This window comes from Ammodytes marinus (genome assembly GCF_949987685.1).
Source record: "Ammodytes marinus genome assembly, chromosome: 3".
Classification (NCBI taxonomy): Eukaryota; Metazoa; Chordata; class Actinopteri; order Uranoscopiformes; family Ammodytidae; genus Ammodytes; species Ammodytes marinus.
The window spans coordinates 22,372,851-22,444,939 of NC_137232.1; the positions used below are offsets into that span (position 1 = coordinate 22,372,851).

Below are 72,089 nucleotides of genomic sequence, written 5' to 3' on the forward strand. Positions count from 1 at the left end.
TGTTTGTCAGGGAGTGAGCAAGGGCTTTCTGTATAGGGGTCTTACAATACAAACACTTAAAAGCTATGTTTGTCTTTAGCCCAAAACGTATGAGCGACTGCAATCTCTGAGCCAGATAACAACACAATGTTTCTATTGATGAATGTCCAAATCAGTACGCGTACTTGAACACAACCCCTGGTCTAATGACTCTTAATAACCATGCACACACAGGAATTTGGGAGATTGTGTCGTGGACCCTGGACCTTCTAGGGGGGTCCGGGGGAATTTTTTTTTTAAATGTTAAAGTAAAATTCATCAATCTGGTGCACTTTGAGGAGAAAACTAAGGCTAAATCAACTGTTTCCTATTTAAGCTATTTAGTACTATTTTCTGGAATAATTTATAGACACAGAATGACCAAAAAGCAGAAAGAAGAAATGTACATGTTTAAAAAATCCAGTCAGCTTCGGGATTTTTTTCCCTTCGTTTGTATTTTTTAATGGCCCAATATAGGCATTTGATCTTCGTAGCCCCGAACAATGTTATTTAAAAAATAACAAAAATGTACTGACGAATGAAAGGCCCCTGATATCTGTTTTTTTTTTCTCCTAAATCCATTTTTTCTGGGCCTTTAAAGATCAGGGGCCTATATTGAGCCAGTAAATAAAATAAAAAAAATAATAAAATACGTTTTAATTTTTTTTGGGTGCCTTGGGCCCCCCAAGCCTGTCCGCAGTCCGACGGCCCTGAACGTAACTGACCATCGTCAGATGCTCATAATTACCGAGTAGAAGTTGAATGCGTGATAATACGATTCAATGCAGCCTCTGAATGGGCGGCCCTCTGCTGTGTGTGATAGGGCCAGGCCCAGCCTAGAACCACTCATAATGGCCTGGGAGTGCTGGGACAAAGTTTTATTTAACTTTCAGGTGAAGTTGACAGCCTGCACGCACATGTTTATGTCCATGGCACTCCCGAGAGGGAAGGGACCTTGGCCCTCGGCTGTGTGACTTGGCCGGGCCGGGCCGAGTCACACAGCCAAGGGTCCAGGTTTCTTTTTTTTTTTTTTTTTTTTTTTTTTATGGACCCGGCCCGGCCCAAAATGCCTGCCACCGCCCGATGGCCAGTCCAGCCCTGATTATGGGTCAGTCTTGAAGTTGTCTGTTTTTCTTCAAAATTGAGAAAGAACGTGTGCTTGAGGGAATTTACTGTAGGCTACGTTCATATTATGCAGCTCTACAGTAACTGCTTGTCTGGGATAGAAAATATGTTCAAAGAATGCCAAGGCCAATCACTGAGCACACACAGGTCATTCTGATTGAAAACAAATTCTCTTGATTTGCTTTCCTTATGTCCCTTTGAACATGATCTGTCAGCGTCTTCCGGTGCAGCAGCAAATAAAAATGGGTGGGACTTGAAACATGTACAGAAAGAGAGGGAGAGAGAGAGAGAGAGAGAGAGAGACGCGGAGGAGACGCGGAGGAGACACGGAGCTCGTGCAGTGTTTTTTTGTGACTGCGAGCTCAGTGTACCTGCTTACACGTTACAAGCAGCGGCAGTTTTAAACTCCGTATCGGAAAGTTTGTAAACGCGTACTATCTTTCCAGTTAGAAGTCTGGGTCTGTGGAAGAAGAAGAACTGAAAAGCAAGAAAACAAAGATACTTTTAAAAAGTCGCGTAAAGTATTCTTGCTTTCCGCCGGAGCAAGTGAAAGGTAGGCAAGTGATTGTTATCCTCTCAAATTATGCTAATTTCATATTTAATTGTTCTGTTTTGAGTTTCACAATGTGATAACACTCTAAGATGAATAGATAGATAGATAGATAGATAGATAGATAGATAGATAGATAGATAGATAGATAGATAGATAGATAGATAGATAGATAGATAGATAGATAGACAGATAGATAGATAGATAGATAGATAGACGGACGGACGGACAGACAGACAGACATACCTTATTATCCAGCAGTAGCAGAAAATGTATCACTATACTGAGTGGGAAAAAAACAATAACTTGATGCCCCACCTTGTGGGATGAGAGCTTGATGTTTCTGCGTTTTGGAAATGCTTCGGACCTATCAAAGCACCAATCACCCCACACATTTCTTGTTCTATTTCTTCCACATACAGATCTCTAAACCATCAGACAGCGAAAGCAGAACCGTCCAATCATGTTTTAAGTCAACGCAGCATTATGGGTCTTGCCTTACATCCTTGCCGTCACTGTTGCCAAATTATGGTTTCAGGAGGTCAGGAGTTCCTTTTGTTGTTTGGGAAATCGTTATCCATCCCACACTGAGCAGGCATCTGTTCTTCTCAGCGAGTCAAACATGAACAAAAGCATGCTTTTAAACGGATCGTGTCACAATGACATTTGCAATGACTCTCTCACTGTGAACGGGCATGGCAAGCCAGTGACGAGCATCATCATGTTTTTGGCTGGCGTGGTGGGAAACCTCCTGGCTCTCTTTATCCTGGGAGTGCACCAGAAGGAGCATCGATCCAGATCTTCGGCCTTCTGCATCCTGGTGACGGGCCTGGCCCTCACGGACCTGCTGGGCACCTGCCTCCTCAGCCCACCTGTGTTCATCTGCTACGCCCGCAACGCGTCCCTCATAAAACTGGGCGGCGAGACACTGTGCAATCTCTTCGGCTTTGCCATGAGTTTCTTTGGCCTGGCGCCCACGCTCATCCTGTGTGCCATGGCCGTGGAACGCTGTCTGGCCATCAGCCACCCTTACTTCTACTCTGTACGCATCCGCCAAAGCTTCACCAAATACACTCTTTTCTTCATTTACCTCTTTTCTTTGGCCTTCTGCCTCCTGCCATACAGCGGCTTTGGCAAATTCAGACAGTACTGTCCCGGGACGTGGTGCTTCATCGACATGGATGCCACAGGAGATGACCGGGCCAACTTGGTGCTGGCCTTCTCGCTGTCCTACTCCTCCCTCATGGCCCTGCTGATCATGGCTGTATTCATTTGCAACGGTTCAGTGATCGTCAGCCTGTGCAAGATGCACCGGAGCCAGATGATGCGGCGCAGCTCAGTGGGCTCGTCGGGGAGAAGGAGGAGGATGAGCTTGGCCTGGTTCGCACAGGGGGAAGAAGAGATGGACCACCTGGTGCTGCTGGCCCTCATCACTGTCATCTTTGTGATCTGCTCCCTGCCTCTCATTGTGAGTTACCTTCCCGCCGTCTGTGAGTGTGTTGTGAGTCACCCAGATCGATTACTTTTTTATTTTGTTTTTCATCCTCTGTGCGACGCATTTTGTGGCCCGTCCTCTGCCTTTTTCTTATGAATGGTTTGTGAACATCTTATGAATTTGTTATATTTTACCCTGGGAAATGAGGAAAGAGCTGAGCTGAGTTTTAGAAGTTTGCACTGAAAGGGGAACAGAAGAAGGCCTTTTTGGTAGTTTTATTGTTATCATTACCATGGGAGTGTGAATAGATGAATGTCTGCTAGAGTAGAGGACATTTTCAAGCATTGAGGTTCATTTTGGCATTACTGCGTTGCCGACCTCCTTTGTGTCAAAATTAATCCTTCAACTCATTATGTTACCATTATGAACATAGAAAGCTGAGCTGGTGGCGACCGTTGATGCTTTTGTGGTATCACTGTGGTATGTGTTTGTGTGGCCTGCTCCATTCTCCTTTACGGTTGTGCCTTACTCTGCTGGCTCTACCAATTCAAGGCTTGCCTAAAGAGTGCAGCATTCACCACACAAGGCATGCTGTCATTGTTCGTGTGTGTGTTAAGTGCATTATATACTAAGCTCTGTATCTGTCCGTGTTCAAGAGGAGGATGCCAAACCTGACAACCCTGGAGGACTGGTTTAGCCCTGCCTTTCCCGAGGGTAAAGCTCCTCTGACAGGAGTCCAGGGTTAACCATCCTCTCTAGCCTAAATCGCTAAAACATTAGCCAGAGGCCCTGGGGAAAGTCAAGTATGGGAATGAAAAACAATTTGAGGATGTGAGTATTGTGAGTTATACCAAATGGCGCTATTCCACTGTGTGGTATCAGCTCAACTCGACTCGACTCAACTTGCATTTCCACCGCCAAAAAATTGTACCTGGTGCCTAGTATCGGCAGTTTTTTTGGTATTGCCTCGCTCTAGGCTCCAAGCCGATGCTAAAAGGTGCAGGGCTCCAGACTAACCTTTTTTACTAGGAGCACTGGCGCCCCTAACTCAGAATTTTTAGGGACCTTAAATAGACCTGCAACGCATCTATTGAAATGTTTCCCAATTTTAACTATATAAGGCCTACTGATATGGTATTGCCAGCATGTTTTGGACCAGGCTGACGACAGATGATACAATTCATTGTGTTTTTGATTTTGCATCACCATGTGAAATCCTTCAGACATTCCTTAGGAAAAGGATTACATTTTTTTGCCCATTTCCACCACAGCCCCTTCTACATCTGGGCACTCTGATTTTTCCTCATCTATTTCTGCTGACTCCATTGTTAAGAAAATTGTTATTGGCCCAAAAGCAAGTAGGCTAGTAGTAGTTAGATGACATTATCATCCCTACGTGACACATCGGGACACCATCCTCCCTTTTAATGGCCCGTCGCAATATTCTTCTACTTCTTTTAGCAAACAGATACAAGGGGGGTATTTCTTAAACATTTTCCATCCGTATTTTTGGCGGTTGGTTCAGGTAATAGTAGCCGACAACAACTGCTCGTAATTTCTGCTTTGCTACTTAGCTCCAGGGTCGGCTTTCTGCCCCTTTGTATGACGACCCCGCCCACATTCAGGAGGTACTATTTGCAGTGGAAAACGACTCGTGTTGCTACCAAACCAAGTGGAGTTAAGTCGAGTTGAGTCGAGTAGAGCTAAATGTGCGATGGAAAAGCGCCATAAAAAAGCATCCCTGCTTATAATATATAGTGCATTTAACAGCTGATGATCAAGTATTTTACAAGAAGCAGTAAAAAAGTGTTTGTCATTGTCTGCATCTGGAGGGTATGTGGTAACACATGGTCATAATGTTTTGACTAACACCAGGGGTGTTTGCCCAAAGTTGTGGAATAAGAGGGCCCCGGGGGATGAACAGCCGATGACGATATACACTTGTCAACAGTCTGAGAGAAACACTTTGGAAAACTGAAACCCCAAGTTCACAACTTGCAAGGCATATTTTTGTTCACGTTGCACACAACTGTAGGCTCTTTATGTTTTGATTTAATACAGAAAAGATGAACTTGTAGTTTCATGATGATCCTGTGTATCCACAGTGGTTAAATAAGTGGAATATAGCAAGCTTATATAGTAATTATTTTAATTTTTTATAACCCAACTTTAGATTTGCGTATCACTACTCATGGCAAACGGTCGAGAGTTACAAGCCTGATCTATAGTATATTATTCTGAATAATTAAAGACCCTGTCATTAAGTATTTCATTATTCAGGCATCATCTCAGCAGACATGCATGTGTGTGATGTGATGTACTTGTTTTTGCATGTTCCTCCTTGTGGTCGTACCTGAAAGAATTGAGACGGCAGTGTATGAGTGCATCTCAGCAGACTTAACAATGTTTCAGACAGATGTGGCTTCATGATTAACACAGGTTAGTTTGCCCGAAGCACAACAGATGTTGGTGAAAGAGTCTCATTCTGTTGCAATGAAAATATTTTAAAGCGGCCACCCATTTAAGGGATGCTGCTCCTCAGCACTGACACGCTCCTTTAGATAGTGCATTAGCTGCATTTAGTGGTTATTCCTTTACATGCACAGCAGTGTGCCAACACGAAGCATGTGTTCCCACTCCAGCGTGTGTTTCAGTTTAGTCCTTTTGACTTAAAGCACTTTCATGTAACTGAATGAATGATGCTTTCAAGATCTGAAGTCAAAGCTCTGTCTGCAGTTTAGGTACAGTGGGAGTGGTGGGTGCGATGGAAAGCAGTTGCTGCAAAACGAATGCTTCCACTTTTTAATGTATGTTTGGCAGAGGAGATGAAAAATGTTAGTTTCTGGAAACATTAATTGTGTTCATTGTTTTTCCTCCATGGCATGAATAATGTTGCAGACTTTGTATTTGCGAATCACGTTGCCAGAGATCTTATATTGTTTAAGCCAATTGGCTTAAACAAAAAATTGGCAGGCGTGTCTGGGGTGTCACTGTTCGATCAGTCCAACAAGATAATTAATTTCATGAGAAGGCCAAAGTTCACATGCGGTGGTTATCAGATATGTGGGAAATTCCCCAACATTTCTTTTAAAGGTTTTTGGCTGGGGTGTTTTTTTGTTGTTGTTCCTAATTTTAAGCTTCCCAGGCTTGGTCACCAACACAGTGCCCGCGGGCACCAGGTAGCCCGCAAGGACCATATGAGGCGCCCTCAGGCCTGTTCTAAAAATAGCATAATAATCTGTTTCCCACCTTTTTTAAGTCATTGTTGATCATTATTGTGAGAAATCATTAACATGATCAGTGGCTTCACATAGATGAATATCATTAATCATTAATAATAATATATAACTAAAGGCAAACTGAGCAAATTTGTTATTTCAGAAGAGTGTATCAAACTGGGTGCCCTTCGTATGACTCAGTACATATGAAGTAGCCCTCAGGTTCAAAAAGGTTGGTGACCCCTCAGGGTTTTTCCTGGCTCAGAATGGGCCTTTGGGGGGTCAGTACGCGACCAACTTTTTTTGGGGTCGCGACAGTAAAGGCAAACGGTTTGTGTATTTTAAGAGGGGTGTGGGGTTGGGAGAGGGGTGTTTCTGTCCAGCTCAAGAGCATTTCAGTCAGCCTGTCAATCACTGCGTTACCATGGAGCTCACTGACGCTTATGAAATCACAATAAACAACATGTAGATATGAAGTCAAAATACTAATAATGACTAGGCCTACCTATTTAATACTTTAATTGTTTCTAATTGATCTAAACCATGGAAGAAGGTAGGGCTGCTCGATTATGAAAAAATCATAATCATGATTATTTTGAGTAATCACATTGTGTTATCACGATTATTAAAGACAGTTAATCATTGATTTAAGAACATTATGCATTTATTTTACTTTTAACAAGGTTTTTTTCTAATAACACCATGACTTTGGACTTTAAACAAAGGCCTAATTGAACTGAAAACAGGGAGAATAGAAATAGGCTAAATAAGTGAAACATATTTTTAATAATTTAATACAAATATGTCAAAATAAAAATAACCAGTTGTAAATGGTGTCGATAGGGCACGTCTTTTGCTAGCATTGAATGTAAGGGCATGATTTATTTATGTCTCATGGAGCTGGCTGTATAGGCAGTTGCCTTCCTGTGTTTTTTATTCATTGATTGCTTGGTCATAGACCATTATGACTCGACTTAAAGTGAATAAACAAATTGTTCGGGATGTTAAAAGGTGCAGATGAGGTCGTATATGGCTTTTCTTTCTCTCTCTCTCGCGGTCGCGTATGTCACGTTACTCGCGTGTCCGCGCGTGACAAATCTTGCACATTATTTTAGTTTGTTGTGAGTCTGAAGTGTTTTCAGACAACACAATTAGTTTTACCTTTTATTCTCGTCATCTAGAAGTTTTTCAAAACACCCGGCAATGCGCAACATTTCCCTCCTACTCTCTGGACCAGCCGATAGCTAAACTAAATCAGGTGAGGGAGGGGCCGAGCGGAGCGCATAGCAGAAGGGTTTGCTGCATTTACAAGCCTGCATGCCCCGGCGTGCGGAACAATGATAGTTTAATAACGATTATCCCCGACCTGATTTCTACCATAGGCTATATTTATACACGCCGAAAGTTTTTTATTGGAAATTTACCTCAAACCTGATGTAGGCCTACTGGTAATCTGACGGAATCCGAAAGTTCTGTGGGTCTGAGTCATGGTCTGAGTTCCCTGTAGTCAGCCTGTCACTCACTGTCCGACGCTGCCGTTACTATGGCGATCACGGACTCGCGGGAAACTTCGCTGGACGAAATTAAAAATAACTCATGGATATAAAGCCAAAATGTTGTTGTTGAACATGTCAAATGAAGTGATTTTTTATTTTTTTTTTACAACTGAGATTGCAAGTAATATGACTGGAATGGCGCGGAAATGGAAACACATTTGGAGCCGTTTTAAGTAGATTTTTATTTATTTATCTATAAAAAAAACACTTTGGCGCTGAGGATTTTCCTTTGGGGGGCGCTAAAATTCCTTTGGGGGGCGCCAACATTTTTTGAATGCAGGAAAAACCCTGCCCCTGCTCTACAGCTTTGGTCTTTGTCTGTTCAATATCACCTCTCACCTATTTGAACATACAGTACACACGTCAGAGTAGACAGCTGAAAAGATAAGGTGTCATTAACCTATTGAACTCAACGGGATGAATGTTATCACCCAACTGTTCTGTTAAAGAATGTTTGATTTGTTTATTGTAGCACAAAACATGAGGACGTATTTGTTGATTTGTTCTAGGAAGGACTAAGGTTGGAAAGTTGGCACCATATGGAATATATGGTTATTGATTGTTCGAGTACGTCTACAAAAATTCACCATCAGCTGTAGGACAGGATTTACAGCCTCCTCTCTCAGTGAAATCCAACAGTGTTAGAGCTATGTAAGGTTACACCACCAAATGTACATTAAATGATCATATATTGAATCAAGAATATAACAATGTTAACCTATTGCAAGATCCAGCATATTTGACTAGAACATTCAATTAATATTTTATTGATTCTGTCACTGAGATTACACAATGTTTCCCTAACACATGTGTGAATCTACCGGTAAATATAACTTTGCACGTTTTTAACATTAACTGCATATCAGATAGCAAAGCTCAAATGCTTGTTAATTCCCTCAAACCTTCCACAACAGAATATATTTATTGGCCATGCTCAAACCCCTTAAATATGTATTTGCACCCCCCATTACACAGGTCAACAATCTGTCAATTTCACAAGGGGTTTTCTCAAATGTTTGGAAGACAGCAGTTGTATCACCTATTTTTAAGTCAGGCGATTCTCAGGCTATTTGTAACTACAGACCAATCAGCATTTTGCCCGTAGTATCCAAGGTCGCAGAGAAGTGGGTAGCAGATCAACTTATTACCCATTTAAACAACTGCCCCTTCTCACTGCATCCTATGCAATTTGGTTTTAGAGCCAATCATTCCACAGACACTGCCAACTGCCTCTTACATGAAAAGGTTAAGTCTATGATGGAAAAGGGAGCTGCTGTAGGGGCTGTATTCTTGGACCTGAGAAAAGCTTTCGACAAAGTAAATCATAAGATATTCATTGCTAAACTCTCCTCATTCAATTTCTCCAACAACGCCCTAAAGTGGTCAGAGTCATGTTTAAATAACAGAACTCAGTGTGTGAATGTCCACAATCAAAAATCAACTGCGCTGAATACACTAACTGGTGTCCCACAAGGATATATATTAGGTCCACTTCTGTTCAGTCTTTATATAAATGACTTGCCCTCTGTGTGCTCTGATGTAGAGATGCAGCTGTATGCTGATGACGCTGTGATTTATGCACATGGCTAAACCTCAGGCTGCAGCAAAACTCACCAAAGCACTGAACCGCATCTCAACTTGGCTTATGCAATAATGCCTTTAACTCAATACATAGAAAACAGTCTGCTTGTTTTTCTCAAAAAAGCGATGTAGCACTCCCAGCCATAATGCTATCAGGAGAAACATTACAAGTTGTCTCTGAGTTCAAGTACCTATGCGTCCTAATCAACTCCCAACTGTCTTTTAAATCTCATGTAAAAAAAAGTATGACATAGGGTAAAGGATAACTTATCAAATTTTCGATTTATTAGATAAGTTATATTATAAGTTTAAATCTCAAACACAAATGCTCGACACTTGCTGGATTCAACTCCTCAAATACGATAATTTTTTTCATTTTACATGAAATATTTTTGGTTTTGGACTGTTGGTTGGACAGATAAAGCTGTCAAGATGTCACGTCTGGCAATATATCCCAATTTTCTGACATTTTATAAAACAACCACACAACGATCAATAAAGAAAAGGGGATCATCCTAAACTGCAGCCATATGTTGAAATGCGGTTGGTTACTGTGTTGCTCTAGCCTGGCTCCGCCCGCCTACCTACTTCTGCCCAAATTTAATTTTCCCTTTAGTAGTCAGTCTGGGGCTGGGGTGTAATAGTGGGATCCTGCTCGAATCAGATTTCTGAGTGTCCAATCAGCAAACAGAGCGAGTGGCTGAGAACGATGACGTCGAAGTCGCACTCCAGTTTCAGTTGAATACTGCGTTCCTTTATACTCAGAACTCGGAAATGTCCGACTTGGTAGTTCCGAGTTCCGACCTGTCTGTGTTCCAACTTCCAGTGCATCTGCTCGGGAAACTTTCTCATCCAAATAACTAAACGTTAGGTAGTTACCGTTGCCAGGTATCGGTAGATCCACAGACTACAATATGTAGTAAAGTCGGAAATTTCTGAGTTCCCAGTACAATTGGAACGCACCGTCAGAAGCCGGCTCATGACATACGCCACGACCAAACGTTATGCGATTGGTTGGCTGATCCAGAGTGGCACTGGGCAGATCCAATTGTTTTAAACTTCAACATACACCCGCCTCCAAGTGAGTGAACGTTTGCCAAATAGAGCAGTTCCAGACCTTCTGTACAAATGAAATTAAGCATGATGGTCTGGTAGCACCAGGCTAGTGTTGCTCATGTTCCCATGTGAGTATTTAGGGTCAGCATTTCTTGTGTTTTCTGTCCTAAGAATGAAGGGAAATCAATATGGCTATATAAGGCCTCCCTTCTCTTTGTCTTTCCTGTCATGTTCAGCTTATAAATGATCATGGCAGTCTCCTGCGGGGGACAGGGACAGACTGATAGTTGTCCCTGTCGTTCCCTTGGGGACCACAGAATCAGCCAGGAGCCCATATGTTGTCCGTCAATACCTGGATCGATAAAGTGCTGCACTTATATAACAAGCTATATGTATTATGCAAGACTGTGAGTGGTTTTAGCTCGAAATGTCAATGTTTTGGGAAGCTCTCAATAACCCCAGGGGGTATTTAAGTGACCGAAAAAACTTGAATCTGGAGTAGCACTGTGAGAGAGATTTGAATAACCAACATAAGTTTCCATTATAGTCTAGCTCCTGAGGCTTAGTCATATTGACTTGTGTGTTTTACAGGGAGTGCAACAAAGATCCTGCATTTTAACCTCATTGTTTGTTGAAAGTGGTAACTATGACGGGTGATTTACACAGTGTTCGTAAAGTGACAGGTCAGTGATTGTAAAGTGCAGAATGGAAGATAGGAAAGCAATGAAGTATCAAAGATATCCTTTTAATTATTTTTTTCTTAAAGAGGACCTATTATACTACTTTTCTGGTCTTAATTTCTTGTTTTACACTGCTATAGAGCAACCTGACACGAATCACATCACAAAAAACTATGTTGATTTTCGGGAAGCTCTTTCTCTTATTTTGGCGATCCAGCACTTCCTGTCAACACTTGAGTGTGTGTGCTTCGGCAATCTCCGCTCCCTCCGCCTGTGCATCGGCCATCTCCGCTACCCTCCCCCCCTCTTGCAAACCCCACTCCGTTGTGATTGGTTACCTTCCTTCCGGAACACTTTCAGTGGCGGGAAGCGCGAGCATGGACCTATAAGGGCGCGAGGCAGACGCGAACAGGGAAGTGACAGCATTACCATACATGGAAACATCCGCGTGGTCACGTCACAAATTTTTATGCAACGTCACGAATTATGAAAGGGTAGACCGCTTTGAAGACGTGACTTCTTGACTGGCTAGAATAGTGTTTAGTGCTCTGCACAGACACCCCAGACGGTCAGCAGGGAATACGTCGAAATGCATGTAAGTCATTATTTGATAATTTAGTATGGTTAAGCATGACTATGAATCATCATAACAACGTTTATAGGTCATAAAAGTCAAAAAGCATCATAGGTCCTCTTTAACAAAGTTTTGTTTACATTTTGTCTGTTTCACCAAAGCACTGTGTGTCCTTGAGGTCTAAGAAACAAACTGAATTAATTGACTTCCTCATAAAACATTCAAGGAGCAGATTTCTGGAATAAATGTAAGCCTCCGTGTCATCCTCATCTTTGTTGGCACAAGTTTACGTTTGGACTTGGCACCTTCATCTGTAGACCTGTCAAATAGCCTGAAACCATATACAGTACATGAAGTGTATCGTCTCATCATGTGTGCATATGTGCTTTGGCATCCTTGTGACACAAGATAGTAGTAAAATGGCGACCCACTCTTAAAAACATTAAGCATCGCACGGAAAATACTTTTTACTTTTTAACATTAAGATTTAAATTCCCCCAAAATGTTCTGTAACAACTAGACATTGTGGTTGCCAATGGGTTAAATGCTAGATTGACCTGGACTTTGAAATTTAATGCATCTCATCCTTTCTTCTCTCCACTGTGGATAGATAATAATATGCAAACACATAGAAAAGGAAGTCCCATGGGCACCCTTAGCTCAGTTGGTAGGCCCATGGGAGCCCGGGTTCGATTCCAGCCCGCGGTCGTTCTCTGCATGTCACTCCCCTCTCTGCCTCATTTCAACTCTGTCTCTACACTATCAATAAAAGCATAAAAATGCCCAAAAAATATCTTTAAAAAAAAGAAAGAAACGGAAGTCCCATGCGTTCACATGTGCGAAGTACGTTCTGTGATTTTGGAAAAGGAAAACTATAAATACCAAACCATGTCCAATAGCTCCAAAGTAAACGGGATGATTGTCAGGAAGAAGATAAACAACAGCTCTGACTCATTGACAGTAACTATGAATAATGCCTCAAGGAGGCAATGCAGCACCTCATAAATCTGGGATTTCTGGCTCCTTGGGAAAAAGGAAACCACTTTCAATTAAACACATGTGGTGAAATATATCAGAAACAGTACAAAGGAAAACATATTGTAGAGCAGGGGTGTCAAACTCATTTTATTTACGACTTGATAATCACACGAAGGGCCAGACATGTAGCTTACTGACATGCCTTCTTTTTAATCCAAAAATCAAACAACATATCTAGGTATATAACCTGCGTACATACAGGGGCATAGGCTAGGTTTTGTTTACATATTTTGGGGGACAAATTATAGGTGGGGGGTATGGGGGTGCTCCCCCAGAAATGTTTGTGCGTCAAACACTTAATTTCCTGTATTCTGGTAGTTTATTCTGTTTATGTTTTCTGCGTTAATTTATTGTAGAAATGTCTTTATTTTTGTAAAGGAAAAGACAACATTCAGGTTCCTGGTGAAACAAATATAAAGGACTATAATGCAGTAAGGCTCTCAGGCATCCTGGATTGAGCCACAATATGTTTTCTCTTGGATTTTTCTAAACTTTCTGCATATTCAAAACATCACGTTTTTTTATAAAATTTTTTATAGGAATCATGACGTAGCACCAGTGTTAACTATTTATGACACTTTACATTGGTAATGAAATGCAAAGCCACCATTGGAAACAAAAGGGGTGGGCTATCAGCGGCTATCTAACATTAGCTAGTGAGCTATATTGTAACTTGAGGCAAAAGTTAGAAACCAGATAATGTTAGCATTCATCCTTAGACAGTTGACACAATCAATCATCAATATTAGCATGCTATTTAGCTACATAGATTGGCCTATTTACAGCCATTAGAAAACTGACATCTTTTCTTCAATGCAAGTTCATCAATTCATGGCTTAAAATCCTGAGCTGTGGAACTTTCAGAAGACATTCCTAGTGGTAAGCTATGCGAGTGTCCTAACGGTTTGGAGCGTGTGCGACGTGCGGATATGGCACAGGCTCCACATGAGAGAAAAAAAAAAAAAGTTATTTTTTTTATTAATTTCTTTTTTATGCGGGCCAAATTTAATGGAATTGCCGAATTGGTTCGCGGGCCAGATTAAATATCGAAACGGGCCAGATTTGGCCTGCGGGCCAGAGTTTGACACCCCTGTTGTAGAGGTTTGTAGATGCAAAAACTGAAGTGCACCTGTTCACGAACAATGACACTGGTGTAGGAAATATTTTTGACCAAAGCTTGTGTTAAACAGACTGTAATGCCAAGACTAATGTGACAGTTTATTCCCCCGCAGGACTTTAACCTTAGGCATACAACTAAATCAACATTTGAATAGTTCCCAAACAGCCAAGAGCTCTTAAGTCCCTCAACACGCCCAGACTTGAATGCCAATTGAAAATATGCTGAGTGAAAGGGTGATAGCTGTTCAGACACTTCCCACATCCAATTGGCACCAGATTTTAAATCAGTCTGGACGAAGAAGTGTGCATCCAAGATGACTCAAATCCCGTTAAAACCTCCCTGTGGTGGTGTCTGATGACTCTTCTTATGCAACAACCACACATGTGAAAAGTGAAGTATTTGTGATGTCAGCGTAGTATACCCTGACCTTTGCATGAGTTTGAGCTGTAAAATGAATCCACACGGCATGGGTGTGGCACAGCAAGACATGTATAGACATAGATGGATGAGTGAGGATAAGAGAAGGCTTTGTCTCCCAAACTGTTATTGTGCTCGAAAATTAAATCTCCATCCATGCTTCTATAAGGTAAGATGATGCTCTGCAATTAGCAGCTGGGTTTGTGGTCTGAACAATGAGGATTCCATTTCCTAGTGGATTGACGCTTGATCCTCCATTGGACACATACACGAACCGTGCACACATTAAGTCCTATTATAGTATTACCAAGACTTGTGGCTTGCTTATCCTGTCGGTCATTACTTGGTTTCTCCTGGTTTGTTGTACAGCCTTGGTTTGGGCCAAACGGTGCGTGTGGACAACAAATTTAATTTACAGCAAAAAAAGCAATAGAAGATCCTCAGGGTAATGACGTGTAGATACGTATTAATCGCCTTTTATGTGCCATTGAAGGAGCATGGCCTTAGGCTTCAGTGAGATGTTGCATGGTTGAGGCACGGAATAACAAAAGGAGGGAGATACGTAGATCGATGGGCAGACAGACAGACAGTTCACTCATCCCTGAAGGGAAATTGTGTCATTGCAGCAGCAGTAGATATAATAATAATACAATAAAATATAAAATGTTCAGGAAAATGTGCATTGTCGATGTCCACTGATAAAATTAGTCTTCCTTCTCAACACAGAAAGAAGTCATTGTAGAATATGAGGAAGGCTCCCACTAATAAAACACTCTCCTGTCTGACCATTGGGCTGTGTAGAGGGTGTGTAGTGCTGTCCATTATCATCAGCAGCTTGTGCAAGATCCATCTCTCCAGACAGAAGAGGTTATTGTTCAATGATGTGTGATGTGTTTTTAGTTTTTAGAATGAAAAAATGTGCCAATGGCCCATTGAATGACCAACTGAACCAAACACCATCGTCTGAATGCATTTTGTAGATCAAGTAGTCCTGCCTGCGTCTTTTCCTGTCTCATATCAAATTAACATTAATACCTTTTGTGTAAATGTATTTGAGCCTATTCAACTAATTTAATTAGCTATTTGGGGCCAGCGAAAAAAAGCTGTTCATACTGCCGTATGTTATCACCGCCTTTTAAGTTGACAAAGCGAACGTGTAAAAAGTTGAACACTTGCTTATGTACACATGCAGCAATTAAGGAGCCTGTTTCCCTTCACCTGATGATTGTATGTTTAATATTTACTTTAAGCTCTGGCATCGACTACTTCCTGCATTTACGTGATCCATTTTGTTCATCAGTTAATCGCTATCGCTAGGAAAACACTGTTTGATGAACATACTGTTGACTGTTCATGTGTTCATGTAAAATTACTAACCCATTGCTTACCATATATTTTTATTCTGCTGCTACATGTTGAAAACATTCCTTTGAATTTAAAACCGGGGTATATGGAGAAAATACAACTGTTCCCACATACTGCTGAACCCTCTTAGCCTTTCAGTGACAGGCCCTTAATTGCTGAAAATAATTGATAGTAAAATAAATTCCATTATTTATTGGGGTTGCCTTGCCACCAAACATTCAGACTACCGATGAAAGATTCATTGTGCCTCAATGAATTATTTTCACCATCAATATTGGAAGTAACGTGATATGTGAATGAATGGATATGTGAATGAATGGATATGTGAATTAATTAATTGACAAATACAGTTTATGCAATTAGAAACTAAATACCCAGCCCCCAAAAATGTGCATTCATACTTTGACAAAAAATGTTTTAACCAATTGCTTTGGACACGTGTCCTTATTTCTTATTTATTGGGTGAGGTATTTTGTGACCATCATCATCCATGTCAGATTTGAACAACAGATGATTACATTTACATAGGAACACACCAACACATTCTGCTTTCCCTTGTACAGTCTTCTTCTCCAATAGTTTGAAGACCCACACCATACAGATAATTACAATGACCAAGTTATAACATCTTATTGATCTTCGCAAATGGTATTAGTTGAGTGGGCCTAACTTGATTCTCCAGGAGTGAAAGCCACGAAAAAAAATATGGCTTTTCCAATCGATAGCTGCCACTACACTCATTTGTTTAGGTGTAACTGTGGGTTGGCTGTCAGCAGCTTTTGTTATTGGATATTGGACATATGGATAGTCTTCCTTTAAATGCTGCTATTTGTAAATACCAATTTTACTTAATTTCTTTAATGATTTGGTTGCCACAACTTTTTCTTGTATGATTTAATATGATTATTTTCAACATAAGTATGAATGAAAGGACCTTGCTTGCAGAAAGGAAACACCTTTATTCATGTGTGAAAGTGCACATAAGCACTGAGGATTTCTCAATTTTCCTTTTCTCTTGCTGGAACATACACATTTGGTCCAAATAGTCAATTCATAAACTATTTTTTTGATTGACAAAACTGTCGGACCAAACAAATAATTTGGAGAAGTCATTACATTATCTAGATTAAATGACAAACACATCAATGAATTATGAATACAATCATTGGTTAAGCCATTGGGCTGGGGGGGTAGTGAATCACCAATTAAACTGGATTAGAACTGTGTGGATCTTTTTGTCTTGCTCAAAATAATTTATGTTTCTTTTAAGTGTATATTTATATAGAGCAGGGGTGTCAAACTCTGGCCCGCGGGCCAAATCTGGCCCGTTTCGATATTTAATCTGGCCCGCGAACCAATTTGGCAATTCCATTAAATTTGGCCAGCATAAAAAAAATAAAAATAAAAAAAAAAACTTTTTTTTTTTTTCTCTCATGTGGAGCCTGTGCCATATCCGCACGTTGCACACGCTCCCAACCGTTAGGACACTCGCATAGCTTACCACTAGGAATGTCTTCTGAAAGTTCCACAGCTCAGGATTTTAAGCCATGAATTGATGAACTTGCATTGAAGAAAAGATGTCAGTTTTCTAATGGCTGTAAATAGGCCAATCTATGTAGCTAAATAGCATGCTAATATTGATGATTGATTGTGTCAACTGTCTAAGGATGAATGCTAACATTATCTGGTTTCTAACTTTTGCCTCAAGTTACAATATAGCTCACTAGCTAATGTTAGATAGCCGCTGATAGCCCACCCCTTTTGTTTCCAATGGTGGCTTTGCATTTCATTACCAATGTAAAGTGTCATAAATAGTTAACACTGGTGCTACGTCATGATTCCTATAAAAAATTTAATAAAAAAACGTGATGTTTTGAATATGCAGAAAGTTTAGAAAAATTCAAGAGAAAACATATTGTGGCTCAATCCAGGATGCCTGAGAGCCTTACTGCATTATAGTCCTTTATATTTGTTTCACCAGGAACCTGAATGTTGTCTTTTCCTTTACAAAAATAAAGACATTTCTACAATAAATTAACGCAGAAAACATAAACAGAATAAACTACCAGAATACAGGAAATTAAGTGTTTGACGCACAAACATTTCTGGGGGAGCACCCCCATACCCCCCACCTATAATTTGTCCCCCAAAATATGTAAACAAAACTAGCCTATGCCCCTGTATGTACGCAGGTTATATACCTAGATATGTTGTTTGATTTTTGGATTAAAAAGAAGGCATGTCAGTAAGCTACATGTCTGGCCCTTCGTGTGATTATCAAGTCGTAATTCGGCCCTTTGTGAAAATTAGTTTGACACCCCTGATATAGAGTATCTATACCATTAAAGTAATCGTCTTTGTTTTCTATCATACCATTTGCTGAAATCCTTTTATTTTTCTACCTTGGATTTTCTTGGATTTTTACGCACTGTTGGTTGAGGATGACCACTTAGCTGGAAAGGTTTTTTTCCAAGTAATCTTTACTGTATTGATTTGAGAGCAAAAACAGATTCTATTTGTATTTTTTATTCTTTGGTAGCAAGGCACTCTTGAGGTTGTCTCATTTGCTAGACAGATTGTAGTTGATTTTGAATTGACGTGAGGTGATCAGCTAGATCATTTCTTTAGAGAAGAGTCACCACTCCCTCATTTAACGACAAAAACACACAATCAACACTGGTTCAGTGGTGTTAGACAGTGATTTGTCTGAATACATACACCAGCGGCAGAAAGCACACCAACTAGAGAACAGCCAAACTCTGTAACCAGTGACAGCAAGAGTCATCTACAAATGAGAACACTGTTACCTGTATATTTTCTATCTATTTGTGCTCATAAAATTGAGTGTGTAGATAGGTAAAAAGGGGGCCTGTCTGTTAATGTCGCCGTTAAACAAATGCAGACTAAGAACCGGATCTGAAACGTAACTTTAAGAATCCATCCCTGGTGGTTATCTAATAATTACATCATCCAGGAAATAGGTACAGTGAGAACAATATGATTCCTGTTTCGCACAGCACCTTGCCACCAGTCTCAGGAGATATATGACATAATAAAACTTGGCTCAGATGCAGCAATGACATCCAGCCACCCTCACATCAAACAAACCATAAGTGAAGCACATCGTGTTGTTGGGGACGTGTGAAAAGGGGAAGTAGTTTATTCATAGTCCAATAAAAGCCTAATATCACAACGTACAAATGATCTTAAATTAGATAAAATCTGATGGACACCTTTTAAGTAATCTCAAATCATCCCAGGAAAAAAAAATCACTCATACACAAAGTTAGATCTTTGAACTGAAATGTTATCACTGAGTAAAGGGAGTATTGATTTTTTCTCTGCGTCTTCAGTGCACTCCTAAATATTCCCTTTGTTGTTCCAAGAAATTGAGTTCAGCAAAAGTTATGATTCATAACCAGTCATGTTGTGCTGTGTGGTCTTGCTGGATGTTCACCACCAATAAATGTTCAAAATGGGTGTCCTACGCATTGTGTGTGACTAAACAGCATGAATCACAAAGGTTTTTTATTTCAAAAATGGATTATTCCAGCATGTTAAAACAGAAGAAAACACCCAGTTTTCCGGTTCAATTAATTTATTTAACTTTTTTTTAAATGTTGGAAACAGGCTTCATTAAATGTCCTTTGTGATCCTTCCAAAACGTTTTCTCTGCTACATTTGAGACGAGGCATGCCTTCAAAGGGCGTCTGATCCAGAGTATCCACACAACAGGGACTAAACAAGGTCAACTAAATAATTGTAAACAGGCAGATTCTGTGGCTTGAAATTCAAGGGCCCATGAGCCCAAGCTGATGTTTTTTCAAGTACACAGAACCTGAAAATATGTGATGGGAATGAGTTTTCCTCAGTTTCCCCTGCCCTCATTTTTCTATAAATACATTTGTTACGGCCATTGGAGAAATCACAAGAGTAGAACAATCAGAGCAAAATCTTGACGATTAGCTTGTATAATTGATGCCGACAAATGCTTAATCATTAGATCAGATAATCACTAGATTAATCACTACTTATTTTAGGTCAGTTTGTATTTTACATACAGTATGTGTGGCTCAGTTATGGAATCAGCTACCTGGTGAGAAGAAATGTGTTTATTTGGGATACATAAAGCAGTTTATCTTGAATGCACGTTGGGATTGGTGAGGTTCTTTACTAATGAAAAGATACATTTTCATAAAGAAGGAAATATAGAACACTATACAGTCATTTGTAGCACTCAAGGTGGACACTGAACGGTATATTATTGGGGGACGAGATCAGCAAATAAAGATGATCAAATAACTCAAGGAAGTCCCCCACTCGGAATATTGAATTAACCTTTTTTTAATTAAATAATCACTATCGCGTTTGCGGAAATAATATTAATCTCAAAAGGAATCTAGTTGTAGTCTTGCAATATGAGACCCCGTGTCTTTTCAAAATCTCACTCTGTGACTGAAAACTAATGACTAGTTGTCTTCAGGTGTGAGTTGATTGTCTTCAGATGTAGACGGTTTCAGTCTTCAGTCTTTTCAAAGTGTTTTAAAAGTCCTCTAGTGTAAGCCCAGCATTACAGTAGTTGCCCCTTTAATGCTGATCTCCATCTGACCCCCACGCTGCATCCAGCCCAGCACATAGATTTATGGTTCCATGCGGCCCAGTAGGAAAAACCCACAGTCGGATGTTGACTGTGAGGAATGCTGGACACCAAACTCTCCTGACAGAGAGATCATTTAGAATAAACAAGAGCTAGCTAGCTTTCCCAAGATAATTAAAGATCAGAACAGACATGGAAGCGCGGGTGCACGTCTGGGTGCTTGTCCACATTAATGTTTACACACTTGTCATGATGGAAGTACTTAGTGGTTGTCCTTACTTCACATAGTGCAAGCAAGCATAAAGAGGAAATAGATTTTTTAAATTGTGCAAAGATGCATGGTGACTGCGGAACAAAATTAAATTTGTCAGTTGAATATTTACCGAGTGACATTCAGAACTACACCATTATGCCCAGGTGGTATTATTAAAAAGTTGGCGTTGCTTCAAAACACACGGAAGTCAGCCAGGTGGTATAGAACACACTCTGCTGGTGTTTAACCAAAAATTATTTGGTTATATTGCTGTCATATAAATGCGTTTTAGTTCAATGAAGTGTATCAAGTCATGTTTGTTTAAACATCTAGTGACTACAAGACAGAATGACATATTTGTTTGGCCGTTGTTTGTTGTCAGAGTCAGTCTGAGGAAGTGGAGAAACCACAGGACAAAAGTGCTTGTGAAGTGCTTTCTGTGTCTGATGCATTGCTGATTGTTAAAGTTAGAGTCAGTGAGAACGCTCGTTGTCAAAATCACTTTTTGTCAAAGTCAGTGAATATCTCCTCACAACCCCGCTACCTGTTCGTCCATTGTGCGCTGAAAAAAAGTCCAGTGTAGAAATACCAACTAGTCTGTAACAGGGTAGGTAAACAAAGGTGGCCCACCACCGTAGCTAGCAATATGCCGTTTACAGAGCCTATGGCTGTGTATTAACGGTGCTTTTTTTTCAGTGAACACACCTTTACCCCCTGTCACGATATGTATTATGTTGACTCAAAAAAGCTAAAAAGCCAAAGAAAATATATCTTTGCATAAGAAAACATTTTAAATTAAGACATTAATGGGATAATTAAAGTAGTATAGTACTAATCTAAGGCTGACGTACCACAGGTACTTAATTGAACTTTTTTTTTCAAAAGATTATTTGTTTTGTATAAACTTCCAGTCTGAATAAGTAAGGCACCATTTTAAACTATGAGCAGAACTATTCAAATAAACAGTTATTATTGAATAAAAGTTACTTTCTGCACATTGACGTCCTATAAGAAACAACCTGCATCCAATGTCCCATTTGTGTTATCTTCTAGTTATGTCATATCTGTACAAATGGATATGATATCTAGCTACATTTAGCTTTTTTTAAAGCAAACAGAGAGTAATAGTTTCATTTGAATATACTGTGTATGTTATAGGCATAGTCATGAAGCCACTAGCCAGAGCAATAACGCCATAAAAGTAGAGCCACAGTTAAAGTGCCAGTCCTAACTTCTAACAATATGAATATAAATTTAGCCTGTGTCGTCGCCTGACCCCTTTCTTTGCTTGCCCAACTATTAACTTTATCACATATGTATTAACATCGATAGAACTCTGTAATTAAGTTGTTGCCATAACCAATAGGAATGATGAATACCTAAACAATTAGACCCAGATTTTGAAACAACAAAAGGAATTCAAGTGGATGTTGTTTATTGCCAATGAAAATAAAAAAACAAAGTTTATACCACTCAGTCATCCTAAACTGTTGGAGATGATGAAATGAGCACGAAATGGCCGGGAATTACAACAGTTGGACCTGGCTGCTGTCCCGGTGGTTTTCTCTAACAGGAAGTGTGTCGCAACCAACTTCAAATGAAGAAAACGAATATGGATCATTGAAAGTATGAGTCATCAATAACAACACAGATTCAAGCTATTGCTTTCAATTTGAAATGACCTATTTTTTTCAGTACATGATTAAAGAACATGAAAGTATTTTCTTTGCATTAAGTTCTTTCAGAAGACAATCTGCAACTGATTTCAAAGTGCTCACACGGCACTATCAACAATTAATCATACATCAAATAGGGACGATATAGTAATAAGGCTATGCAGCTTAATTTCAGTTGAAAGGAAACTGCAGTTACAACATCTGCAAGGTTTTGCAACATGGCCAATGGCAACCTACTCTTCATATACAGACATATTTCAGCCCCTTAAAATGTTCCCCCTGCCCAATTTGTAGGTTGGGTTTGAAACCTTTCACAGTTTCTTCCACTTCCTTTTTTTGTCAGCAGTTTTTATCAACCACTTGTCGAGCAGACAGCAACTTCTGCAGCATCTCATCCTGTACATATATTTTACATGTGACAGTTGACTCACAGTGACAATTTTAGTTTGCCCTACATTTGTAAATGTACTATATTTGTGAGAGGGAGAAAAGGGCTGATGATTATAGATTTTGTAGACTTAAGGCTGTATGTAATACATGTTATGCAATCTTTTTTTTGACAAATTGAAGAAGAAAACGATGCATAAACAACAAGCATTATTAATAGCAGAAGGCAATTGTGCGTGACCATGTAATATATTCAGTTATTGTGCACTGTGGTCACTGTACTGGCCCTCGTCCACTCTGCCTTTGAGTGATGTTTTCGAGGATAGTTTTCTAACTGTGGTTTATTTTGAACAATAAAAGGACCAATGGCTCCAGATAACTAACTGCCTTAGGCAGGACTAACCTTAATGGGCATTCAGACAGTGTAATTACCCTGATTGACTTCCGTGCCTCACTTTGCGGCCACTTATTAATTTCTTATGTTTTCTTGCTTCAGAAAAGCAACACATTTACATTTATACGACCTATGAGATGCTTCATTAAACAAGCAGCTCAATACTGATTAACTTGTACTTGCCAAGGAAGCTAGAGATATGTCTTTATGTGTTACAAAAGTCCCTTTACCAAGCCTGAGAAGAAATTACCGCAATGAACAAACTGTTCACACGCACCAGATGCATGTTAACACTCTCGCCAGCCCACGCCCACTCATTTTCCCTCTCTGTATCTTTTTCTGTAAATCAAATTAGACACAAACTACCCCCTCACCAACTTCCTAACTGCAGATTGTGGTGTGTTGAAATTCACCTCCAGAGTAGAAACACTCCCAGCCAGAGTTTAGTGTGGTTAGAAAAAGTCAGCATGTAGTCGTTTGTGAGTGAGATATCCAATCAACTGATTTTAAAGATAGGGCAGATGTACTGTACGACTGAGAAAACTCAGTGTGAACTCGGAAGACAAGAAGGGGGCATTAAATATGCTGTTTCAGATCACTGATGTATGGTTGGCCTCAAAACTGAAACACATCTTTGATAAACTGCTCTGCTGTGTCATACGTTGGCCCTTATCTTTGTGTCAATCAGCTGCTCATTTTAAAGAAATTATTGATAGCAATAACATGCCATTAAATTAAGAACAGGGAGTCAGCTTCTGTTAATTTAATCATCAAGACTTCAAGTAAAGGGGGAAAAAACAGCTAACCTAATTCTGCCTAAGTAAGCCTACGGTCACCTCTCAAGCTCACTAATATACACATTGATTTTAAAGCCCCCTGAAGCAACATTGTAATTTGTGATATTGGGCTGTATAAATATAAATAACTTGCCTCGACATCTCTCAAGCTTCTAAAAAGTGCGTGGGATATGCTACCCTAAATCCACTGACTGTATTTAACAACAGTATTTGGAAACCAGGGGCCGTATTCACAAAACATTTTAAGGCTAAGAGTAGGTCCTAACGTGCTGATTTAGGAGTAACTCTCAAAAATAAGGGGCGTTTCACTCCTAATTTTAGGACTCCTAACTTTTTAAGATAAGTGTAATTCACAAAGCATTTTAGCGCTAAAACTAGCTCCTAAATCTATGAAAAGCTAGGAGTCCTCGAGAGGACTCCTAAGTCACTAAGAGTAAATCACAGACACTCATTTGATGGCATTTTGGAGAGATTTAATGCTAGTGAGCTTTACAAAAGGTACCTTAATAGCTGTAAGGGTTTAATGATCTTAGTAAAGCTATGTTTAGAAAGTATAGACACATTTATATTTATTATATTTAGGCTATATAAAAAATTATGTATTAAGTTCCTTTTCCTGCAGTTGCTTTGGGTTTACGATGCACTGAAAGTTACTGTTGGTGTCACGTTTGGGTTTAATTTGTTACTAGAGTAGGCCCATATGTGGCGCTTCCATCTCCTCCATTCCACAGGTCCGCTACTGTATAGTTGCGTGTCTCGCCTTTTTCCTTCCGCATGCACTTTACGATTTCGCCAGTTGTTGTTTCTAAATTGCGAATTTCCTGGTTTGTCGCTGTCTGACTATTGCGGCATAGTCCGCCGTTGAGGGAAATACAGTGAGAGTGCATAGCGTGCAGCTGTTCAATGAGGATATTTTTTCCGATTCAAATCATTGTAACATTTTAAATGAATAGACCTATGTGGCGCTATTGTAGGTTAATTGTGAACGAATGTGTGGGAAACCCTGCAGTATCTTGGTTTCATGTTAAATCAGTGTCACTTGTCATTAATTGTATATAAAAACTCTTCACTTTAATACAGCGACACGATATGGATATCTCCCACAGTGTTTCTATCATAAACTCACTCTTAGCTCTCATTCCCTCTCAGCCAATCACTGTGGGCATAGAAGGTATGAACATGACATCATCCATAGCAACAGGGTCAACACCGCCCTCTATTCTTAGCTTAGGAGTCCCTCCCATTCCTTAGTAAAAGTTGATCTTATCAGCTTTGTGAATAGGTTTTAAGAAATTACTCCTTACTAAGAACTTTTAGTGCTCCTTAGGAGTACTCTTAGCGCTAAGATACGATGTTTTGTGAATACGGCCCCAAAGCTATAGCAAGTGACACTGCACATGAATATTGGGTACAATAGATGGATGCAAACCTCTCCTTAAAATCACAATGTTTATGTCAAGCTTATATTAATGCTAAGCTAGGCTAAACACCTTCTGACTCCAGCTCTAAAGCTTTTATAATCAATGTTTGTGCATCAAAAATGGATCAAATAACTGAGTGTGAGGTGAAAGTGGTTGCTTGTTGTGACAAAACATTTGTCAACTATTTTACATTTGTCAACTATTTTACAAAACTCCCTGTTTTGGTTTAAGGCTTGAAACGTTTCTGTTTCGGTTCCATCAGCGTTGTTTCCCGACACAAAGAAAAAAGCTCTCGTAAAGCGACTGTGCACTACCATCAAACGGCAGAAGAAGTTAGGGGCTGGCTTGAGAATATGCAGGGCAAGATTTTGCTGGCAGGCTCAGATGTTTGCCTCAGAAGTTGGTGGACACCTAAAATAAGCATGAATATCGGACTAACACTCATCAGACACAAACTGTCATCCTACAACTGCTGGATGTATAAATAACAGTTACCACACTTGGTCACTTAACAGATGTTAATATCTTAGTTTTGGCTTGTTTCCACTAAGCACTTTTAACAAACACATACGATACGAGACTGATATCCATCTTCTCATGTTCCTCTCGAAAGCATATCAATTAAGCGAATTTCTGAAAAAAATTTAACTTCTCCCTTAAATAATGGATTGGCACTGCAGCAATATCTCTCTCTAGTAGTAGCAGCAAAGACTCTTCACTCTGAAAGGCCTGTTATCTCCGCAATGCCTCCTCTCATCCCCACGTAATGATCCTGCAGTGAAACAGGATCAGGAAGAAGAAGTCGGGAAGAGTCCTCCAGGACCAGCAGGATGGAAGATAATGGCTCATGGGATGTAGACATCCATTATGTGGTCTATTTCCTGACAGACGCGGCAGTCATCAGGCCCAAATAGCATCTTAATGTGTCTCTCTGCCAGGATGCACCCATTAACACCAACTGGATGCAGGTACTTGATGGGTCTTAGTCACCAGGATATGCTACCCAGTAAAACAATTTAAACAGTCCTTGAATAGTGTGTGTATATCTATACGAAATACAATTTATGTTTTTATATGGACATAGTAGTTTTGGATATGAGTCTAGGTACAGATTGTAGAGCAGTGGATAGTGATAGATGAATGTTTATGTGGCACATGTATACAAAATTAGGTACATGTCCTTCAGCTGTCAAATCAACTGTATCTGTCTAGATTTCATGTTTTTTTCATGTTATATTTCACGGCATGTTCCTTCAAAGTTTTCTGCATCTGCACGGATCTTCATTGTCCTCAATAATCGCCCTGCCCCTCGGCTGCTGTTGATGTTCCTGGCCTGCTCTTTATCCTCCTCAGAATGATGCATTAATATGCTGGTGTTTAAGGGGAGCCTGACACCTCATCATTTCTGGCCCCACTGCCTGTAGTGCTTTGAGCAGACAGCTTGTGATAAGTGTCCCTCTCTTCTGGGCTTGAGGTCCGCTGAGAGGACCATAAGAGGCAGGGTGGCAATGTAGGAGCAGAAGCTAGTACGAGGGTGGCATTGTGGAGCGAGATGAAAAGGGCGACGGGAATGGCAGAGCGTATAAGGATGCAAGTCGGTTTGAAATGTTTCTGGCAACACTGCATGATGAATTAAACTGACGGTAACTGCGCATTGAGCACAAGGGGACATTTGTCTTTGTATGTTAGTGTGTTAAATGCCAGTAAGCCTAAGATACATTTTTACCTCAAGTATTATTTCAAACATCAATTTTTAGCCAGCATAACACCTTATTCTTGGTCAAAGGCAAAGACATAACGGTAATGTGATTCATTTTGTAAAAGAGAGACATTTCTCTCTTGTTTCTTAAAATGTGTATTCGATTCACTTCCTCCTGTATTTTGCTGATATCCTGGCAAAGAAATATTTACACAAAGGACCTACGAGGAGTTAATGCTACTAACAACAACTGAACAAGCTAACATAAGCTTTCTTATCACCCATTCAGAGTGAGGTGTAACAGTAATATAAAAAGTGTCACATTAATGTAAATTGGAAAGATTTTAAAACTCTAATGTTTGGTCGAACTTGTTAGTCATGGTAGAACTTATGATGATAACGTGACTACACAATACTACTTATTTTTAATTGGACAGTGGCACATGTTTCCCAACCCAATTCATTGAAATTTAAAACCCATTTAATAAATCACAACTTTCAAACTAGTGGTTACAAAATTGGTAAATGTTTAGGTTTTAGAAGGAAACTCTGTTTGAATGGAAAATGAAGCCATTCCCTTTCCATATGTACATGTCAAGTCAGTTCTGACTCTGGGTGTGTTCGTTTTGTCTCAGTATTGCTACAATCCATAACTATTTCATGTATTAGGAATGTGTAAATAGTAAGAATCCAAAACACATTTTGAGGTTGTGCAATTCAAGAAATTTCACACAACCTCAAAATAGCGTGATTACTTCCTTAAAAGTCATGAGCATCTGGGCGTTGTTTTGTTCTGTAACCACTTCTGACACATCTAAGATGACAACGCTGTTCCAGGGTTTGAAATAATAACACCACTGAGCTCAACATCTTGTTTCGAAGAATCACAAGATAATTGCTGCACACTGCCCTGTGTGTGATACAACAACTATTTTTCTCGTAGGTGTATCTGAAGATCAATATCATATTATGTGAGCAAACACATTTGTGTGAGTTCAGCCGGTTAATGAGCACAGAGAGGACATAGTGTAGTAGTTATCTTACCATGTCTGGGCCCTCTGTTACCTGTAGTCTGGTTTGGCCTGGCTCTGGACTTGCTCCCGCTGGCTTCTCTAACTCTGTCTCCAGCTTATTAGTTTTCATTACAGGCCTTAGCAACAAGAAAACATTTACACTCAATCAGCACAAGCCATTAATAATTAGGCCACTGTTTGTTGGATATTTCATGGAGGAAATGGAGACTTGTTGATAGAGAAGAGGAGCAAGGTGTCAAAGCAATTCCTGGGCCAGCTGCTGCTTTTCTCTCTGTCCAGGATGAATAAGCAGCCAGGTGCTGTCATCCGGGCAGGGTTTTGCCCTAAAGGCCAAATTTCTTTGTGATTTTGTCTTATAGCATTGTCTGCATCATCTGTATTTAGGAGCCTTTGTACTTTTAGGTACAGAGCCTGTTCTAGTGGTGTAAAGAGACGGATGTTGACATTTGGTAAAGTCTAACATAACAAGATGAACCACAGTCTCAACTGACACTGATACTAAACACACAGTCATGTGTTTTCATCTTGTTTTAACACCATGGTGCCGACCATTCATTATGTTCTGTTGTTACCGAGGCTTGAATCAGGTTCGATCTGGATCCATCCAGCGGACAACATTTTTGACATGTAACCACAATTATGTCCTGTGAACAATCTACCTTTATAATATTGTTTAGTAATATATCGCTTTCGAATTAATCAATTGATCATTTGGTCTATAAAAAAAACAAGAATAATGACAAATGTTATTCACAATTTACTAAAGCTCAATGCAATATTTTCACTTGATCACTTTTTTCAATAGTCCAGAAAGTCCAACACAACCAGAAAAGTAGTAAATTGTCATGATAGTAGTTGTAACCAGCAAATATATAATATCTTGGTACCTTGAAAGCTATTAGCTAGTATTTTTTCAAGCATCTCTTGTAGGTCCACACATAACCTTTGTCAGCTAGTCCTGGTATGCTTGAAACTGGGCAACATAAACCAAACACACCCAAATCCGGCTCATAAATCACCCAATTGACCAATATCAGATGGAAATACAGTATTCCTCTGAGCACAACATGTATTTCGTAGTCTTTACATTTGTAACCAAGAAATCTTTACTGTGTCTAACCCTGGGCCTCTCTTTCTCCAGATTGCAGGCTTCATCAATGGCATTCACCCATTTTGTGGCGACAAAGAGAACCTGACAGCCTTCCGCTTCTATGCCCTCAACCCCATTGTGGATCCCTGGGTCTTCATCATCTGCCGCAAGTCTGTGTTTCGCCACCTTTGCTCTCTGCTGAGCTTCCGCTTCAGCAAAGGAGCAGTGAAGACGACGGCACACAGCGCACTGTCTGTACCCCTTGACAATCACATTCAGCGCAGCCCCGCAGATGTGACAGTTCCACAGGCCAACATGTACTCCAATTTACCTCTGTGACCCAACACGAAAGGCTGGGATGACTATTTGATGTCTGATAAAAACATTGGAGCAGATTTGTGAAGTGAAAACATTTGCATCGGGACACTTAACATTTCAAGGCAAAAAAAGACTTTGTCAAAGAAATATCTGTCACAGTGGAAATATTCTATTATGTGGGCGAAACAGTTTCCCCTTGAACTCACGGAAAAAAAATTATTGCACTAGGTGTTACATTTCCTTTGACTATTGGAAAAGGTTCCATGGGTGTGCCATAAAACAAACAGCACTGTAACCTAGCACTAAGGAACACATCAAACCATTTATGCCTATATGATATACTGTAAAAATCTGAATATGCTCGCGGGTAAACAATATGCATGAATGTATTTGACTGCTGCATTTTTTCTTCTCTAAGCCTGTTCTCTAATCACTTTCCCTCTGACCAGGATTATGATTATAATGTGTAATGTATATGTGACAGGTGTACCAAAAGATAAGAATCTCCTATTTTTGGTTGTTCCAGAAGGCGCAACATGACGTAAATATTTCCTGTATTGTTATTGTCTTGCATGAACCATTTGATTCCCCCGTTCTTTCTCATTCTCACTGATATTCTAAGCTACCTATGATGCTTGTCTGTGAACGTTCCTTAAAGAGGGTCTTGCGTTTAAAAAACTCTGCTGCTGTAAAATGCACTGTGAGAATTTGTCTGTTGTTGTTGATGTGACTTTAATGCTGTAACTGCATGTAGTGTATTAACTTTAAATGTAGTGTATTTATGCCCTTTAAAATTGCGTTGGTTTGGTCTATGCAGTGGAGAACAGAGATATAGGGATCACAGACATTGTGCATTTCTTTTTCTTTCTTTTTTGTCGCACATTCACTTTTTTCCTTTTTCTTTAAAAAAAGTCATGCATGAACTGTAAGTCGTTACCACTTGCACATTTGGTCTTTGAGGGTAAACGTGTTTAAGTTGTAAATCCACTAAAGTGAATTAATTTTTTATTTTATTTTGTACACATTTAGTTCATGAAATAAAGTATTAAATAAAGAAGTCACATTTCTGTCGGTTGAGCTCTCAACAAAAAACTGAGATAAATCCTTCTGCTTTTTGTCTTAGTTACTGTCAAGTTTAATGTCATCAGACCCAAGCATATTTACTCTGTGTTTATATGAAATGGAAATAGTGACAAGATAAACAGAGAGGAATTAAGATAGTCAATTGTTTAAGTCTTGTTACAACACCTATGTCAACATTGACTTACAGTACTAAAATATATAGCTGACATTTGGTGCGCCGACTTTATACAAGACTACTGCCACGTAGAGATAACAGAGGCTACTTTAATAAAACACTTCCGAAATGTGATCAAGTTTCAGTTGGAAGTAAATGTTTACATATGCATGTACAGTTATCCGCGGAACTTTTGCAATGATTGTTGAACTACTTTACTACTTCACAGCACAAAACTGTCAAATTTTTTCAGGTTCTTCAGAAGTGAAGGGTGTACATTTCTAAAAGCTGACAAGCTTATAGATAGCCATAGACCTATGATTCAGTGTAAATAAAAAGTTTAACTGTTCAAAGTTGATACATGATAATTTGTTGTGCAAACTCTTTTTATGTATTGTGATGGAAGTTCTGTTAAGGTTGGAGGTCAACTCAGGTGGAAGAATATTTCAGGAGACTTGGATGAATTATGAAGCAATATTTATTACAGACTTGGCCAAGGAGAACCGGACTGCAACTCTCGTGACTTGCACTTCAATTATCCCAAACTCATGCTTAGAGCTGTGTCTTAACCTCGCGCTATCTCTATCACCTCCCCGATTCGGGCACCAAGCATACCAATGTTTTGGTTCAGAGCTGAACACAGTGAATCATAACATTCTGGAGTCTAAGGAGATGAGACTGTATCTATAACTGCCCTAAGTGTCTCCTAACAGGCTCCAAGGCTGACCTAGAGTCTGAGAAACAGACACACAAGATACAGTATCTCACAAAAGTGAGTACACCCCTCACATTTCTTCAAATATTTCATTATATCTTTTCATGGGACAACACTGAATAAATGACACTTTGATACAATGTAAAGTAGCGTGTGTACAGCTTATATAACAGTGTAAATTTACTGTCCCCTCAAAATAACTCGACACACAGCCATTAATGTCTAAACTGCCGGTTACAAAAGTGAGTACACCCCTGAGTTAAAATGTCCAAATTGGGCCCAAAGTGTCAATATTTTGTGTGGCCACCATTATTTTCCAGCACTACCTTAACCCTCATGGGCATGGAGTTCACCAGAGCTTCACAGGTTGCCACTGGAATCCTCTTCCACTCATTCATGACAACATCATGGAGCTGGTGGATACTGGAGACCTTGCGCTCCTCCATCTCCTGTTTTCAGAAGCCCCAAAAATGCTCAATAGGGTTTAGGTCTGGGGACATGCTTGGCCAGTCCATAACCTTTACCCTGAGCTTCTTTAGCAAGGCAGTGGTCGTCTTGGAGGTGTGTTTGGGGTCATTATCATGTTGCAGTACTGCCCTGCGGCCCAGTTTATGAAGGGAGGGGATCATGTTCTGCTTCAGTATGTCACAGTACATGTTAGCATTCAATGAACTGTAGTTCCCCACTGCTGGCAGCACTCATGCAGCCCCAGACCATGACACTCCAACCACCATGCTTGACTATAGGCAAGACACACTTGTCTTTGTACTCCTCACCTGGTTGCCACCACACACACTTGACACCATCTGAACCAAATAAGTTTATCTTGGTCTCATCAGACCACAGGACATGGTTGCAGTGATCCATGTCCGTAGTCTGCTTGTCTTCAGCAAACTGTTTGTGGGCTTTCTTTTGCATCATCTTTAGAAAAGGCTTCCTTCTGGGACGACAGCCATGCAGACCAGTATGATGCAGAGTGCGGCGTATGGTCTGAGCATTGACAGGTTGACCCCCAACCCCTTCAAGACCTGCAGCAATGCTGGCAGTATTCATATGTCTATTTTCCAAAGCCAACCTCTTGGTATGACGCTGAAAACGTGCACTCAACCTTCTTAAACTGGGCCGCAGGGCAGTATTGCAACATGATAATGACCCTAAACACACCTCCAAGACGACCACTGCCTTGCTAAAGAAGCTCAGGGTAAAGGTTATGGACTGGCCAAGCATGTCTCCAGCCATAAACCCTATTGAGCATCTTTGGGGCTTCTGAAAACGGGAGATGGAGGAGCGCAAGGTCTCTAATATCGACCAACTCCATGATGTTGTCATGAATGAGTGGAAGAGGATTCCAGTGGCAACCTGTGAAGCTCTGGTGAACTCCATGCCCATGAGGGTTAAGGTAGTGCTGGAAAATAATGGTGGCCACACAAAATATTGACACTTTGGGCCCAATTTGGACATTTTAACTCAGGGGTGTACTCACTTTTGTTGCCTTCAGTTTAGACATTAATGGCTGTGTGTCGAGTTATTTTGAGGCGACAGTAAATTTACACTGCTATACAAGCTGTACACTGACTACTTTACATTATATCAAAGTGTCATTTCTTCAGTGTTGTCCCATGGAAAGATATAAAGAAATATTTGAAGAAATGTGAGGGGTGTACTCACTTTTGTGAGATACTGTATATGGCCTATTAATCTTTCCCATTAATATTACAAAAATCCAAAATTCCCTCACATGTATAAAAATCAGTTTGCTGTCATAAGAAACTTGGGATTTAGTTCCAATATTTACCTCAAGGTCTCATCTGAAAGTTAAAGTTGAAAGAGCAGCTGAGCAGTGACTTGTACTGCAGCACTCAGGGGCGTTGCACCAAATTCTGGGCCCCTATACAGGAAGTCTTGATGGGCCCCCTGAGAGGCGGTCTTACAATACAAACATGCTATGTGTGTCTCATATGAGTGACTGGTCCTTCTCTGAGCCAGATAACACCCAAATGTTTCTTTTGATGAATTAACAAATCGTTACTTGAACATGAACACAACCCGTGGTCTAATGACTCTTAATAACCAATCACACATACAGTGTTTCTCACAGGAATTTGGGAGACTGTAGGTGTATCACAGGCTATGGCCTTCATAGACCGCGCAGGCCGTGTCCTTAGAAGGATGCGGCCTCTCGAATGGGATACAGTCTGTGTCGGGGACCATGGACCTTCTAGGGAGGTCCGGGGGAGCATTCCCCCGGAAGAAAAATTTAAACATTTTAAAGTAAAATTCATCAATCTGGTGCACTTTGAGAAGAAACCTAAGGCTAAATCAGTTGTGTCTTATGTAAGCTATTCAGTAGTTTTTTCTGGAATAATTTAGACACAGAATTATCAAAAAGCAGAACAAAAAATGTACATCTTCGGGAATTTTTTTCCTTAGTTTATATTTTTTAATGGCTCAATACTGATCTTCGTAGCCCTGAACAATGTTATTTAAAAAATAACAAATTTACTGACGAATGATAGGCCCCTGATATCCGTACACACCCCTACAAAGATCAGTTGGCTATCATTAGCCAGTCAACTATTTTCTTTTTTAAATAGTATTTTTCCGGGCCTTCAAAGATCAGGGGCCTATATTGAGCCAGTAAAAAAAAATAAAAATAAATTAAAATAAATGTTTTGGTTGCAGCCACCCTCTGCCTTGGGCCCCCCAAGCCTGTCCGCAGTCCGACGGCCCTGAACATAACTGACCTTCGTCAGATGCTCATAATTACTGAGTAGAAATGTAATGCCTCATAATCCAATTAAATGCAGCCTCTGAATGGGTGCATACTGGAGCACTGACCGACAGTGTCACTGTTAAATTAGTAACGTTCAGTTATAGCTAGGGAACCGTTGCTCTACAATGAACTGGCGACTTTTTTATTTTTTTAAATTAATTGGCGACCAGAGTGTAGCGCGGCCAGATGACAGCTATCGTAGGCTCCAGCCTGCGCCCCGTCAGTTAATGTTACAGACATTACATTAATGAACAAGTAGTAGGCTAATTGTTTCAGACGCCCACACAGTGGTGTGCACAGACATTTTGGGGGGCAGGTGCTCAGTGCAAAAAAAGGGCACAATATATTCTATCGATGAATGACCAAATAATTTTAAGGATACTTGTACAAAATCCCCCCCTGGCCTAATTTTTTTATTTTTTATTTTTTTAAAGTCTTTATTGAACATGCTTAAAAAAAATAATACAAACAAAAATAAAACCAACAAACAAAAATAAAACTAATGACTACACATACAGTGTTTCTCATAGGATTTTGGGAGACTGTGTTTGGGACCCTGGACCTTCTAGGGGTGTCCGGGGGAATGGTCCCCCGGAAGAAAAATGTTAACCTTATAAAGTAAAATTCATCTGGTGCACTCTGAGAAGAAAACTAAGGCTAAATCACCTGTGTCAATGTGGGCTATGTAGTACTATTTTCTGGAATAATTTGGAGACACAGAATTACCAAAACGCAGAAAGAAAAAATGTACATGTTTGAAAAGAAATAAATCAGTTTAGGGATTTTTTAAAATAATCCCTTATCTCAAAGCTCCTTCTCTCTTTGAACTCTTCATTAGGCCCCTGATCTCTGTACTCTGTAAAAAAATCTTTATTTATTTTTTTATTAATCGGGGCATTTTTATCACATGCATTTAATCATCGAGTATTTAAAGATGGTCATGTCAGCATGGGCAAGATACACTGCTAAAAAAATAATTTATATATATATATATTTTTTTAAGGGCACTTGATTGGCACAGGGGGCAAAGGGCAGGTGTTCAGGCACCACTTGGTGTCTACCTGTGCACTCTTTTCAGGTGTCCAAACTTGTGCTTTTTGGGGGGTACCCTGGAGGTCTCTTGCGCTCACTTATAATTCCAATGAGGAAGAACGAACCACAGGGTGGATCAAACCATTTTTTCAGAAGGGAAGGGGCCAAGGGGGTTATTGAAATTATTAAAATTAGAATATTGTATGACTTGTGGCTTTGTTTTAATTCGGACTAATTCGTAAGGATATATATTAGTTCTGTGTATGCATATAATTTTGTCATAGATTCTACTAGGGGCTGTGTGTGGGCTGTGGGCCCTTATAATCGTCAACCCCTATACGACGGCGCTGGCAGCACCACCATGTGGTTAATGAATGTACACACATGGGTGCATAGATACTATTCACAATCTCTCCAAACAGACAGTATAGTGGTGAAAAGGATTGAACTGCAATAAATCAGCTGTAAACCTTAATTTATTCTCTATACTGGAGTTGCTCAACAGAAGATGACAGACAGTTTGAGAGGTTAAGATTTAACATGCTTATTTCAAGAGCAATTAGCATGTGTCTCAAAATATGGTTTGATCATGGTTATCCACGTCATATTTAAATACTTTTTGTTTTAGCATCACAAAGAACACTTCAACCTCGTTTATGCATTTAGTTTAGTCTGTTTAGCAGCTTTTAAAATGTCATTATCACACATTCAGTGTTTCTCTTTTTCAGCACATTGACAGCTCTAATTATTTTGTCGATTTAACAAAAGTATAAAGCCACCAGGAACCCCAACAATAAGAAAAAAGACTTATGCACATAAATCTTTAGGGACCCAATAGAAAAAAATAGAACAGTTTGAGACTGTAAAAAAAACATTGTTCTATCTATACACAAATACAATCCCAACTAGTTTTTGATACACTTTTCTTGAAAGTTCATGTAGACCTGGAAACCACAAATTGCTGCTATACTTATGTATAGACATGATACCGCATGAAGGCTGTGCATCAGTATTTTCAGACTGGTTTTCTCCACTTTGTCCTACATTACTCGTTATATATTAGTAAAAGATGCTTGGACAATTCACAGATGAATAACAGGATTCCAAAATGGTTAAAGTCGACACACTATGCTGACGACAAAAGGATTCCACAAACAACCATTATTTTATTTCAGTGACCTCTGAACACACAGCCAACCAAAAAAGACCTTTCAAATACAACTGTCACACATTGTATCCTTTCTGTAAGAGGAAAAAACTGGGACCCATATCCACCCAGTTTAGAAATCTCTACGAGTAGCTTCCCGCCTCAAACAGTTTGATGACGATGGCTTCGCGGGGCTGCAGTTCCAGCGTTTCCAGAGCGGTCGTCCCCAAACGGTCCATCTCCGTGCTGGTCACAAACACCCCGGCTTGAGGCAGGCTTGGGGCCCAGGCCGGGTCCAGGGCGTGGACATTAGGCCCCACGTTGAGCAGGACCAGGAAGTGCACACAACCCCAGGAGCGCAGGAAGGCCAGGACCGGAGGAGAGGAGGGGAGAGTGGAGTTGGAGGTGGTGGCGCTGGTGGAGGCATTGAACGGGAGGAAAGTCATTTTGCCATACAGAAGAGCTTCTTCTCTGGCTCTGGAGCGACTGAGGGAGGTAAAGAGCGATACAGCTAAACGCTTATTCTTCTTCTCCTAAAAAAGGGAGGGGTGGAAGACTGTCAGACTTCAAATTCAACCTTCCCAATTAATGCAGGGACTTAAATAAACAGTTATTTTCTACAGGGAAAACTGGCTTCATGACTCACGTTCTCAGTGTCTGGTGGTTGGTTCGTCTCTCCAGGTGACGAGACAACTTTCATAGACGTGTTCTGTAAGACGGAAAGCTTTCATTTGGTTAAAAATGTATTGAATTTCAAATGGATTGTAAATGGACTCAAAGTGTGAAAACAGGAATTCACCTTTGTTTGGTCGAGGTCTTCATCGTAGGGGAATGCAGGAGAACCTGGCAGTGTCATCGTCAACACCAGGAGTAATTTCTTCAAGTCTGGAGCTGCTTCTCCTCCAACCTGCAGAAACACATGGCGGTATGAAACGAAGGGCTTTATGATTAAATAGTCAACTTCAGGTCATTCAGTTAAAGCTGCTTACTATAATGATTTTGATCCAAAATAATTCCATCGAAAAATAAACAATTTAATGATGCCAAATGAAATAAGTATTTTACAAAAATACAAAGCAATACCCTCCGTTCCAATAGCCATACTTCCATACTATTTAGTATGTCCCAATACATGCATGTCGAATGCCAACAATACCAGGAGGTCCTAATACATACTATTTCATTTTGTAGTATACAAACCAGCATGCTTTAGTGTGTAGTATAGTGAAAGAAAAGTATGATAATTGGAATGCAGGGATATTGTAGCCAATTGAGGGATATTTCTCATGTTTATACACTAATGTTCAGACTAGTTTGCCACAAGATACAATAGCACTTTATCGTATAGTGAGTTATGTTCACTGTATTTGGTATATGCAAGTGTCTTACTCTCCAGCTGGGCCATATTTCTTCTTCTCCTATTTGCAGGTGTGTCTCTATAGCATCAGCCACTTCCTTGTCAGACAGGAGGTGATCTGAAGACGGCAGGATTGATTTCATGACGATGTCGACTAACGTAACGTTGACCTGGCTGGAGTTTAGAGGCAGCAGATTGTCTTTCGTCTGTTTGACCACTACAATCCTGAAGAGATGCACAGATCGGCATGCTTTAAACCACCTCTGAGCTTATCTTATTAGACAAAAACAGTCATATCCAAATCTGCATATAACCATACCTTTCCTCCTCCTCCTTACTGCTGAATTCCTTGAAAGCATTTTTCCACTCCAGCAGAGTCTGAAATGTAAAATTTGATTGGAAGGGATTTTATGGAAACTTGTTAGAACTCACTCAAAAATAAATAATTGTTGAGCATATTTTTACCTTTTCTGAATACACTGCATCTGTGTCACAGATTGCGAAGCCCGCCACGCCCAGCTCCAACCAGAACCGGAGTGCATGCTACAGGGAAAAAAGTATCGTCATGTTTTAAGAAATCCAGCATCACTGAAAACTTGGTTAAGCGGAATGACCGGAGTGTAGGTTTAAACACATACCCCTGCTTCATCCTGAGGTCCTGTCAGTTGCAGTTCACAGAAGTCTAACACCACTTTGAGTTCTGAAGGACAAATAAAAATAAGCTCATCAATCAGCCTTTTTTTTTTTTGCAATGCAGTTCGACAAAATAGAAAAACCTTTCAGTCACCTGCTTTGTTGCTTTGTGCGATCAGATGCTGGATCTGAGGCAAAGTGCCAGACCTTACACCAGTCAACGAGGTGTTTAAAGATGACGCCTTCTTATCAAACAGACCCTCCAGGATGAGGGACCCTATACCCAGGGACTTGAGGTAGGGAAGCTGCTCACACAGGGCTTGAGAAAGAATATTAGATGGAATTTAACATCAATGTCATTCCCTCTTTATTTGTGCTGTTGTATCTATTAAATTATTGTATCGCTTTGTAGTAAATAATTGTGTTTGGTGGATACAGTATCGAGTACCTTTGTTTTTTTATTCCTACTTCATGTTTATTTTTTAAGGTTACACATTCTAAACGGCTGATCCTGTAGTGTACCGTTCTTCTTGGTTGCACAATTTCCCTGCATAGGATCAAAGAGATATCTCATCATTCAAAGCAAATGTAATGCCGGTGCTCTGTCAATCTCTCTTGTAATCTCCGGTAAACCACACCATCAATTCAGCGCTGCCTACATTCAGCCTGTGCCGGTACGAGATATCAAGTTCTCCACCTAGACGAAAGAGCATTTTGCAGCTCTTTCATGTGAAGTATGAAAAATGTTGGCCACAGAAAGGTATTGTCACAGTAATTAAAATGCGAGCCCAATTATTGGTTTATCAACGCTTGTTAACATTTATTCTGTGGTCACAGTGAATGTTCTCATAGCGTGTCAGCACAACTCTGTATAATATCAGCCACCTGGTTCTCGCAGGGAGAAACTGAATCTCCAATAGTAAACCACCTCTGAGCAAGGTTCCATTACATCAACTGATAATTTAATTGAAAATCTGTTTGGGAGTATGCACCATCAGAGCCTCACTATCAACTGATATGTCAAGTGTCTTGAAGAGGGTTCTGCTTTTTTGCATAATTGTGAAGCCCTGTGTCAATCTACTTTTATAAACTTCATTATTTCAATTCTGTCTGTAATCATGGAATATGTGCACATAATCAAATGACCATACAGTATCTCACAAAAGTGAGTACACCCCTCACATTTCTTCAAATATTTCATTATATCTTTCCATGGGACAACACTGAAGAAATGACACTTTGATATAATGTAAAGTAGTCAGTGTACAGCTTGTATAACAGTGTAAATTTACTGTCGCCTCAAAATAACTTGACACAGCCATTAATGTCTAAACTGAAGGCAACAAAAGTGAGTACACCCCAAAGAAAAAATGTCCAAATTGGGCCCAAAGTGTCAATACTTTGTGTGGCCACCATTATTTTCCAGCACTACCTTAACCCTCTTGGGCATGGAGTTCACCAGAGCTTCACAGGTTCCCACTGGAATCCTCTTCCACCCATTCATGACGACATCACAGAGTTGGTCGATATTAGAGACCTTGCACTCCTCCATCTCCCGTTTTAAGAAGCCCCAAAGATGCTCAATAGGGTTTATGGCTGGAGACATGCTTGGCCAGTCCATAACCTTTACCCTGAGCTTCTTTAGCAAGGCATTGGTCGTCTTGGAGGTGTGTTTAGGGTCATTATCATGTTGCAATACTGCCCTGCGGCCCAGTTTAAGAAGGTTGAGTGCACGTTTTCAGCGTCATACCAAGAGGTTGGCTTTGGAAAATAGACGTATGAATACTGCCAGCATTGCTGCAGGTCTTGAAGGGGTTGGGGGGTCAACCTGTCAGTGCTCAGACCATACGCCGCACTCTGCATCATACTGGTCTGCATGGCTGTCGTCCCAGAAGGAAGCCTATTCTAAAGATGATGCACAAGAAAGCCCACAAACAGTTTGCTGAAGACAAGCAGACTACAGACATGGATCACTGCAACCATGTCCTGTGGTCTGATGAGACCAAGATAAACTTATTTGGTTCAGATGGTGTCAAGTGTGTGTGGTGGCAACCAGGTGAGGAGTACAAAGACAAGTGTGTCTTGCCTATAGTCAAGCATGGTGGTTGGAGTGTCATGGTCTGGGGCTGCATGAGTGCTGTCAGCACTGGGGAACTACAGTTCATTGAATGCTAACATGTACTGTGACATACTGAAGCAGAACATGATCCCCTCCCTTCATAAACTGGGCCGCAGGGCAGTACTGCAACATGATAATGACCCCAAACACACCTCCAAGACGACCACTGCCTTGCTAAAGAAGCTCAGGGTAAAGGTTATGGACTGGCCAAGCATGTCCCCAGACCTAAACCCTATTGAGCATTTTTGGGGCTTCTTAAAACAGGAGATGGAGGAGCGCAAGGTCTCCAGTATCCACCAGCTCCGTGATGTTGTCATGAATGAGTGGAAGAGGATTCCAGTGGCAACCTGTGAAGCTCTGGTGAACTCCATGCCCATGAGGGTTAAGGTAGTGCTGGAAAATAATGGTGGCCACACAAAATATTGACACTTTGGGCCCAATTTGGAAATTTTAACTCAGGGGTGTACTCACTTTTGTAACCGGCAGTTTAGACATTTATGGCTGTGTCGAGTTATTTTGAGGGGACAGTAAATTTACACTGTTATATAAGCTGTACACACGCTACTTTACATTGTATCAAAGTGTAATTTCTTCAGTGTTGTCCCATGAAAAGATATAATGAAATATTTGAAGAAATGTGAGGGGTGTACTCACTTTTGTGAGATACTGTATATCAAATATGGGACTTCTGGCAAAGAAACACTTAATGGAGTTGAAATGACTGTCTCCTTTTTGTTTTTGGACCTATAGGTGCCCTAAAGCAGGTTAAAGTAGCCCCTGACAAGACATCAAGACTGGTACCCTGAACCCATAAAACATTTCTTATAGCCTACATATGTCCAGTTCATATAGAATACATTTGTAGGCTAGGCTATATGTTATTTTAAATTGCTAAAATGTTAAAAGTAAACTAAGCATATGAAAGGGTTTAGCAAATGAGTCTGGAGACACTGTATGACCCCAAGTGGCCATACATTTCGTATCAGGCATATTTTATATTATTATTCTAAATGGTAGGCCTAACAGCATTTCCCAATAGTCAATTTCCTCACCATTGATGCCCCCTGATCCCTCGGTCTGATCCGGCTGCAGCTGGTAGAACTGCGTCTTCTGCCACCACCTGAGCGGCGTCTTAACTGGCCTGGGGCTAATCACTATGATGGCAATGGAGATGGCGAGCATGGCCACCCAGGCCAGCCAGAAGAGCAGCACGAGGTAACAACGCACCTTCCTCCACCCAGGACCCCCCGCGGCTACCTCCAGCTCACCCTTGGACAAAGGCCGCCACGGCTGGACCAGCTCCGGCTCGTCCTCCGGGATGAGCAGCGGGGTCGACTCCACGTCGAGACCGGGGCCTTGCACGCTGCCGTACCCCGTGCTTCCTGCGTTCAGCGGCATCCTGACCGGCTGCAGGAGGTAGGCGACACAAAGTTACATCAAAGGGGTTCATTTCAGTTTGGATAAGCCTACAGGAGTTGGCCAATTGTCGCCGGGCTCAAGTTTTGTTCGTTATCATACCGTCTCCTCGTTATTTTCCATTGGAACCACGAGGGATACAACAGATGTTAATAGTTGTTGCAGGTCTCCCTGTGCAGCTCCGCCATGATTTGCACCAATCCTTAGCCCTGATACCACTTGTTTTACACAGGTGTTTAATTAATTAAATCAACCACACTGGCATACGACATGTCAGGTGACGCACATGCTGTATTTTGGCCAATCAAAAAGTAAGGCTCAGGCCTACTTCATTTTTGTGTTTTCGGAGTGTCTTAGCTGCAGGATGCAGGCAAACAATATAATTGATTATGCATTATGTCTCAAGGATAACAACAAACCGTAGCGTAGAAGCAAAAACTGTTCTAGCTAAAAAAAAACATCACTTTACTTCTTAGGGCACTGTACAAACAAACAAGACAACAATGTAATTTTGGCTGAAAATAACTCATGCATATCAATAATTGGTAGGATTACATGTATGTGTATTTAATGAGTAGGCCTATCTAATATCAATCACACCTCTGCATATTGACTTCTATTACATCAATCTGACATGATCCATTTGATCCCTTCTTCCTTGTTGAGCCTTTATTGCTCTTTTAATATTGAATCTATTTTATTCTATTCTATGTCAAAATAATTTTAAGCGTCAACGAGCCAGTTTCCCTTTTAAATAAAATAAGTCTGGACCAAGACAATGTCAAACCCATTAGCATCTTAAAGAACACACTTAAAGCCATGTGGCAAATAATGAAACAAATGCATTGATATTTCTTTTAGTTTCCTTTGAGATGTTTAAGGTACAAACATTACCTGACTGTAGTTACTGGTTTGATGGCCTCCCTGTGGCCATTATCGCCGCCATAAACAGCTGCTGAGTTCATCAGCATGAGTTTGTAATTTGCGAGGAAACCATAACACAGAGAGGAAACACATGCAAACTCAACACAGAACGGTTCAAACCCAGAACAATCCTGCTGTGAGGCAACGCTAAACACTTTGTCCCTTCTGTCTGAATACCAGCCTAACAAGTCGCAGCCATTACTCACATTTTTTCTTGCCTTTCCCCCTCAAGTCCGTTTTTCTTCTTTCTTTCTTTCCTCCTTTCCTCCTTCTCCTTCCTATGTGTCTTGGTCACCAAGTGTTCCCAGCTGAAAAGTGCCTTCCTGTGTAGAATGTTAGAGTCAATCTGATGTGCCAGGAGTGAGGAGGTGAGAATTGTGCTCCGTCCAATAAAAGCTTGGCTCAGTCAATTAATATAGAGGTGCTGAGCCTTTACCACACCCTCGCAACACATTCTGGAGAACCCATGACTGTTAAAGAGATCCTAAAGTCCCTCCGTGCTTAACCTTGACTTTGACCTGGACCATTTTGTCTATATTTTTGTGGGTAAAGATGGACAAAGTGAGGAATACTGTCTTATTTTTAAGAGCTTTATTTATTTGTCTCATATATTGTTTTCAGTCTGTGTGCTGAATGTCTAGCACACTTTTATATGATGGTTCAAAGCCAGCCTATGAATTTCAAGACATTGCCATTCAATGAGAGATAAAATTTTATAATAGTGCACTGTTAATCCCTCTGTTCAATAAATCATACCATTCAAAATGAGTGTAATAATGGTATTGTAAAATGAAAACTCAAATTTAAAACACTGATTACAGCATTATTTTATTTTACAATGTCTAGCTACTGTATGACTAAATATATGTAATAATGCTATCATTGAGCTTTATCAGGCTGCAAACATTGTTTCCACACAGTGACGTCCTTCATAGCACATCCATTCTAAAATGCCATAGCGGTCATGTTTAATGAGGTATGGGTGCTAATTCCTGGGAAGTAAGGCCCTTTACCCTTTCTTCCACATATTCCTCCACCTCTCTCTTGTGTTCTTTATCCTTTTATGTCTCTCACTCTGGCCTTCTTCTTTTGTGGCACATGTTTTTTACTTTGATATAACAAGTCATTGCTACCCATGTCACCTTTGCTACCCGACAGTGTCGTGCAAAGTAATTATTTACTGAGAGATACTGTGGTCTTTCACGAGAGTCTCTGATACACATGTCACTGACATGTGGAGCACATAAATGAAGTTATTTTTAAGAGTGCAATTCTGTTTTGTTTTCATTGTGATTTATTGCTTAAGAGTATGGATTGTCCGATATTTTCTTCCCCAGACATGCAAACCACCAGTTACACACTTATATAAAATTAACTGCCTTATAAAGAAGCAAGTGCTCGACATTTGCATCTCCATGCCAGTGTGGAGATATTATTTCTCTACCTAGTCCTGGGTCTTCCCCATGACGCCAAAGGGACATCCCCAACCACCTCAACTGGCTACTTTCTACCAAAAGGAGTAGCAGCTCTGACCCAAGTTCCTCACAAATAACTCTAGTTTCTAACCCTTTCTCCAAGGGAGGCGCCAGCCATCCTCCTGAGAATACCCATTTCGGAAACTTTGGTCATTACCAATGACCATAGGGGAAGGTGTAAACAAAGATCAACCTGTAGATCGAGAGCTTTGTCTTCCGACTCAGCTCTCTTTTCGTCACAGTGTGGTAAAGCGAGTGCAATACCCTGCAATCCCTCTCCACCATGACAACGCCTCGGGAACGCACTCAGACAATACATAACATTGTTACTGTTACGGTGAGCGCCTTTAAGATCTTGAGACCACAGCTCCTTGCTGCAGCTTCAAGAATGGACACCGACCACTTGCCCCGGTTCCATGCCCCCTACCTCAACAGGGATGCCAGAAAAGCTCAGCCGAGGTGTGAGTTGAAGATCCCTCTAACAGGGGCCTCCTCCGGACATTCTCATTTCACCCCAACTACCTGTTAGGGCTCACCAGGTCTGTCCACAGTCTTCACTCACTCTTTTGACCCAACTCACAACCAGATGGTACAATCACAAAATCAATCATCGACACTCATACTAGGGTGCTCTGTTACCAAGTACACTTATGAGCATCCTCCTTATGTTCGAACATGGTGTACGTTCTAGACAAACTTTGTTTCTGTTGTTTTTAAATACAATACTAATTTAAGCCTGTAGTATGTTCACATAATCTATCTATAAGTGTCTCCCCGGAACTGTTTAGTTCAATATTATGAAATACTCTCTTTGAATAACAAATGGTTTGAGAAAATAAAGTGCAGACACTTTTTATTTATTTTTTATTTAAATTTCACTTCAATTGAAAGTAAAGAAAATGCTCAAAGACAATATATTAGTAATTTCATTTTTATTTATATAGCAAACAACAATCTGTACACCGTAAAACACCTTCTCTCCCAAGTCCCCCAAATCACATGAGGAACAACAAAAATGGAAGGAACTTCAAGAGGAGCAACATTCCTCTTGCAGTAGATGTTGTGTGAACACAACAGTCCATGGTATCCATGGAGCTGGTGAGCCTGGTAATGGTTCCATGGAAACAGCTTTAGGTTGAGTCCTCCTCTGATCCTTCAATGTCCTGAAATGTCACAAGACAAAATCTTACTCACGTTGAATACATTGTAGACATTACTTCATTTTCCGGGGTGACACTTACAGAGAGCAATAAGTGAAAAGGAAATTCATAAATATTGAAAAATTATAATTTGGTGCAGACCTAGACAAATAAGGCCTATTATTGTTGAATGACGTCTTACCATAGATTCCTGAGATCTGACAGCCATGATGTGTTTCTGATATGCAGAGATGATACAGTCCCGCCTGTAAAGATAGAAAAAAGTATATTATTTTTAAAAGGAATTCTGTTTTGATTCCCTAAATATTGTTAGGAAGGGGTTATTTGCTCAGACTCACTTGCTGGTGACGCCTCCTCCTGGTGGAAGTCCCGGAATCTCTTCTGCAGCCAGGAACTTGATCACATACACAATGTCAGGGTCCTCATCTCTGGACCTCATCAGCTGGATAATTTCTGTAAAGGAAGTTGGTCAAAATAATGTGACTATAAATCAGCCAGCTTCCACGGAAAGCTAAAGTGTGGAGTGCTTTGCAACCAGCAACTAACCTTCCACTTTTGCATCAATCTTTAGCTCCAGCTCTGCCTCCTTCTGCAGTGCCTCTTGTGACACCTGGGGGGCACCAGGGAAGCAGATAATGATGATGCTGATGTTATCCAAGCTGCCCTGCGGAGGGAGACAGAGTACAAAATGACAAAACGTTGAATAAAAGACAATTGTGATTCATGGTTTAATTAAGTAGACAGTCGTAAAGTTGATTTAAGTTAATTCATATTTTGAGATTTATTTCCAGAAATATTGTACTTTTTAGGTAAATATTTTACTTTTATCTTGACTATATTTGACAGCTTTTAAGATGAATACTTATTACTGCATATTAAGATTCAATGTTCGGATCAGTATTGGCCTCAAAATTCTAGAATTGGTCTGCCTATCCTGTGACGTCATTTCTGTTTTACCACCTGTTGGTTATGACATCAGGAATGCCAGGCATGTGGTTCAGTGTGTACTGGAACATGTAGTCTTTCAACAGGCACAGTAAGCCTTTTTAAGGGGAAATAAATAGCAACCCGTAAAATAGCTGCCAGGATATTCTGAGCTGTTGGGTAGTGAGCTGAGCTCCTGCCAACGGAGTGTCTTTGGGTCTTAATCCCAGTTGTGTGTTTCTTCCCACCTATCCCATGTCCATGGAGGCCTTAATACAGCTATTTATAGAGTGGGCTAAGGCCACGTCAGGGTTTAGACACTTACTAATGAGCATTAGGAAGACCTGTTGTAAAATGTACTTGCTTAACAGCGTCAGTGTAATCATTCCTTACAGACACCTTTCCAACCATGTTTCCCCATGCCCACAATACCCTCTTCCTAATGTAAAGCTTCCCATTCACAAATCCAGCTGATGTAACACTGTGTGTTGTAGAACAAACCAATGTGCTGGGTTTGGACCAATAGGAGGAGGTAGGAGTTCAGGATGATAATACTACAAAAGAGTTGAGTAATTAAGTGTATGCTTTACATTTTTCTAGTAATTATTTTCTTTAGTTTCTGCATTTTAGCTTGTGCTTTAAATGAACATGTAGACAAATATGTGAGGTAATGGTAAAATCAAAAACTCACAAGTATGTATTGCTTGATTTCAATCCCATTTTAATGTTCTTGCTTGTGTTCAGGCCTCCTCTGCGGATAGAGTTTGGAGTTTCTGAGTTGTAATTTATATTATTTTGAACACGTTTTAAAGCATGAGATTGAAAGGTATTCACTTTCTTGAAAACAGTAGTTGACAAAGCAATCTCCTCACAAAGTCCAATTAGTATTTGGAGAACTGCCACTAAGTGAAACTTGGGGTAAGATTGTTTTGTCAAATACTGTCTTAAAGGCCAAGAATAGCTTTTACCTTCAATTTTTATACTGTATATCAAAAAAGTATAATTGGGCTATTGAAAACAAATCAAATCAGCAATAGCAGGGGAAAATTACAACCAATGCGTAACACTAGTCATGGTCTTGACAAACCTATGTCAGATGCCTGAACCTGGAGGTACGTTCTATTCTTCCATAGCATCTTGTTTGTGTAGTGTTGACTTCTCACCTTATAAAGACAGAGGTCAATGACTTGTGTGCAAATCTCTCTCAGGTCATCGCACACCTGCAGACGGCTACGTACAAAGGCACACAGTTCCTCATTACTGATGGCGTCCCACACACCATCACATGCTAGAATTAGGAACTCGTCTTCGGGCGTCCTCTCCATCTCGTACACCTCCGGCTCCGGTGACACAAGCTGCTCTGTCTGCGGCCTCCAGTCCACCTCCTTGAAGTCAAAGTCACCCAGCGCTCTAGAAACGGCCAGCGAGCCGTTGACCCTTTGCAGGGTCACTGAGCCTCCAGCATTCTGGATACGCTCCTTTTCTCTGGGGTTAAACGGTTTGTGGTCCTCTGTGTAGAAGACTACCTTGCCGCCGCGGCAGAGCAATGTGCGGGAGTCCCCACAGTTGATAAAGTAAATGTAGCTTGGTGAAATCATGACACATGCTGCTGTGGAGCCACTGCGATCCCAGTGTTCCTTGCGAGACAGTTTATGCATGTGGCGGTCGATGTCCAGGAAACCCTTGCAGATCCCCTCCTTCACTTGCTCTGGGTCCTCGTTAGCATTAACCCCACCTGCAGGAAATGATGGGGAAACTTATGGTTAGATTCACTCCATTCTGAACAGTTTCTGGCACATGTTGGCTGTTTAGAGTCCCTATAACCTTGGGATTTGGCTTGTCCTTGGCTCCAAAATGTAACTACTTATTGGTAGGTCAGAGAACTAAAACATTCAAAGGGAAGATATCTTCATAGTTCGAGTAAAACTTGGGCAATAACATCCCCAAAACAATAGTACTGATTGTTAAGTGTCAAATACAAATTAGTTGAGTTGGACTTATATAACCTTTTAGAAATGTACTTTTCAAGTGTTACCTTGTCATCATCATACATAGCAGTAACAAGAGTTAGAGACCAAAGATTGCAGCCATTTATTTAGTTGTGATTATTTATCTCAGATACCGATACTGTCAGATATCATAATTATTCAAATGTTATTTGTTGGTGGTCATATTATGTGTAAAGTTATAAAGGCTTAAAGGTGCTTTAAGCGGAATGGTTCTTTTAGCTAACTTCCTGTCAGTTACTGCAGTTAGCAGTCCCCTCGCTCGTCCCTACGTCACCACATTAATGCACTGCGGTCTTCAAGCAGTGAGTTATCTAGCATCTCCTCAGATCCATAAGTGTGATAAAACATGATAAAAACAATCAAAACAGACATTGGGAAGGATTTGTACCTGCTCCGTCATTGTAGGCGCATACACATTCACCCATCTGTTGCTCTGGCGTGCACCGGCACTGAGACCATGGAGTGTATATACTATATATGAGTGAGACGGGTATTGGTTTGTAGCGTTCTCTCTTCTGATTAGATAAAAATTTTGGGATCCTCCAATAAGTTTATTTGCCGATTAGGCTACATGTAAAGCAGAGATCGGCTTTAGTGATCACTGTATGAATAAAGAGCAATTTAACACTTATATTAACATAAATAAACCGCTTACTTCACCTTTAAGCAATTATGATTTAATAGAGCATAATATGCAAAATGCAAAAAGGTTTAAATGTATTTGAACCCATTTATTTGAACGGTTTCAATACAGACGTAACTCATAACTTCAGCTCCTTTCACAATTTGCAGAACTGTTTAATTGCGACACTTTTTTAATTTATATATACATATATCTGTACATATATACATATACATATATGTTAAATGGGATTTTATAATAAATAATTACATTTAACAAAACGGATTATGGAAATTTTAATAGGTTCATTCATCAGTGTTTTCAGTCCAATAACTGATAAGTAAATAGCAGGCATGTCGACCTGATATCCATATTGGATCAGAATGGGTACCATCCCTATTGGAAATGCTCAATTAGAAGTGGATTGGAAAGAATCGCAAGTTTTCCATATCATGAAGAATTAGATATTAGTCACTAATCGTTCTGTACCTGTTGCCAGGATATGATCCAGCAGGTTTATGGAGCAGTACTTGGCCACTGTGGAGCCTGCATGTCCATCAAAAATAGCAAAGTATTCCCAGTCTGTCAGGGATCCTTTCAGCTGGGGCATGCAGGTGTGGGCATCCTCCATATGAGTCCTCCAGCCCTGCATGCTTGCCACAGCATAGTTTAGCCCAGATGGAGAACTCCCCTCTGAGACATTCTTCTCCAAGATGGGTCGATCAAGGTATGGGCTCGGCATATAGTTGTCCTCATCCGGACTGTCTTCCTCCCCGGGCTCCGATTCCCTGACCCCCCCTTTGAAGAGAAAGGTGACCATCTTCTCTGTCTTTCTGCCCAGCTGGCGGAGGAAGGAGGGCACTTCCACATTGCTGGCCCGCCTGGCCGTCCTCATCACCCCGCGGAGCCTCTTCTCAAGCTCCCTGCTCGACCTCGCAGCAGCTCGTCTCCTCCTGGTGCGCCTCCTCCGGCTCTGTGTTTTCTGAGACAGTTCCAGCTCAATTGTTAAGTTTTGGCAACCCAAGAAGGTAAGACAGAAAGTAGAATTATCCTGTTAAATTAATGGTTGGTTTTCTGTTAAAAATAATCAGGACAATTTTTACATCCCTTCATCTCTTTTCTGTCCATTTTACTACCGGGTGTATTCGTTGCTCTGTTTCTATTTCACCTCCCTTCTTTCTCTACCTAACTCGTATCAGTGCAGTGCGTCTATGAGCCTACCTATTTCTGTTCATTTATCCCTCTGCTCTGCCTCTCTCTCTGTATGACTGCTGGATTATCACACGGCTTTCCACACAGCTTAGATGACCTGTGTCTGCATATAACACAAAGGGATCCCATAACTGTCTTTGCATTTTGTCGTTCAGCAATTTGGTAATTTGCCTTTGCAAGGGACATGCTGAGTAGGTAAACATATATTGCATAGGTATGGCTCTCTTTTACGCAGAGGGAGATCTCGAGGTATATTGCATAAAAATAGGCATGTATAATTGATCATTTATAATAATGTATGCCTCCACGAGGCATACATCATTGATTGACTGATTAATTGTATTATTGTGTCATGTATAACAATATGATGATAAATATTATATTACTAATACTAACAGAATACACCGTACTGAATTTTCTTCTACACTTTATAATAAAAGAGGCTAAAAGTCTGTTGAATTATGGTTATTGCTAAATATTAACTGATAGTATCTTTACTTTGGCAGCAGGAAGAACCTTACTTTAAAGAGGACCTATGATACTTTTCGACTTTTATGACCTATAAACGTTGTTATAATGATGTATAGTCATGTTTAACCATACTAGCGTATCAAATAATTACGTAGCTTACATGCATTTCGACGTATTCCCTGCTGACCGTCTGGGGTGGCTATGCAGAGCACTAAACACTATGGCAGCCGGTCGAGAAATAACTTATTCAAATTTCCGGGTAGTTTGAGTCACGCACCCGCAAGAGTGTCCCGAAAATCTACATCGTTTTTTGTGATGTGATTTGTGTCAGGTTGCTCTATAGCAGTTTTAACAAGAAATTAAGACCAGAAAAGTAGTATAATAGGATCTCTTTAAGTTTTTTAATAATTATAACATTTTTATTCATAGTGATAAAAGTGTGTTCATGATGAGATAAAAAGTCACTCTTCTAGAGTACTGAAAGGCTGACCTAACTTTAGAAATGCAGAGCAGTTAATTCTCCAAGTTGAAACAAAGGTCTTTCTAAAGTTGTCTCGTTTGTTGACATACCTTCCTCAAACTCAACCCCGCCCTGTGTGTGTGACTTGCTGATTCCAAGTTGTCACTGTATCTTAATCTCATTAACTGCGAGTATTTGGAGCCCCTGACCTGGTTTACGTGTAGGAACTTTGAGGTTTAACAGTTTTAAGGACTTGTTGTCCAGCAGGTGCTACTAAACCCCTTTTTATCAGCCGATGTTGGTCTCTGCTGGCAGTATTTCAAGTTAAGCATCATAATTTTACATGCACACAGCGAACAGTAAAAAAAATTTTTTTTATCTTTGAATCATTTAAGAATAACATTGATATATTAAAGTATGTATCTGAGGGAAAATGTCATAATTCTCATTAGTAAGTAAAGATATATTAAAATACTGTTAGTGACACATCCCTGTTCTGATCAAATTATATTATTTAGTTTTTTTACACTGTCTGGCTTTAAATATTATGCTCTATTTGTGTGTAATGTCTTTAAAGCAGGGGTGTCCAAACTTTTTTCACTGAGGGCCACGTACAGAAAAATCTACGAAGGGCCGGGCCACTTTGCAAAAATAACACATTTATCAGGACATGTAGCTGCTCTGATGTTTCATAGTGTCTTCGTAAATTGTAATCCTTCTTCACGGCAATACTTTACTTGCACATTAAACAGATACATCCCCCCTCTTGTTAAATGCCATTGATACACCCAGTGTTTTCTGCTTTTGTGTCCAATGTCCAGCTGGGTGAAAATAGTAGCCAGCCGAGATCCCGACCCTCCTAGGGGGCTCCGGGGGTATGCCCTCCGTGAGATTTTTTAAAGTTTTTAAAGTGAAATGCATGAATCTGGTGCACTTTGAGAGGGAAATTAAGAGGCTAAATCTGAAGAATTGTGTCTAAACAAAATGGAGACACTGTGTCAGATGAATTAGAAGCTATTGGAGAAGGACACATGGATTTTCCATAATAATATTAATTTAAAATAAAATATTATGCAGGGTCCTCTGGGATGGGCTTGGTGCTCTTTTTCTTTTATGGGATATGTTTCTCTGTGATATAATGAATGCATTTAAATTATTTAAAAACTAAAAGGGCCATATTACATTATATTTTTAAAATGTGCCACGGGCCAATCAATCAGTGTTTGACACCCCTGTTGGCCCGCGGGCCGTAGTTTGGACACCCCTGCTTTAAAGCCTTATTAGAATTTAGTTCTTATACATTTTCCAAAACTTGTTAATTTTTCTCTCTTACCTTAAGCTACACTGCTGCCCCCTAGTTTTCAGTGTTGCACAGACCTCACTTTTATTATACAGTTTAAATAAAAAAAATAGTTTGTACATTATGTATACTCCAGATGTTCAGATACATTTTGGCGTTGTTTGTACAGTTACACAAATATGTATTAACATTTTGATATGATACATGCTTATACAATGCTAATACGACCTTAAATATGCTGCTGACCTAGACTAGAGCTTCAGCCTTTCTTGCCCATCTTATGTGTTGTATATGCTCATGTTATACATTATTAATGATGTATTTCTCCCTTCTCTTACAGCCTGCTCCTATAGAATCCTGAGATGGAAACGCATGACAAGGGAGTGAAAGACACATTAGCTGTGAATGGGAGTGAACGACAGGCTCGGACCGAAAGGGGATAGTGTGTCTCATGCTTCACTGCCTTTGCTGTAGCGTTAGCTTTACATTTCAACCGCTGGCTGCAGTCACAACGATGCAAGGGCAGATAAGGGGAGGAGGAGGGAGGATGGTGGTGTGAGAGAGGCAGGGCGGGGCTGCTGAGTGACGGAGCGTGAGGCAGGCGAAGCGAGGGAGCTGCTCAACAGCAGGAAACGGAGGGAGGAGGAGAAAGGAGGAGAGTTACATCCACACCGGCACCAGAGGAGGGAGGGAGGGGGGGCTTCCAGACTGGATGGGCCCAGCGATGCCTTGATGGAGTATTATGGGCCAGGTTTTAGGATTCTCCCACTGCCGTGAGTCTGCTTCTGTTCTGTTGTTTGCCATCTGTGTTTGTGTGAGTGGAGGTCTGGGTTTGTGTATCTCACTTTACCATCGTCACATGGTTATATTCCAGTTCAGCATCCTTTCTTGCTAACTGCTGTGAGCATCGTATGTGTTAGCTCAGCCCTCCCACCCCCTTCCTATCCTCCATTCCTCTCCCCTACCTTCAATAAACACATGGCTGAATGGATGGATGCAGTGCAGGAGGAGACATATATTCTGTTGTTGTTGCCACCCTTTGATTTGAAAATGTTCATGTGGTTAAGAATGAGGAGTTTTCTCTCCTTAAACGCTTCTGTTGTGCTGGCTTATCTGTTTTTTTATTTCATCTGTTTTTGTCACAAAAGTAACCAACATGATATTCTTTACCTTTTTTAAAGAAAAGTGTTTTCTTATTATTCACACACGTGCAGAAGATAAAATGCTGTGTTCTTTGCTCTACCTGGGTTAATTTATAAGCTAATGTCACACTGGCTATCTAATATAGTGAAGGGCCTTTTAGTCCTGCCAGCATAGCTCTGTAAGGGAATGAGTGTGTGCTTACTGATCAACAGTATGCAACTAAAATGTTCAGGTTTCAATGATCTGAAATGTACAGGTCCTTCTCATATAATTAACATATTGTGATAAAGTTGATTATTTTCCATAATGTAATGATAATAATTGAACTTTCATATATTTTAGATTCATTGCACACCAACTGAAATATTTCAGGTCTTTTGTTGTTTTAATACTGATGATTTTGGCATACAGCTCATGAAAACCCCAAATTCCTATCTCGAAAAATTAGCATATCATGAAAAGGTACTCTAAACGAGCTCTTAACCTAATCATCTGAATCAACTAATTAACTCTAAACACATGCAAAAGATTCCTGAGGCTTTTAAAAACTCCCAGCCTGGTTCATTACTCAAAACCGCAATCATGGGTAAGACTGCCGACCTGACTGCTGTCCAGAAGGCCATCATTGACACCCTCAAGCAAGAGGGTAAGACACAGAAAGAAATTTCTGAGCGAATAGGCTGTTCCCAGAGTGCTGTATCAAGGCACCTCAGTGGGAAGTCTGTGGGAAGGAAAAAGTGTGGCAGAAAACGCTGCACAACCAGAAGAGGTGACCGGACCCTGAGGAGGATTGTGGAGAAGGGCCGATTCCAGACCTTGGGGGACCTGCGGAAGCAGTGGACTGAGCGTGTGCAGGAAATGGGCTACAGGTGCCGCATTCCCCAGGTCAAGCCACTTTTGAACCAGAAACAGCGGCAGAAGCGCCTGACCTGAGCTACAGAGAAGCCAAAGTACTTTTTTCGGATGAAAGCAAATTTTGCATGTCATCCGGAAATCAAGGTGCCAGAGTCTGGAGGAAGACTGGGGAGAAGGAAATGCCAAAATGCCTGAAGTCCAGTGTCAAGTACCCACAGTCAGTGATGGTCTGGGGTGCCATGTCAGCTGCTGGTGTTGGTCCACTGTGTTTTATCAAAGGCAGGGTCAATGCAGCTAGCTATCAGGAGATTTTGGAGCACTTCATGCTTCCATCTGCTGAAAAGCTTTATGGAGATGAAGATTTCATTTTTCAACAAGACCTGGCACCTGCTCACAGTGCCAAAACCACTGGTAAATGGTTTACTGACCATGGTATTACTGTGCTCAATTGGCCTGCCAACTCTCCTGACCTGAACCCCATAGATAATCTGTGGGATATTGTGAAGAGGAAGTTGAGAGACACCAGACCCAACACTGTGGATGAGCTTAAGGCCGCTATCGAAGCATCCTGGGCCTCCATAACACCTCAGCAGTGCCACAGGCTGATTGCCTCCATGCCACGCCGCATTGAAGCAGTCATTTCTGCGAAAGGATTCCCGACCAAGTATTGAGTGCATAACTGAACATAATTATTTGAAGGTTGACTTTTTTGTATTAAAAACACTTTTCTTTTATTGGTCGGATGAAATATGCTAATTTTTTGAGATAGGGATTTTTGGTTTTTCTTTACTTTTTTGCCAAAATCATCAATATTAAAACAATAAAAGGCTTGAACTACTTCAGTTGTGTGTAATGAATCTAAAATATATGAAAGTCTAATGTTTATCAGTACATTACAGAAAATATTGAACTTTATCACAATATGCTAATTATATGAGAAGGACCTGTATATGCACATAGTATTAAGTTTAGTGGCATGGGCTGTCGTTTTGAATAGAGGGAAATATTTGTTGTTATTAAGCTTATCTACCAATATCTTAATGCAAAATACAATTAAGGAAGAACAGCTTGGATGTGGTAGCTTTAACAAATGAGTCATAGCAAGTTACTGCAGTGCTTCTTGGGGGTTTTATGCTATTAATAATTTCACGTTAGTACAAGGAATGGGGTATGCAGAGTCTAAAAGTGGCAACAAAACGTGTGTGTTTCTGCCAATGTTTTTTTGCTTCTGCATGTTCACTAACAGACGTATATTAACTTCAGTGTTGACTGTTTTCTCTCCAGAGGAATATGGCTCTGTGGCGTCCACTCCAGACTCAACGCCTCCATGCACTGATGGTATGAAGGCACACATGTGACACCATCCACTACTAAGAAATTATGTTTAACTGTACTTACAAAAAACATGAGATTCCTGCTTCCTGAAACCTTTCCTTTGAGCTTAACATGAAATAATACGTCTAAACACCTCTCACCTCTAAAACACGGAGGTAAACACAGGAATACATTTTAATCACGGCTACAGTATCACAGAGGGTTTCCTTCACTTTATATGAAACACTTTCTTCTCCCAGCAAATGGCACACTTTGCTGCTTTCATCTGATATAACTATTTAATCACTTGCCTTGTATCACACTGAACTAAATAAACAGAGGTCCCAACAATAGAAAAAATGCCAATTTTGTAAATATATTTTTGTCTAGGTTTAGATTTCTCTAATGTCTTGTATGTCCCTTTTGTGCGTGGATGTGACCACTTTCTCGTCTTTTTTTGCTCTGCAGGTGGTAATGAGGAGTCGGAGATGTGCGAGCTGCAAACAGCCAGGGAATGGTCTGATGATGAGGAGGAGGGTGGAGACGGAGATCCAGACGATGACGATGGACTGGCTTCATCCCCGTCCATCTGGGGCACGCCTCACCAGAGCGCCCTGGAGCTGACTTTCTCTTACATCGCCATCGCAGAGCCAGAGGCTGTGGGCACTTCGCGGCTACTCCGCGACCGACGCAGGGGGGGTGGCTCTCGGGGCAGTCGCACCTCTTTGATTCGCACGGACACCCTGGAGACACTGCTGGACTGCCCCGACGTGGACTGGGACCCTCAGGCCTTCCTCAGCCGCGACGAGGAAGTGGAAGGGTCAGAAAGGAGAGAGCAGCAGGAGATGGCAGAAGCAAGGGGGGAGACACACAGACGAACCGAGACGGTTTCGATACAGCCCTATCCCCAAAATCTCGACACAGAAACTCAGGAAAGAGACGCAGGAATCCAAAGAGAGGAGACACTGACCCAGATTGTCCAGCCTCCCCCTCTGTTCCCGTCTTCCCAGCGTCAGAGCCCCTTACAGATACTCCAGGGTGAGAAACAGTTAAGAAATGTGTTAAGAAGCTGTTTTATCGGAGAATGATCATATACCCAATTGGTTTCACAGATTTAAATCCCTTAGTAAAGATTTTGCAAGATCTGGTCTTTATCAAATCATATGAGAGTCTTCTCAGTTATTCTCCTCTGCACTAGTTACTTATTCCACCTCCCTGTGTCTGCATCAATGAGCGTCAAACCGTTCTTACCTCTTTACCTCAAACTAGCCTATTAAACAATTGTCACTGATAGCGTCATCATCACAGTGACATCATCTTCTGTTTCCCGGCAGCTGCAGCAGTCTCGCAGACCCCCGAGCCAGAGTCCCCCGTCACCAGGGAAACCATCTCAGTCAAGCTGCTCACATCTGTGCGACCCAGAGGCCCAGCGTCCATGTCAGCTGCCGCAATTGGTCTAAACTCTCAGGAACAGCTGGTCAGCGATCACTGGTTTTCAGCACTCAACCTATTGGAGGGCACCCACATAGCAGGTATCATCTCTCTGCCTTTGACTTGTTTCTGTGCCAGATAGTTTTATTGATTTCACAAATCAATACTTTAAGTAATGAAAGTATCAGATTTCAGCATGGACCTTCAAGAGCAAGGGCAGACGAAGACAAACTCCCCCCGGAAGTGCTGGCTGTTCATTTTGTCACCATAGTAACCGCCCCTAGGGATTTCAGAAATGATTGGCTAATTGTTGGGAAAGCATTCCTGGCATTGGCAGACTTTTTGGACTTACACTGCATAAAAAATTATGTCACTGTGTATCACTGTTTGACACACAGACACACGCATGCACGCACGCACACACGCGCACACACACACACAGTGTATGGGAGTTTGCTGGAGTGAGGGAGACAGAGAAAGGGAGAAAGAGGAGAGCGAGGGACAACGTCCCCTCTTCCAGATTGATGGCATACAGTCCAGAGCATCAGAGTTCAGTCTTATTTTAACTGGGCGTGGGGTTGGGGGGCAGTTACCCTTACACTCTTGATGAATGTGTGGTCAGGCTTATGAAAGAGTTTAGGGTGTCATGAGTTAATAGACCCTGAACATAGGCTATTGGAGCACAATATTTATTTTAATTTTAGGGGTTGCATATGATTTTGCATTTTAGCAACTGAAATGTGTCTCCGGACCAGTGTATTCTACCTATACAGCTGATTGTGTTTAAACAACAATATCACTTGAAAGGCATCTCTTTCCAACAACTCGTGGTGTAGTGGTTCGAGCACCCGCCCCTTAAAAGCTCAGTCTTCGTTCCAGCGGACCTGGGTTCGAATCCGTCATTCTCTGTATGTCATTCCCCTCTCTGCCCCATTTTATCTCTGTCTCTCTGCAAAAATGCCCAACAAATTCTTAAAGAAAGAAAATATTATAATTGTTTCTATAATTGTTAACTTGTTTCTACCCCATCCTTAGAATCTCCTCTATTCGTTATCGTCATGATCGCACTGAAAGGTTTTGGCTCAATGACCTAAAAGAAAATGAACCCTGGTTCTCTTCTTTCAGGTGTCAGATGTCACATGAATATAGGCTAAACACTTTATGTAAAACTTTTTATTGGATTGCAAAGGAGTTCCACAAAATTATTCTGCTTCAGAAATAACTTCTGCTTCTAACAAAGAAGGATTGTTTTTTAAGGGCTCGGAGTGATTGTGTTGGGAATCGTCTCTTTAAGTATGAAGCTCTTGGGGAGACTTGACGGGGATGTGGGCGGTGCTTTGGACAAGCTTATTTTTGGCTCTTGGGCTCTGCGGACTGCTGAGCGAGCAGGGGGTGGCCAAAAACAGCTCAGGGGGGCCGAGGGGAACACAGTGGAACCGAGAGAGGGACAGAGGGTGTAAAAAGGAAACTTAGGAACGTCAAGCAAAATGGCCAGTAAAGGTGAGACTTTAAGCTTCTACCGAAAAGAGGATAATTTATTGCATCTGAATCCACATATTTAGACAATGTTTAGGTGATCGGTTACAGTTGTGAACTTGTTGGCCGGTTACTGCAAAGAGCTGTGTTTGATTTCAGCGGGAAGAGAGAAGGCTGAAGAAAGCTATAGATTCAAGTGTGAATGTGTGGAAAACTGTTAAAGTGTACAGTAGTGGAATGTTAAGTTTGGTGACTTGAAGGTGGGAATAGAGTGGATTTCTCACTTTATTTTGATCATTGTACAAGGAGAATCTCTGAAGACGGCAGAGGTGTGTGTATGGCTTTTAACTGATGAGCTGTTCAGATGTAGCAGGGGTGTGGACAACCTATCAACAGTCTTCATTTGAATAAGCAACAGCGATTCAAATGAGTATATTTTATCTGGTTCTGGTAGGTTCTTTGTAGATAGCGGCTGCTAGCTGCAGCTGGTTTCTCTTCAATTTTTATGTTTCCTCTCTGAAGCTAAAGAGAAGCATGTCAGATCTGTACCTGTAGTACTACAAGGTTTCCTGGACATGTGATTAAGGCTGACATGACCTGTGTCAAATTAGATAGATGTTGATGTTTAAATGCGTTGGAGTCATGCTAGCTTGACGTGTGATCTATGCTGATACTGGTTGATTGGCTGCTTGCAATTATTACCACCTGCTTACTAAGTTACTTTATCATTGTACCATCAGCTTTGATGCTCTTGAAGTACTGTGGATTAATGTGTTGTGCAAAAGCAGTTGAGTTGAGTTATGGGGGGACACACACAACATTTGAAAAGTAAGAGGTACCCCCCTTAAGGGCATCCAAAGGCTGCAATGTTTATTTATACCCAACAATAAAAAATGTGTCATAGTTTATAGAATGTTTTCTGCCACAAGTAAGGAGATCATGCCCATTAATGAAGAAAAAGTTTGACGTTAATCCAGTTATCTTAGTTTAGCATAAGGGCTGCAAACAGCTAGCCCTGTCCAGGTAACACAATCCTAGCAGTGATAACGCTCTAAATCAGAATTAGAATCAGAAATACTTTATTAATCCCTGGGAGGAATCGGTTTTCGTTACTGATGCTCCAATTTTAGAATATAAATATACAGTATAGTGTGTGTGTGTGTGTGTGTGTGTGTGTGTGTGTGTGTGTGTGTGTGTGTGTGTGTGTGTGTGTGTGTGTGTGTGTGTGTGTGTGTGTGTGTGTGTGTGTGTGTGTGTGTGTGTGTGTGTGTGTGTGTGTGTGTGTGTGTGTGTGTGTGTGTGTGTGTGTGTGTGTGTGTGTGTGTGTGTGTGTGTGTGTGTGTGTGTATATATATCCTTACAAGATACAATTTAAACAATTGTGATAACATATAGAAATTACATTTAAAAATATAAAAATATTTCATACGTAAAAATAGTTGCATCAATAACTATGATATCAGTAATACAGTAAACAGCAATGGGAAACTGAAATAATAATGAAGTGACTTTGTATGGTTACAGTGAGTAGAAAGTAATGAACATGTTGCCATGTTTGTTTAATCTGTAAAAAAAAAAAAATTTGCACGTTTCGCACATATTAACAGATCAAACAGGCAGGATACAATGTTTTTGGCTGATTCCGAGTCAGGCTAGCCGTTTCTGGTTTTCATGCTAAGCTAAGCTAACTGGCTGTTCTCTGTTCCTTGCTGTATATTTACCGGAGAAAGAAAGTAGTTTCAATCCTCGAATTCTCTAAAAGAAAGCAAATATGTTTCCTTTCCCCTTAAAATACGGAATTCCAAGTCTTAACAATATGCTTGGTGATTTTATTTATGGGGTCATTCTTATGTTCCCACAGTCCTTTGGTCCCACAGCCGGATGGTCCCACAGCGCTTTGTTCCTGAAATTGGCATTAGGTCCAGGCATCACATCTGGGTGGTTAGGGTAACGGGACAGGGAGAGGTTAGAATAGGAGTGGTACACACAAACAGACATACTATTATCTATTGCTTATTTAGATTACTCATAAATGTGGGACCAACAGGCTGTGGGAATATAGACACGGTTCCGATTTATACTTCTTCAGAAGGTAAATGTTGCTCCATGTGTGTTTAAAAATAAATATTTGGTGATTAAAGGATAAATGCAGTGTGAGTAGTTCAGTACAGTGCCCATGCTTTTAGATATAGAAGCATCTTCAATGTTTCCTTGGTTTAGCATAGACCTTGTTCATAGACGCTTTCGATATTTCAGTGTTGGTTTTTTTCTATTGTTCTTAAGTAGATTAGCCTACTCTCACACCTTGTGCTGTGTAACCATGACCCACAATGTCAGCAGCACAAACAAATACGCTGCGCAGGTGTGTTCCAGGGGCATTGTGGGTATTAATTGTGTGCGGTAATGCTTATAAATAACCCACCTGCTGTCAGTGCATTTTATTCAAAGAGGCTTCCCTTTATTCTAATTCTGAGGCTTAGCATTTCCCTGAATAGCTAGTACAAAGGGCTACGCCTGTCTGACAGTGCCACGCCATCCAACATAACCTGTAATTACACAAAAAGAGAAACACTGTTTCTATTATGGCCTGTGTTCTGTAGTCTTTAGTTTTAGGGTTTTCCATTTCTTGTAATGCACAAAGGTTTTATGTTGTCATGGTAAAATGTGCTGTTTAATAGAAATCAAGCTAGATGAAGGTATCACTTTTTCTACTGCTCTGCAGGAAGCTTCAATCTCCACGGCAGCTGTTGCTGGGTGACAGAGAGAGAGAGGGACACCAACAGGGTGTGGACAGAGCTGACGTTTATAAGCAGGTGCTGTGAAAGGCTGCATTTGAAATACTCCGCGACCGCTTGTCTCCCATTTTCATCCGAGGGCTAAAATTAGCCCGAGGCCGAAGCCTGACGTGTCCTCCTAGCTGCTGTATATATTCTGTCATCCTGGAGGCTGGAAGGCCCTCCAAGCCTCCCCACCCCCTTCCACTTCTTTGGCCTTTATACCCCTTCTATCCCTATGTCAGAGGCTGAGCGAATGTAGCTCCCTGCCACTCTTCCTTCCTAGCTCCCCAGCCACTAATTTGCTGTGGCTAATTTGTGAAAACCGAAAGGATGCTGTAACTCACAATGCTATCAGCTGTGTGATAGAACCTCCTGATTGAAAATGATATCACACATCTGATATTTTATTTCAATTAATACCAACAGTATTTAAATCAAATGTCTATTCTATCAGACTTTACTGTCTCAATGGCTACATGTACGTTCTCCACTAGTATTCTCTAGTCACTAGTCATTCTCACTTTTTATCTCTCTCCTGTCATTTTTGTTGACCTTCCTGGCTTAACCATTATTTTCTTCTGCGTCCTCCTTGTCTCGTCAGTGATGGACCTGATCTATTGGAAGGAAACTGAGCGGACAGGCATGGTGCTAACAGGGTTAGTGGTCGGCCTGCTGGCCCTGTTCCAGCTAAGCATCATCACTGTGCTCTCCACAGTCTCCCTGGCTGTTATGTGCTTCACCATCTCAGTGCGCATCTACTACAAAGTCCTCCACATCCTCAACTGGGGCGATGGAGAGCACCCCTTCAAGTAAGCTTTGTAGCTGTGCTTTGATTTATTTTTTAAAGACAGCGGGCATTTCTCCCTTTGTTTCATCCTCTTATACTCAGCCTTTATCTTAAATAAAACAAGGAGAGTGCTCTACAGGGAAAAAATAAATAACACACAGAGGTGGATTCACACCATTCAGCCGTGGTGCGTATATGTTTTAAGTGCCTGAGCTCTCACAGGCAAAACATTTTCCGATGGAATTCCTATTTTCTTTCTTTATCTTGGCAGATGTCTGCTCTGCTTGCATGCAATAGAAATAAAATATTGGCTTTGGTTTTTCTATTTGCATAGCTGGGGTTATGAAGAGGTCTGTGCCTTTAAGTCATTGTTAAAATATAACAATATGTTAAAAATTCTGTTTATCATCAATTTGAGCTGCTTTTATTCTGCTTTTCATGTCTTCATTTAGTTTTTTCATTTCCTCTCAGGACATACTTGGACCTGGACGTCAGTTTCAGTGGAGAGGAAGCCGACCTTTATATGCGGAAAGCCATCGTCATGACTGTGTCAGCTGTCAACTCTCTAAAGAATCTCTTTTTTGTAGGAAACCTCTTTGAGTCCCTCAAGGTATGCTAAGCCAACTAATTAAGCTAGTCTTAGTTGATTTGTGGGTGTGTATTCACTCTCCTAATGAACTGTCCTCAAAGACTTGCTTCACCTTGTCTGGAACCTCTCCCCCTCATTAACCCCGATGTCAGTCAGTCTCTGCATTCTTTCATTTTGCTCCATCATCCATCATCTTCATCCCTCCATCTCTGGAGATAACAGCATCGCCATGTCAACCGTCTCCCTCATTAGAGCTACAGACTCTAGTCCTAAAATAAGGGCAATAACTCTGACGGCAACTGTCAGCCCCAATAACAGATTTTGGTAATCATATGTAGAGAAGTCAGAAAAAAATATTTGTAATGAATTTGAATTGGTACTAACATCATTAAAAGGAGGCAACCTACCTCGCTTTTCTCATCTCTGCTTTTCCTCCAGTGTCTGGATAGGCCTGTTTCTTGCAGAGCCGAAGCATTATGCATTATTAGCATCACATTTTGTTACGCAAAGTGTGCTGCCACAGTATACATTTAAAGTTTTTACTTTATATTCACAGGATGAGAACATCTCTAAAACAATTTTTCCAAAGGATTTCGAGAATTTTAAAACTACCGTATCAATCTTAAAGGGAACAGAAAAGGATCCTTCAGTGCTATGGCACAAATATAAAATGATAAAATGATTTGTCCTTTATCCTTTTTCAAGGACAGACTAGGAATGTGGGTTTATTTCTAAATCAGGACTGATGCTACACACATCAGCACCAACCATCAGTGTATGCTTGGTAAACTTCACCGGTGTATCACTATATTTACATCATTTAAATCATCAAATGTCCACATAAATGATGGCATTTTGATCATTACTAGCGGCTGCCTTGGAGCAGACAGTCTTAACACATTTATAGTAAATGGTGAGTCAGCGCGAGCCCCTAAATCCCAGGCCCTCCCCCCTCTCAACCCTGACCTGGCCGGTATGTGACTTGACACACTGGAACAGGGGGGCAACGCGGAGACGCCCGGGATAAGCTGGAATCTCTTTCCATCTGAGACAGCAGTGTCCCCTGTCAGGGCAACACTGGATCCCATAGAGCAGGCCTGTGACGCTCTGGGATATAAGGGGAAACACAGAGAGCCATATTAGGAGACTAGTACTCCGAGTACGCTTTAATTTTTTTTTTCATTGAGGTGGGAATGATGTCAGCATGGATTGTTTTATGGAGTGGTGTTATAGATATCCACACTATATAACACAATGCAGTGAATGATGTGACACTGCAGCATGATGTAATGCTTTCTAAAATAAATTAAGTAAGCAAAAAGAACATGGAGCAGGGTTGGAAGTTTGTTCACGCCTGCAGGCATCATCGATGGGAGTTTAAAACCTCTTTCTCTCTTTCTCTCCCTCTCTTTCTCTCTCTCTCTCTCTCTCTCTCTTGGTTTTAGTTGCTGTTTCTTATGTACCTTGTGACGTTCCTGGGAGCCCTGGCTAATGGTCTTACTATATTCATCATTGGTAAGAATTGAAACCGATGTGGAAATATAGAATCCATTAACACACACACGTTCACGACAACTTCTCAACTTTTTCCTCTTTCTTCTTCTCCAGGTGTGATCGCTCTCTTTTCTCTGCCACTTTTCTACAGACAGCGCCAGGTAATAACAAATCCTTTGTACTATCACTTTAACTGGCCCTTTATTTCATTTGTATCCATCATCAATATATTTTTCTGTATTTCTGTTACTTCACAGGAGCAGGTGGATGCCGTATTTGCAAAAATCCAGGCAAAAATTGACAGCATCAAGGACACGTGAGTATAGCGCCATCTTCTGGCACAAAGTCACAATCAACACATGTTGAGAGTGTCTAACTACCCATACTTGGTAATATTTGCGAGTGTTCACGACTACCTTGTGACGTTCATTAGAGCTCACTGGAATACACAGACTTGATTAAAGAGTACATCCTGTCTCTCATATATAGAAATGCCTCTGTTGAGCTCAGCTTCTTTTTCATGATTTAGTTACCACATAATCAACAATAAGATTAGTTCAACCCTATTGCATTAGAATTAAATTAACAATAAGTTCAGGATTTGTTCAGCTTTTGTCCCAATTGTGTGGTGTTTGGGCTTACATAATAATATATTTTTAAATATATAAAAGTCATGCATTTAATCACAGCCTGCCTATGTGCATGTAAATGCTCAAAACCAAAAAGTGCCCAATTAATCACTAATCCTCCATTTCTCTTCCACAGCCTTATAAGACTTGCCCACGGCGGTGGCCCTCCTGCTGACACAACTCCCGGTGGCGCCAAACCCAAAGGCCAGTAAACACTGATGAACAAGAACCAAAAGAAACGCTCCCAGAGTTCCAGGCTGTCACTCAGATGTCTTACCCAGAAGCCTGTGCTCAGAGCTCCACTGAACGGAGCTTCAGAGACTGGGGAAGGGAAGGGAGGTTACTTAAACGGACAATGATGAGAATCACGCATGGTACTTTATACTCTGTATCTAAGTTATGGGGTTGAAGGTTTGGGGGTTGAAGCGTAATCAAGGTGAAATCAAGGTGTATGAATGCTGAATGAAATGGAAAGATTGACGTCAGAGATGAAAAAATTTAACGACGCGTGTATGTGACCATCCTTGGAAATCTTTACTGTTTTTAATATGTAAAATAATGAGTCAAGAAGTGTCTTAGGTGGTAGGAAGCTATAGTCCAAATGAGGTACTATGACCAGAAATGGGAAGTTCCCACACCGACAGCTTCTCGCCCTAGCTAAGGGAAGTCAAGCGATTTTAAGCAAGGGGACTAAAACAGGGGTCATCATTATTCATGGCTGCATAAAACTACATACATTAAGGATGCATGTGTCCACACATGCACTTTCCTGAATGCATATCCATTGTCATGATAGATAATCAGTGTGCGTGCGCGTACGAGTGTGTTGGTGTGTGTCTGTCTGTGTGTGTGTGTGTGTGTGTGATTCCTGACATGAAGCTTGCTGAAATGAAACTGTTACCTATTAGCAATTAAAGTCACATTTCTTCTTTATTTTCCAAAAACTTTCTGTTTCTTCTCATCCACACAGTTGTTCACTTTCATACACATGGCTTTTCATCTGAGTTGTTTTCTTTTATCTGCCTGTGTTTTCTCATGTTACTTCACTGCTTACGCTACTGGGCGCCGCTTTCCCTCATTTATTGATGTAAACATAGTGCTGAGCGATGGATACAGATTACCTGCTACAGGATCAATAATCAAGAAGTATCATAAACAAAGTTTATCAGTTGACGGAAAGTTCCCTATTGATTTTCAGATGCATTTCGTTCCCCTGCTCTTAATGTGGTTATTTTCAGCCTTGTAAGGAAACATGGGAGTGAAATACAGCAGGTGCCTTTCTTACTGCAGGTTATAATGCATGATCTGAATCACAGTAGCGTATAGCAACTTCAACTCTCCCTAACAAACCACTTCTCGTTACCTTACCATTGCCTTCCCGAGAATGGTGTTTTGTATGTGTACAATATGTGACAGTAACATGCGTACCATGACAAGGTATCTTATACAGAAAAGTGAATAGATACATTTTAGAAATAATAAAACGATTAAGGATACTCTGTAGCTGAAGTCCACATTTCACCTCTAGCACTTTGCTCAAAAAGTCCTCACCAGATTGTGTCTGTTCCTTATGCCTTATTGTTGCATTATTTACATGCGTGCTGCAGTTAAAAGCAATTTTACATTCACAGACATGATCCATGAAACCCAAATTTGCGATCCGTAAGCCTCAGAAAAAATGTCCTGCTTAGTATTGGACGTACAGTAGTTGTGCATGAACACACACAAACTGGGCTCATTTTCTTTCCAACTACAATTTATTGTTTGTCTTGGATTACTTTTAAGAGAATCTTCAGCAAAGAGAATAGCGATAACAGCGAAATAAAAGGTGCTTGTATCCTCATCTATCTTAGGCATATACAAAAAAGGTTAATTCAATAAGTTTTATCTCTTCAAATTATATTAAAATACGACTTCTTAGAAGTCACCATATGCTTTGTTTTTTTTATTTATATATACAGTATGTAGTTGCAGTGCGGTTGAAAGATGAATTCAATCCAAACAGGAAAGTAAATCTTTGTTAATTTATCGAAATCAGACATTACATACATTTTTGGTTGTAGCCTACACTGATCATTTAGTATTCTTGAAAATAATTTGACTTTGAATCTTGGGAAAATAAACACGGTAAAAGATAAAGCAGGAGTGTAGTGTGACTTTTTTATAGATAGAAAAGTAGCAAACATTTATTCTAAAGGGAACTTTAAATCAGTTGGAGTACAATGTATCATAGGCCCCAAAATGTATACAAATTAAAATTTTCCCCTATAGTGAATTTTCAGCTTTGACCTCCTCAAATGTCTGTTTGGGGTCGGATAAACAATAGTGTCACACCAGAACACACCAGGCTGGATTCTTCTGTAATTGGTAACCTGTTTGTGGTACGGGTCTTGTGTTGATCATTCATTTATTTCTTACCTACAGAGACAAATCTTATTTAAATGAAAGATGTTGCATATGCATGTACATGTGAAATTAGTTATACAAATCTTTTGGGACCCTTGATATACAGTATGCTCCAGTTGCCCTGTGAGTTATCAAATGGGTCAGTTCAGTTTCGTTTTTTTTTTCTTGATTCCAACCACCAGGGGGCGGCAGAAGGTAAAACAGCATACTCCCTAAACGAGTCTGCAATTTGGGACTAGCAAAACAAGTTCACCTCAGCAACTGGACAGTTGGAAGAACTATCCAATCAGAGCGAGAGTTACTTTTGAATGATTCCATTTCATATACCAACACACCGTGAATGAGACATATTTTTGGCTTCATTCTTCCAACTGTCTGTAGCCACTGGTAGCTTTCTTCTTTGCTCAGCTGGCAACAAATGAAAGTAGGTCAGAGAGTCTGAGTGGGTTTGAAATGTCAGTGTTTTATGTGTCATGTGTCCAAATGGACGTCGTCAAGGTTGTCCTTTTCTGTCTGGTGGGGACACGTTTGGACATGCCTGAAAAAAAAAATCAACTCAATTACGTCATGCTATGGCAACTTCACAGTTAGCTGAAATAAAAACAAAGAAAAATAAAACCAATATAAATTTAACAATATGATGAAACTACAACAAAAAAGTAGCCTACGTTCCTTTCTATTCAACCCCCCCAGGAGAGTCCAGTGGGAATATTGTGCTTTATATTTTCAAAAAAGAAAAAAAAAATTATACAAACTTCATCAACCTGTGTCTTTCCAGCCCTCCGCTGCTGGGAGGTGAAGTGGGCGGGATTAGTCAAATCAATGAGACGATATAAATCTTGGACCCGCCCCACGCATTGTAAACCTCACAGTACCAAGCTGAAATCCCGATGCTGATTTGCCACAGTGGATTTGGCAACGCGCAGGACAGGACTCGGGAGGAGAGTTTTACTCACGAGACCCGCTTGCTCGCGATCATTAGCATTTTGGAACACTTGTAGAGAGGGGACCCTGTTCTCATGGTGGGCCCTCTATATGCCCTTCGAGGAGTGAACGGTGAAGTAGCGAGTGCCGATTGAATGTCACCTCCAGTCACCATGGATTACGGACGCACCATGGCCCCTCCGGTGCCCCCGCACAATCCCAAACCCGCGCGGCCAGGGGTCCCGCAGGAGCGGCTGTTGAAGTGCATCCTGCTCGGCGACGGAGCTGTGGGCAAAACCAGCCTGGTTGTCAGCTATACAACGAATGGCTACCCAACCAAATACGTCCCTACTGCATTTGATGACTTCTCAGGTAGGCAAAAGATAGAAAAGGATATTGCTATTTTATATTATTTAAATGTAGGCCTATATGATTTGTTTCATTCTTCATTACTCCAAATGAGGGAACTAATAAGTTTTTAGTATGAATATCCTTTTGATGTCTCAGGGTTTCACACAGACCCTAACAGATTTTAAAATGAAATATAATTATCATAAAACATATTATAAGTAACGCAGTAAATTCTGTTCTATGAAACGTTAAATTACTTTTTTTCCACTTTCAAAGTTGGTCATTTGGTTTTTACCTGCACGACTATCTCACAAGGTTTCCCTGAACTTTTCCTCACCTTTGCATCTTTGTAGATTTCCCTCCCATCCTGCCATCCACCATGTTATTCCACTGTTGTGACAGATGTGTTTGTGTTTCCCATTTACATCAATGGACAGGAGTTAGTTATCCTCCCTAATGTAGCCAGGTCTTCAATTTGGCACTGTTCCACTTTCCGAACCCTCTCACTAGTTCCAGCAGCAAGCCTTTGCCTACTGCAAAGTAAGAGAAGAGAACAAAATCCTTCAAAGGGGAAAACTTTTTTTCAATACCAAACAGTGTTGGCTTGAAAAAAACCCACCTGTAACCTGTTGATCACCTTTTGTTACTTCACAATCACATATTCAGGCAGTCGATCCTTATCCTTATCCGTATAACTTTAAAATCAGTGAAGTCTTTAACATATGACTGTCAGCTGTTGTTGTCAGAAGTTGCATACAAGAGCATAAACAGACAGCATTGACATTGGAAAAATTGCACCCTGACACATTTTTTATTATTATTTAGAATTAAGGAATGGATACTTGACATTGTATCCTGTAAACTGATATATAACCTAAAGCATTTTTGTCCTTAATCTTCGTTAATTGTCTGACATTATGCTCATGAGCAGTACAACTAACGAGACAAATCCCATAAAACAGTGGGTGAGAACACACATCAACCCCTGCCACACAGAACAGTGAGCCTCCTCTGGTTCAGGGGGTTTGGATTGCACAACTCTGCCTATTGTTGTCAGCCTTGACCCCTGGAGCCCTCTCCTCTATACTGGAATGGGCACATCTGTTGCAGTAGCTCAGAGGCAGAGATTGTGTTTCGCCTGGGCCTGACAGAGAGTGATTGTGCAGTTGGGGGCCCTTGTACGGTGATGTCATTTCTCGGTGCCACGGAAAAAATCAGAGCGTCCTCTTGAAAGCCGACTTCTGAGCAGTTACGCAATGCCACAGGTGGCATAGACGCAGAGGAGAAGGGGATGATAAGAGGGAGTTTTTTGGTCCGGAAAAAATCAAAGGAGTATCATATGTCAGGGATAAGGAAATAATTACACAATGGCAGCTCTCTCACTTTCCTTTCTTGCCGCTCTTTTTCCTTGCTTTTGTGAGAGCAAAGGGCTATGATGCCTGTCATACAATTTCAATAGTTCCAAGCAAACTTTTTGATCTGATGGTATGACCGACCACACACTCCAGGCGCATTATAAATGTTTCCATGTGCCTGCTGCTCTGCATTGTGCTCTCTCCTCTGAAAAGAATAAATGGCCCTATAATGAAACTCGCTGTTAGAATGACTCATCCACTTTTCCAAACTGGACATGAGGCCTATAGGAAGACAGTCACTCAATTCACAAACAAAATCTGCTCTGTTTTCACCCCCTCCTCCTCCTATTAGACAGCCTTGGAAAGGCCTGTGTCGAAACACAAGAGAGAACAAAGCTCACGGAGTGGACCCAGCGTCAGTAAAGTGTAATGGTCTCAACGGTAACTGGCAGAGTGGGTGGGCGAGACAGAGCGGGCCGTCTGCAAGCTGGAAGAGCTGAGCAGGGGGTCTTTGTGTTTCCAACTGGCAGACTTTTGTTTAGTCCAGATAATCGTGTGTGTGTGTGTGTGTGTGTGTGTGTGTGTGTGTGTGTGTGTGTGTGTGTGTGTGTGTGTGTGTGTGTGTGTGTGTGTGTGTGTGTGTGTGTGTGTGTGTGTGTGTGTGTGTGTGTGTGTGTGTGTGTGTGTGTGTGTGTGTGTGTGTGTGTGTGTGTGTGTGTGTGTGTGTGTGTGTGTGTGTGTGTGTGTGTGTGTGTGTGTGTGTGTGTGTGTGTGTGTGTGTGTGTGTGTGTGTGTGTGTGTGTGTGTGTGTGTGTGTGTGTGTGTGTGAAGGCTTAAAGTCCTGTTGACAGCTGTGACTTATTTTCTCTGTTTGATTGTTTTGTTTCTACAGCTGTGGTTCAGGTGGATGGAAACCCGGTGAGACTACAGTTGTGTGACACTGCGGGGCAGGTGAGTTTTTGTTCACGCACAAACACATACTATTGCATCACTATTTGTCCACCCATCTGGTTCAATGTAAGCTATGCCCTGGATGCTTCTCAATGCATAATCCAGACTGAACAACAACCTTTTTAATGGATTACGATGACATTTTGTACTATAAGGTTCACATTTTAAGTTTTTAGTGAAAAATGTCAATGACATTAACGTAGCAATAACTATGGTCAACCCTTAACATCTCAAAGCCATGGTCAGGCCAAAGTTTTAAATGTATGAATATTTACGTTTATGACCAGATACCTGCAAAACTATGACATTCCTACCCGCCTAAGGTGTACTTTGTCTTTAGTGATGATTAGCTAATGTTACCATGCTAACACACCACGGTATGTGAACTTGGTAAACACTACACCTGCTGTAAGCATTTAGCTAAAAGCACAGCTGGGCCTATGCACATCCTCACAAAACTGCAAGCATAGCTGTTTCTTAAAATAACCCATTTGAGCATGACAACAAGCACTACTTTTTGAGGGTCTTTTTACCTATATCTGCACATTTGATTAATAAATAGATTAGACGAAAAAACAAAGAATTAAACAAAATTAAAAAGTTGAATTGTAAAAGTATTGATTTAGTAAAAGACATTCTGTGTTTGCGGCCCGCCCATGTTGCCTTCACACAAGAGACCTCTTGCCTGCTTATTTCAGGTAGCTCATCTGTGTATAAATGGAAAAATTCCTGAGCTTGGCTGTCAGTTTTAATCAGAAAGGAGAATAACACCGCGGTATAGACTGTGTGGTGGTGCAGTGACTTTGTGTTGAAGGAGAGGGCACAGCCCTTAGGTCAGACTTCAGGTGATGATGCAAAAAGTCATGACGTTCTTTTCCTTGTCTCTCTGCTGTTAGAGACACAGTGGTACGGGGAGCTTGCCAGGCAAAGTTATTGACTCATTATGATGTTTGGTATCACAGGGCAATCAAGGGAGGAGCAGGTTGTGAAAGAGTAATTTTTATATTTTCCCTGCGGCCTATGTGGTTGTTTCATAATCCGACTCCATCGAACCCTGCCCTGAGAGCAGCATATTTGACATTCACAAACACTGAGAGGGCGCTGCCAGTTCCACACAGAATCAAAGACAACTTGGCTCTAGAGTGGAACGAGGCATTTGAACAAAGCCCCTAATGCATGTAAAACCTTGCGGCATGTTGCAAGCTGCACGCAGACAAGCCCA

At 40.8% G+C, this 72,089-nt stretch overlaps 5 protein-coding genes across 5 annotated transcripts in view; 3 read left to right on the plus strand and 2 right to left on the minus strand.

Moving 5' to 3' along the window:
• Nucleotides 1-1,476: 1,476 nt before the first annotated feature.
• On the plus strand, nt 1,477-30,932 carry ptgir (prostaglandin I2 receptor). The gene is made up of 3 exons (XM_080025193.1): nt 1,477-1,696; nt 2,116-3,161; nt 29,133-30,932. Exons 2-3 carry the CDS (start codon nt 2,316-2,318, stop codon nt 29,418-29,420), a joined length of 1,134 nt encoding a protein of 377 aa, XP_079881319.1. The 5' UTR covers nt 1,477-1,696; nt 2,116-2,315; the 3' UTR covers nt 29,421-30,932.
• A 5,514-nt stretch (nt 30,933-36,446) lies between these two features.
• Nucleotides 36,447-41,810, minus strand: LOC307248409 (amino acid transporter heavy chain SLC3A2; the record flags this gene model as incomplete). The annotated part of the gene is made up of 9 exons (XM_080024807.1): nt 36,447-36,836; nt 36,950-37,012; nt 37,103-37,210; nt 37,693-37,885; nt 37,980-38,038; nt 38,126-38,203; nt 38,299-38,360; nt 38,448-38,612; nt 41,465-41,810. The coding sequence occupies 9 exons, from the start codon at nt 41,808-41,810 to the stop codon at nt 36,447-36,449; spliced, it is 1,464 nt and encodes a 487-aa protein (XP_079880933.1).
• Nucleotides 41,811-45,357: 3,547 nt separating this feature from the next.
• Nucleotides 45,358-49,837, minus strand: ppm1na (protein phosphatase, Mg2+/Mn2+ dependent, 1Na (putative); the record flags this gene model as incomplete). Its single annotated transcript, XM_080024808.1, has 6 exons — nt 45,358-45,390; nt 45,569-45,632; nt 45,726-45,840; nt 45,934-46,051; nt 47,475-48,046; nt 49,432-49,837. The coding sequence occupies 6 exons, from the start codon at nt 49,835-49,837 to the stop codon at nt 45,358-45,360; spliced, it is 1,308 nt and encodes a 435-aa protein (XP_079880934.1).
• Nucleotides 49,838-53,127: 3,290 nt separating this feature from the next.
• rtn2a (reticulon 2a) lies at nt 53,128-66,703 on the plus strand (the record flags this gene model as incomplete). The annotated part of the gene is made up of 10 exons (XM_080053070.1): nt 53,128-53,158; nt 55,668-55,721; nt 56,166-56,735; nt 57,032-57,229; nt 61,983-62,190; nt 62,640-62,778; nt 64,203-64,272; nt 64,366-64,412; nt 64,509-64,567; nt 65,017-66,703. 10 exons carry the CDS (start codon nt 53,128-53,130, stop codon nt 65,090-65,092), a joined length of 1,452 nt encoding a protein of 483 aa, XP_079909196.1. The 3' UTR covers nt 65,093-66,703.
• Nucleotides 66,704-68,161: 1,458 nt separating this feature from the next.
• The window catches only part of rhoub (ras homolog family member Ub), a 7,021-nt gene continuing 3,093 nt past the window's right edge, over nt 68,162-72,089 (plus strand). Inside the window, exons 1-2 of the mRNA XM_080053624.1 lie at nt 68,162-68,582; nt 70,809-70,867. Coding sequence (XP_079909750.1) covers nt 68,366-68,582; nt 70,809-70,867 — 276 coding nt within the window. The 5' untranslated portion in view covers nt 68,162-68,365. The remainder of the gene's footprint in view (nt 68,583-70,808; nt 70,868-72,089) is intronic.

What these genes read in the sequence shown, in the direction of transcription:
- ptgir (XM_080025193.1), top strand. Translation starts at nt 2,316, where the DNA reads ATGAACAAAAGCATGCTTTTAAACGGATCGTGTCACAATGACATTTGC. An exon ending in TCTGCTCCCTGCCTCTCATT is followed by an intron (nt 3,162 to 29,132) that starts GTGAGTTACCTT and finishes CTCTTTCTCCAG; the next exon opens with ATTGCAGGCTTCATCAATGG.